A 60,948-nucleotide genomic window follows, 5' to 3' on the forward strand; every position below is an offset into this window, starting at 1 on the left:
TCAAACGTTAACTTTGCCAGCCCTCTATGAATTCTAACAAACTGACATTGATGATTACAAAATAGACCAGGTGAAACAAATCCAAAACTCACCAGAGGACACAGGAACCCTTTCAGCTCTGTTTTCTTAAGTAAAAACATCAAGACAAGGAAATCATCCGCAAAAAAGCAAATGTGAAAAGCCAACCGTCTGAACTAAAAGTTGTGGAAACAAAGTCTTGATCTGTGTGCACCTCTGTCAGCACACCGTTGGCACTGATGCTAAAGCTCACAAAACATGGAAGAGGCCAAACACACCCATTCCAGCAGATGATATCATCACACAGATGTCCACCAAAGTGATGCTATGTTGATGTTAAAAAAGTTTGAGAATATAACTGATTCCCTCACCCAGCATCATTTGTCGGTCATGGTGGCATGAATAAGAGGCCAAAACCCCACAAATGAAACTTGCGGTTTGACACCTAAAGCACTTTAAAGAAAATATGAACTCTTTTCTCAAACATTTTGGAGTTCTTTTCAGTACAAGCACGTAATATATTTTCTCTATGTGTGTGTAGGCGGAAAAGCCATTGACAGAGGTCAAAGAAGGTCATTTTTGTTTTCCCTTCTAAGCCGCCTGGCAGCTTGGCTGGACATCTCATCTAAAATTGTGTACATCACCCTAAACCTTAAAATCAAACTCCGCAGCCTTTAATAAAACACGATAAGTCCTTTTTCATCCCGTGGCCGTTTCAATTTTAGCAAGCCACCAAAGTTATTTAATCAGTGCCGCAATGTCCCATTCTCAGCGTATTACCAATTCTGTCCGCGATCTTTATCAGTGCAGTGATGTATGTATGAGGCAGATGTTCCGAGAGGCAGGGGAAACAGAGGCCATGAATGAATGAATTATTGGACTCATGAAAAGGAGCTATAGATAGAGAATTTTGAGCCCTGTAATATGTTTGCTTTCTCTCCCTTATCTTGCCAGACAAAAATATGCCTTATCTCACACTGCGAGGGTGTGCATGAATGTGGAGCCTCTCCACATCATCCTCTTCCTACGTCCCTTTGTGTTGCATCTGGAGATGCTTGCAATTGTTGTGTTGCTTCCTCTGCATAGTTGGGATTGGATCCTTTTCTTTCGAGGCACCCTCCCCCCCATAACCCCCATCGGAGGTGAGAAACTCCATTTGATCCTGAGTGTACTTGAGTTTTAGCAAACACAACATTAGGAGGCGCTCGCTCATGCATGGCCACACCCTTCACTTCGTCTCACACACACACACACACACACACACACACACACGTGCTGAGCCCCAACTTGAATGTCTTGAGAGCAACACAAAAAAAATATCAAAGTTGCCAAATGTTGTTCCCCCCATGTTTGCTGTAATGCAAATGTGCAGTGAGTGTGCGGAGCAAGGAAAGGGCACGTGTGTGCGCACACACACACACATACAGCTGCGAGCCAGAAACACACAAGGCTGCTGGATAACGAGGGCGGACAAGGCGGAATTATCACTTCACATCACAATAATATTATCTTTCTCACAACTCCCGCAGCATCTTCCATGACGGTGTGACATTTCCATTTTACTTGAGTTTAATCTTGGTCCTCCAAATAAAAGCATAGCCTAAAGGCCTCTTCCCAAACTGACCCAGTCCTATTTTAATCACATGCAATTAAATAAGTGCTGTTTAACACTTGTTCTGACAGCAGTCATGACAAGTGGTTTGCGTGGCAAACTTCCCCCTCGAGTCAGATAAGGAATAAAAAAAGTACACGGAGACTCCAAATGACAAGAATGCATATTGTTAATGAAAATGTTGTCTCTCATGTACGTATTGGAATAAATGAGTAATATATTAAATATTGACTTGAAATGGCAACAATTGAAGAAACTGACATTTTGCGTGATCGTATCTTAATTTTCTGAGGGATTGCATTTGTCCTAAAAGGGCAGCACACTCATTCACCGTAAGACGATGTGTGTTGCAGAAATGAATTGTTATTTTAATCGAAAATCCAGCGCAAACATGCCAGACTGACGCGGCTGTCGGAAGAGAGGCATGCTCAATTATGTTCTTTGTTTTACAAGCCTAGTAAAGTGTTTTGGTCATCATCCAGCTGTGATTCCCATGTGTGTCCAGAGCCAATATATACAGTTCTTTCCTGATAAATTTTAACTTTTCTGGAAGGGTGAAATATCAGTTGAAGAACCGCACTGTCAATTGGAATGCTTTGCATCACCCCCTTGCAAGGCGACTCTCCTCCTCCATCTCATTCCTTTTTTGCACTGGGGCTGAACACTATGTTAACCTAGTAATTGGCATTGGGCCTTCCCCATTATACGGCTTTCTATTGAGCCGTTCTACATGACTAGTTAAAGAAGATGGCATGAAGATTAATGAAGTCCAGCGAATACAGGAGGGGGTACCTCTCCAACATTTCCACTGAGGAGAGAGCTCAGACCGACAACAGTCTGCCCCTAGCTCAGCTGTTTTCTCTGCACCTTTTTTTTAATATATTGCCTGTTTTAACTGGTGAACTCTGGACCTTCCACTTATGTTGCAAAGCCATCGCGGCGTCCCGCTTTGATTGATGTCACTACAGCAGTCAGTCTTTTCCCTCGAAATTGAAAAGCCCAGCCCTCCCTAATAGATTTTCCAACACAATTCACACTGGCGTGCAGTAGATAGAACACTTTATGCAGTTTCATTTAAAACCATGAGCTAGGAGACGTGTTCATTCACTTTTGGCAAATGCCCCTTTGGTTAAGGTCTGCAGGCTTCACTTTTATATTGTCTGGTTGGATATCATTGCGGATCCTGAGCCGCCCCCAACAAAGCAGACAGTCCATCTCACTGACAAAGGTTGAAACAGAACGTGCATACCAGTAGTAGAAGCAACTCAAGATGAAATTAACACGGTATACTGTGAATGGTACCGGTAAACAAGTAGAAGGAAAAACAAAGATATTACAAAAGGTAAAACCTGAAAACGTATTTATTTTACCTTCTCCAATTAATCATACTCCCTATTCACCAAGGAATTGGATTTAGTGATGAAGGAGCATCGTGAGTCCCTTGTCGCTGCTGAGCTGAGGCATCGCCAAAAGAGTTAGCTGTTGACAGGATGTATGTGTCTGATTGTTAGAAAATCAGAAATTGAGAATCGCTGAGGAAAATTGAGGAATTGAGAAATTCAGCATCGCTGAGGTCCATTTTAGATATTCAGATTTACTGTATTTTTCCAGACTATACAGTATGTCTCTCAGGTGAAGTTGCACCAGTCCAAAAAAACGCATCATGAAGAAGACAATAACATATAAAAGTCGCTCTAGAGGATAAGTCGCATTTTTGGAGACATTTATTTTATAAAACTGAGACCAAGAACAACAGAGCGCGGGCTCGCCCCCGAAAATCCCGTTTCCTAATCGTGGGTGCGTTCGAAAAAACACTACGAGCGCACATTGCGTCACTCCGACCAACCTCAGTGTTGTTCAAATGTGTTGCCCAGTTATTCCAAGTGTCCAACAACAGGAGCGTCAGAGCCCAGTACGTCAGGCAGGACAGATGGAGACAGTTTAAGCACGAGCTGTTGATTGAGTTATAACATAGGCTACTTACTGCAATTAATGGGACGGCAGTGCTGTCCCAACACATGCTGGCAAAAGTTGTGTTAGGCTGTGGAGTGAATTTCCCAACGCACCATGTGTTGACGGCGGCGAATAAGTTCTTACACAAAAAGTATTTGCTAACCGCACGACCCACGTGAAGAGAAGTGAATTAGAAAATGGATGGGTGGATGGATGGATGAAAAGCCCAGATGTGTCACTCACTCATTTCAGCAGCATTTTAGCACAACCCCAAATAAATTACTGTATTCAGTGAGAAAAATGTAAGCAGGGAAATCTCTCAAACTGCTGACACAATCTTAACACAGGATAAAATCAGAACAAACCAAACCTACCCATTATCCATTAACAATTGAGAGGTTGTTGGACAGAGTCTATTCTGCCCAAGTTCCATTGAGTCAGGCACTGAACCCCCACAAAACTTGCCAGAACTACTAGCTCTTACTTGATTGCATCTGTATAAATTGCTCATTTGTGTGGTGGAATGCATGCAATAAAACAGTATAGAGCATGGTGAAATGTTAATTTCCCTTCAGGGATAATAATTAATAGAATTGCAAGTAAGAAATAGCACACTTCTGCTGAGGCAGAAGGGCCATGATTTAGATTCACAACAAATTGCACAACTTCACACTCACTTCCTGCAGAGGAGGTGCAGAAATTATGCATTCTGTAATGAGCTGTTTTTTAAATATGTACTTTAATTTTTAAGGTGCACACTTATTTAGGAAACAGTGCTTGTAAGTTGAAAAAAGTGGAAAATTAAATCCGAAATCCTCACCTTGACAGTGTTTGTTTCTGCAGTTCATACTTGATCAGGAAAAGCACGGTCTATAATCTCACTAACAAACAACAATCAAAACGTGACCTACACAAGCTGAAGGTCATAAAAAATGTTCAGAGAGCAAAGAGCACCCACTGAGTCATTGCCATCATTATCGACAGCTCCATTCCACGCGTCCCGTGTCACATTGCCCATTCATACCGTCAACTTGAAAATATGGCCGCATATAGATGTCAATAATTTGCCAAGTAAGCATGAAAAAGAAAGAGGGGCTTAAGTCACTGCTAAGCATGAGTGCGCCTCAATGATGGCTCCGTATATAAGAAAACACAGCAACTGATTTGATGCGACACTTAGGAAAGGTTGACTGCAGCTTGTTCTTTGGGCCGCTCTTGTAATCAGATAAATTAACCAAAGCTATCAAAAGATTGCAATAACACTCAGCGGCGCCATAAAGCTGAGAGCCATGACTGTGGTGGGACCTTTATGACAGACATCACTCGAGCGCGCTGATTTATCACTGCGGCCCTGTCCTATTGATCTTTAGCAAGGAGGCCTGAGTGGGACTCTCAGGAGAGACCTCTCTCACACCAGGTGCTTGGCACCAACCGTGCAAATCAAACCTAACAGCAAGCAAATGTCTGTTGCTCCTTTTATGACTTCACACATGTGAATATGTAGTTTTTTCGTTTTTTTTTTTTTTTTTTTTTTTACTGCTGTTTTCCTTATGGTGTTTGCGTAATGTTAGGACATCAAAAAAGAGCGTGACTAATGAAATTAAATTGAAAGCACGCATGAGTAGCAAAGTGACCCGTATCCCGTTCATGCATGTAATCAATATTACAGCTTGGCTTCTCTTTGTTGTTACTTTAATCAAGTACAAGCTCTGCTTCTCTTAATCGTTTGGTCCCAAGATGAATGTTGCACAAATACCGCCGAACATATATACATCTGATTTGTGTGCTTAATATATGCAACTTTTTTTTTTTTTTTTTTTTTGCTTCCAAGAAATTGTATAAGTGGGTTGTGAAGTTGTAGTCATTGGGACCATTTTTAAAAACATTATTACTTTTTTTTTTCAGCCAAGTTACCTTTTTACTATTTTAGCCATAAATTAAAAGCATGACACGTAAGGGCACCCAATCATATAGTACACATTGCCTCATCCTTTTAACAAATACATTTCATAGCCCTATTAAAAGGGGTCTTCATCTGTCCTGTCAAAAGGCAGCCTTGCAGGGATTTTTAGTTTAATTACACTATCCAATTAAAAAAAACTGAGCTGCATTCTGCTCCGCCTCTCCTTGGGTTTGAGTGGATATGACATTTACAAGGCTCGCCTTTCAAGCAGACAATGGCGTGATTGATGAGGTGCAGACGCTATGAAGGAGGCGATTGCCATGTGGAAGCAGTGCTTAGTGCACTTTGATTTATTTATCATCTGTTTCCGAAGCAAGGCTGGCTGCGGCAGGTCCACTCGGCTCACAAAAGCGGCGGGTGGACCGCGGCGTTGACGCTTTACGCTGAGCAGCAGGAAGACACGGTGTAAATACAAGAGGTTCCCGCCGACAGAGTTGCCGTACCTTAAGGAGAGCCAGGCCTTGAAATTATTGTTCTCATTATGTTGCACGTTTGAGTCCAGTAAAAGTGTTGTTGTTATTGACATTGACATGCTGTGGTCAGGCAGCAGGGGCCTCTTGTTAGCTGACTCTCACTGTTTGGTGTATTCACAGTGATTAATTCATTCGGCAGGAGAAAAAAATGGACCCGTTCCAGCAGAACAAGAAATTTGGGTGCTTTTTTTGTCCTTAACAATCTTGATTAATATGTGACTGTTGTTGGCATTCGTCACTAATACAATCTGAGAAGAAGGTTGTATGTTGTAAAAGTAACATTGGATTCAACTTGTCTCGGCATGGTCATTGTTTGTGAGTTGTGGTGTTTTCTGCATTATTACGCACCTACTTCTCTCATTCTAACAATCGTACTTGTGTTTGCTTCATATGAAATCAGTCATAAAACTCAACTCATGAGCTATTCTCATGTTGTCACATGCGGCAACATCTCAGTTTTCATTTCACACCGACATTCTATGGTCTGCTGCCTGTGCCAAGTTTGAAGTCCAGTTAAACAAAGGTTTACGTAACCAAATATGGTCGGTCCCCTAACTTGAATTACTCGTAGCATCATAGTTTCAGGTTTGGGTTACATCTCATTCACACAACAGTACTCTTTTTACAGTTTTGAATTTGGATATTCTTAATGACCTATTCTTTTCAACTTGCCGATCACAGCAAATTACTTTTAAGTGACATGGGAACTGCTATGATGATTTCCACAAACTACAAGTCAGCTAAAACTATCGATCATCTCTTCCATAACGTTTGCTGCTGTGAGCTTAGCATGATGATGGTCGGTCCTCGGAGAGCAAACACGGATGAGCCACCTTTGTTGTTCATGTGCGGCCCTCACCCAACCGTGCAGAGACTGAAGGGGGGAGTCAGGAGACAGATGCTTAACGACTCCCTCAAGGCCACGGCTGTGGGCCTTATCTCATCCACAGTTTGTGTGTGCAGGTTGCCATAGTGACTGAACTCAACACATCAATATTGGCCCGCAAGCTGCCAGGAGAATAAACATGTATAATGTGTGGCGCTGGAAGCACTCTCCAAGTTCTCCTTTGACATCGATGTAATTTTTGTTAAAACTGAGGCTGTCAAATAATTAACACAAATGAAATGAGAGATGTGCCCCAACGCGCAGGACCATATTTACTTCTGTAAATGTGCATGTCATGTTTTGGGTGCATGCGCATCACTCAGTGTCGTCGCTTTGGGATTCATGCTCTGAAGTGTGAATCTAGCCTATGTGTCGCCATGAATGTGTGCCTCAGGTCAGAGGACCAGACACTACTGGAGGTACCGAGGGCGAAGCCAAGGCTTCCAGGGGATCGAGCCTTTTCCGTTGTTCTTTGGAATGACCTTCCGCTAAGTGTTAGCCAAGCGTCTTAAAACAATTTTTTATTCTTTGGCTTTTAACTCAGCATGTTTTGTTTTGGTGTTTTGTGCTTTTTTATGGTTTTAATGTAATTAATGTATTCTTTTAACTGTCTTTATTGTTGTATGAATGTTTTGGGGGGGGGGGGTGCTTCATGTACAATGTATGCAGTGGTGGTTGTTTTAAAGTGCTCTATAAATACAGTTGAGTTGAGGTGATTGGAGAATCTTCCCAGGGCCTTTAGAATTATAGTGTTGTCCAATGTAACTTTAATTGGAGCAATAGGACTGTTTCTCTAACCAATCCGATTTCAAATTTGTGACATTTTTCATTTGACATTTTTCTTAGTCAGAGAAAGCTAGACTAGAAAAATGTATCAAATACAACCCGCAGTTAATAATACATTTGATAATCAGCATCTCTGGTTCACCTGCGTGTCACTGAATCAATGAATATGCTTGATGTAGTCATATAGTGAATATGTTCACTCATACAGTATTGACATAATGAGGCAGTGTCCAGAAGGAAACTGCACCGATCTATTTGCTTTGACAAAGTTTCCCCAAAACACGGGACCGTATCAAGAAATGGCTGTCCACTGAAAAACATTGAAATGATGTAGTATCATGCAAGGCCTGAAGTGGTATTGTAATGCTGTCACACATAGTCAGGCCACCGGCAAGGTAAAGACCCTCCGACATGGTGATTCTGCATTGTCAGTATTGCCACACATTTATTTTTTGCATACAAGGAGGAATACATGAAACAACAGCACAACATATTATTTTCCATAAATATGTTTTTCGTCTTCCACAAACACTTCCAATTACGTCACTTCAGATTTCATTATGCGCTTGCGGTGCTCTCCCAAATGTTCCATGGTTCAAAAGCATCAGAGCTACCAAAAGTGCAAAACTCTCTTCTAAATACTGAAGTCGACATCACTTTTACACCTGTTGCCAACACTGCACACAATCTGTAAGAGAGAGAGAGAACATGCAATTTAGCACCTGCTATTTGGGGGAAAAAAATGTAATCGTATTAGATCATGTGCAACACACCCACAACAGCATGTGCAATCTGTTAGAGTGAACATGGCACATGCAATTAAGCATCTGCTTTGGTTATTATTGCTCTTGGTAAATCAGGGCCATACAGGAACCCGTTTTACATTCAACAACATTACATCGAAAAATAGAAACCGAAGATGACGATAAATGTTAAATTTGAAATCAAAGTCATCCATTGAAGTGCAAAAAACAGCGAATGAAAAGGTGCGTGACATATTGATGACTCCAAATATTTATTTTTGCGCTAATACCATGCAAGTCTTAGTTAATGTTGATTTGAATGTGCAATTTCCATGATGCATGCGGCCATAATTTGTCAACGCCTTTCGTAGAGATCAATTAATATCTACCTGCGTGTGCTACACTCAGATTAATTATGACAGAATGACAAGGACAAACCTATGTGGAAATATTTGATTTATCTGTTATGATTTATAACATGAGTCCACTAGTGTATTGTTGAGGCTAAAGTGTGTGTGTGTGTGTGTGTGTGTGTGTGTGTGTGTGTGTGTGTGTGTGTGTGTGTGTGTGTGTGTGTGTGTGTGTGTGTGTGTGTGTAGAGTGGGGGAGAGTGGAGGGGGGTGCAGTGCAGGGGGTTATAAAGATTGCCACAGTTTAGTGGCAGCAGCGACCTGCAGTAGAAACGAGACTAACAAGAGCTGCTTGAAATGATGCCGCTTGTGCACCGCAGGGTTTTGACATCTCCCTCTTTCTTCTGACAAAAACATCTGGCACAGCTTCAACACCTAATTGTGAGTGTCATTTGCCGCCTGTCGGTAAACTGGACGCTAACAGAAAAATATAATTGTAATAATGAGGCTTTCAAAAGTGGGTTGGCGGTATCTGTATGGACGCTTTCCTCTTTGAACAATTTCAGCTTGTAGCAGTTTTCTCCCTAGGATTGACATCAATATTATAGTATATCAAAATGGAAAGTACATAACATATAACAAGTCTCGTACTTTCCAATTCCAAACATTCTGTCAAAATAGCCAAATTAGGCATTATAATCTTTCTGATTCACCTTGTAATTCCCAATCATCCTGTTATCAATGATACATCCATCCATTTTCCAATCCGCTTATCCTCACGAGGGTCACGGGTGCGCTGGAGCCTATCCCAGCTGTTTTCGGGCAGTAGGCGGGGGACACCCTGAACTGGTTGCCAGCCAATCGCAGGGCGCACATAGACGAACAACCATCCACGCTCACACTCACACCTGGGGACAATCTACTGGTTTCTATTAACCTGCCATGCATGTTTTTGGAATGTGGGAGTACCCGGAGAAAACCCACACAGACACGGTGGGGAACATGCAAACTCCACACAGGAAGATTTGAGCCCACAACCCCAGTTATGTCAATGTTAAATAAACACTGTATATACATTTTCAAAAATGCTAAGGGAAAGACAGACAAATCTGCAGAGGCCCAACAACAAAGTCGAAAAGGAGTATTGTATTGTAATCACCGATGATGATGAATAATGTTCATTTATTGAAAAGCTCGTGTACGTAGGTGCAGCATAACTTAACAGTCAACAAACCTTGCAACATGTGAGTTGACACAACCCAAATGTCGCCGTTTTAATATTGATTTCATCACTTTGTGTAACTGTGGGCATAAGCACTAAGTAATTGAATCAGGAAGTTCAAATGCTGTACTGTCAGATAAGCCACAAACATCTGATTGACTGTGTGTGCGTGCACATAGAATGTGTGTGTTGTGCTTTGACATGTACAGAATGGATAGCTCCATTAATGTAGAAAGTGATGTTAAGGCAGAGAAGATATGAGTACAATAAAACTGGTATGAGCCATTTTACAAGTGACAAAAGATGCTTACTTTTAGTACATTCAGAGGACAAATTCCTGTGGCAGTTGCGAGGAACAATTACTTAAATAATTGGGCTTTCAGAGGCAAGATTGATTGTCTCAAAGCTGTTTTCTGTGGAGAATCCATTAGTGGAACCCATTTTTTTTCTACCTCCTTGACATAGTGTTTTTTATTAATTTCTACTTGAAATGATACATGATTCTTAGTTTTTCTTTTCTGCTCTGTCAGTAGCCTGTGTTATGAACTATGCAACAGACAGTGCTACCGTCACACACATAATTTAGAATCTATCTTTGATTTGCTAAAATTATATATCTCTATATTTTCCCAAGCAAAAATGATCTTTCAACGCGGAGGAATGCAGTGAAAACTACATAAGTGTGAAGAGCTACGCTGAGTGAATTGTGATGTTTGGATGAGTATGTGTCATCTGGTTGTGTCTGTATGGTCACCGTATATACACAAAGATTTATTAGCACCTAGTTGGCTATGTGATGCTCAATTGTACAGCAAGGTGGGTGAAGATTATATTCCAGGCAAACCGCCTGCACACGGCAGCAACATTCATATTCAAGCACAGGCCAGATCAAGCGGGTCACGTCCCAGGTTCATTCACACTTTGTGGAATATATTTCCTCATTGAGATACCAATTTGTCTTATCTGTCTTATCTAGGGTGTTTAAATGTGATGTTATAAGTGTAGAGATGATTGATTCAGCATCGCTGGGAGGCTGCGTGGAGGGCGGGGGTGGGTTGTTGTTAAAAGCATATCACGGTGGGATGATAAGGCATCTCCCTCAATGGCGCTAATGTAAGGGGGGCCGGTGGCCATCTTGAGTCCCCCTCTGTTGTGCTGATGGTACACAGCCATCGCCATCTGTTTCGATTCCTTCCCATTCCCTCATGCTTGGGCCAGCCCGTCTTTGGTGTTATTCAGCAAGCTCATAGGCGTCACTCCCGTCGTGGAGGCTTTGTGTGCGTGTGTGTGTGTGTGTGTGTGTGTGTGTGTGTGTGTGTGTGTGTGTGTGTGTGTGTGTGTGTTGGTGGGTGAGGGGGGGGGGGGGGGGCTCATGTGCTAGGTTTGAACCGACTCCTCAACGGGTTGACTTTACTGTTCCACATTGATGTTGAGAGCTTGAAGTCAACATCCGCCAATTAACAGTGGACTTTCGACTTGTCCATGTGCGCTACCATCGCCATATAATAACGCTCTTTGAAGGGCATACAGTTTTCATACCTCAGAGAATGCCAAAAATAAGACGGTTAGCCTCGGTTTGCTCGCTTTGGCGAGTCAGATTGCCGACACAATGGAACACACTAAAGGTATTAACATTTTCTTTTGAAACAATAATTCTTGTGTGCATCTCTGAAAGTGTCACTCAATACTGAGTTAATTGAATAGTTTTGGTTAATACTGTTTACACAATTTTTCATAATAATTCCTTACTATGCTGTGCGGTATCCAGTCACATATAGAAGAAAAGTGACACATTTTGGATTCCTATATACAGTACATATTCAAGACATGCAAATATTGCAGCAAATACAATGATTTGGGTTCATACTAATGTTTTGAAGGGTGCTATGAATTACAGGGTGATGTTGCTGCTACATCCATCGCCACATGACTCCATAAACCTTGGGGCTGATCGAAGCGAGGAACTGCACGGTGGAGTATTATGTAAATGTGAGGTGAGTGAAGTGTATTTCAGGAAGAAAAAAAAACACTTTATTTATGTGTCCTACATCTCAAGTTCTATTTCAATCATCCTTCAGCCCCCTTCGACATCATTCCTCCCCACCCCCCTACAGTCCCCCACTCCTTCTGAGAAAAGGGACCGGCAGCTTTGCTCCAGGGCAGTCTGGTCCTCCTGTGACTGACACCCTCCACTGATGCCCCCCACCAGGATGCTTTCCATACAACCTGGGGCGTAGTGTGTAGAATTAGCTTTAAAAGTAGGACACAGATAATTGTGTGGACAAGAAAGTGTATCACTGCTCTGTCATGTTCAAGTTCCTGCCACTCAGCCTCATAAAGCTAATCCAGGGGAACTAGCTTACGCTGCAGGGGCACAACAGCTCTGCTTTTTGGACTTATACGTCTGCACTGGGACGTACAGTACATGCTAATGCACTCCTCAGCCCTTGGCAGCTCCATGTAATTAATATGTATGAAAGGTAAAAAAGAAAAAGAGAGAGAGAGAGTCAGGCGGCGGCTTGATTCATTGTTCCTTACATCGGCTTTATCGTATTAATAGCAAGAAGGATTGAGAAGGTCAGATCTGACCCGGTAAACATGTCATGGAAGTGTTTTTGACAGTCAAAAGACAGTCAGCATACGCACACTGGCATCAGTATAAATTACTCACACAGTGTAACGCCGCACAGATCTGACAAAAGTGCTCGGATTCCATTAATTACACACAGACAGGCTCCCATTTACCGCATTCAAATGGTGAAAAGTCATGAAACGTTTTCTGCAATGTGGCCTATTTTAAAAGCGCATGTGTGAGAATAGAGAATAGATTCCAGGAGCCTGCTGGGTGGAGGTATGGCTCACAAGCAGCTCCGCGCACTTGTCTCACTTGGCTGGGTGAGGAGGGAATATCTTCAAGAATCCTCACTCCATTTCCATTACACTTTGTCTCCACTGTGCTTATCATGTAAAGATCTGCGGTTTTATTAGCCATGAAAAGGATCCGTATATTTTTATGCTAGAAGCTATTAAATGTAATGAAAGGGGAACACCCCTCTGCGCAAATTCTCCAGATTTTAGCTGCACTGCAGAGTATAGCCGATACAAGGCCATTGGGTCCATTTTTATCTTTTGATTCATGCATTAACCTTCCATTAAAAATTATCTATGTTATCATCCCCCTCGATTTAGGCTAATAAATTCCAGTTTTATGAGCCATCTTGGAGGAGAATTATCATGATGTTATAATTTAAGTAACATATGTTCCAATTTACGGACATCCACTGAATTTGATGTGGCCTCAGCCATCCATCCACATCATCATCATCACCATCATCATCATCATCATCATCATCAACATCACCATTGTCATTATCCTTCTGTGGCATGAAATTCCCCTCAATAATTCGCCTTTGAATTTTGGTCATCATGCATCACACGAAGCCAGAAATTAACAGCTTGCTGCTGAGCAAGTAACATGACTGGTGTAGAAATGAAGAAAGACTCTCTGCTCATTACCAAATAAGGAAGGATGAATATGCATTTTATTCTGTGATTTTATATATATATATAGATAGATATAGATATAGATATAGATATATAGATAGATATAGATATAGATATATATGTGTGTGTGTGTGTGTGCTTTCTTACAATATGATGAAAAAAAAACATTCTTGGGTACTGGTTGACATAAAATTCATTGTGACCTCCCGAGGAAATTTGTATTTGCTTCACTCCGTTGTCTTTAAAGGAAATAAATTACCCCCCCCCCCAAAAAAAAATATAGAACATAGAAGGCTAAAGTAAATGTGTATTTATGTTCAGATTAAAAGAAAAGGATACAACGAACATCAACTAAAAACGATTGAATACACAGCCAAGGTGCAGTGGTAGCTCACAAGATTCATTTGGACAATGATGAATGATGGTTCATAGGCGTGCTGTGATAAAATATAAGATATATTGATGACAAATCAACATATTTTAAATCAACTGTGTGCCCGTTTATATGGTTGAGTATCTGTCCAATCCTGTTCGATTAAGGTAAGATAATCATTTAATGATTCAGTGAAAACAGATTACCGGTAGTAAGGAAAATGGAAATTAATTTGGTTTTGGACTCCAAAGTGTACAAAGAAATGTTCAAACATGAATATCGTGTAATCCCTTAAAAGATTTTCTCCAAATTTTTCTTTTGTGATAAATTTGCAAAACAGCATTTCAGTTTATTGTAAGTACTTTTGTATACTTAATACGATTAGACAGAAAAAAAGATGACATAAAGTTGCACTTGCTCTCAAAGTGTCACAAACAATATTCAGTCTTTTGGTATATCGACACCATCTTTGGTGTGAAAAGTTTCTGTCATCATTTAATTCAAAGTATTAGGGTAGAGGACAAAATGTGAAATTACTAAAAAATAAAACATCCCTAAATCATTCCATCAACAGACACAGTATTTAACGGAATTCTCACATTCAAAATTTTGAGTCAAGACAAAGCCTGCAAAATAACGCCATGAAACGAAAGAGATACATTCTGGCATATCACAAAAAAAAAAGCTAAACAAACAAACACGAACGTTTGCTGGGATGCACCCCCCCCCCCCCCCCAATTTGACTTGGATAAGAAATTCACCCTTCACAGCTCACGCCTCCGAATCATAACACCTGTTTGGTTTCAGCATGCCAGTTTTCTTCACTCGCTGTCTGCGCTGCCATGTGAACACAGTGCAGGTTGGCCACAGTGTTGCCCTTAGGCCGCACAATGTGTTCATAGCCCGGCTGGCAAGCTGAATGGGCGGCATGCTGGGGGAGGAAAGAGGAAAATAAGGAGGGGGAATTAGATAAATAATATTCTGCCCTTTCTCTGGGTGAGTAAGCAAAGAGGCAAGCCGAATTTACAAGTGGCACGCACAGCGCCCTTTTTACTTTACAGCGCTAAGAGTCTTTTCTCTGTAGTAAACGTAAAACTTAAAGAGATTGCCAACTGTCTAACATGAGTAGCGAATAGAAATAGCTGAAACTTTTCGCGAAATAGACGATCAACCGTGGTTGTGTTTTGTTTATTTATTTATTGTTGAACAAATGTTTTTGATTAAAATAATCATGTCATACAATGACCAAATCACTAAAAAGCACACTGGCTATATACATTGAGAGTATCAAGTGTTGCAGATGTTGCATTTGTCTCACAATGGAAAAATTCGCAATTTACAGCAGCAAAATTTTGAAAGGAAAAAAAGTAGAAAAACAAAAAGTATTTGCATGCAAAAAATAAATTCTAAAATGAACTTTACACAGTAAAGAGTGAAATATAAATATAAGCATACTGTATATGCATCTGCAAAGGTGGCTTTCTATCCTTGGCAAGCAAACAAGGTAATTATGTTTATACAAACACTAACAGTTGGTATGCGTCGCTGTATTTTGTGAGCTTGGAAGTGATGTTGTGTTTGTACTTAGTTTTCATAATGTTTGATGACTGCAAGTGACGCCCGACTGCACCTAGCTGCAAATTAAGTGAAGCGCCTACCTGAAAGCATTTCACTTGTTCATTGAGCTGAGGGACAGCTACGAGCTTTTTTTTTTTTTTACTAATTAAGTGAGATAACTTTTTGTGCAAAACGCAACAAAAGTATCGAAAGAATATTTCGATTGCCCTGCATGATGGAGGAACACCTTTAGAGCTGTGTGTTGCTAGAACAGTTCACATTACGCCGCCCCATCCTTACGACCACTCCCCCCATCCCTTTCATCACACATCTGTACAGGGCTGGATACATGGAGGAGAAAAGGGTCACAAAATTGCCCTCCATTTTTCACAGTGGCACAAATACCAGCGTCTCTTACTCAAGACTTATTTCAAATGTCAAAAGTTAAAGGTTAAAATGGGGAGAGGAGGAAAGATGAGTTCCTCCAAAGTGAGGATGAGGAAACAGAAAGCAGGGGTGGATCTCCTTGTGGATAGCGCTCCTTAATGCGAGGTGTAAGAAGGACTTGGGTTAGATGGATGCCTCCCCCCGCAGGGTGAGTGACAGACATAATTCAGGCATAATGCTCCTTTCCCGTGTAGCGAATTAGTTATGTTGAGTGGTGACAGGCCAAGCATGAACAAAACGATCCGCATTTGCCTTTGAAGTATTACACCGCAGCTTTCTAGTTGTAAACAAGCAAGCTGCACCCCCAAGATGGTCAGCCATCAAGAGGACAATGTGCAGTTGGTAATTAAAATGCAATTTCTGCTGCTGTGCCCCCTGGAGTGGAGGCGGCAGAGGACTCACCCAGGAGCCTTGGGGCGAGAGGTTCCACCTGCACTACCGCACCACCTGCGCCACCACTGCCTCCCTTCATTAAGCCTGGCATTTATACTAGTGTCTGGCCACCCCCACCCCGAGCAGTCCTCGTACGGTCTTCACGGGCCCTAGTAAGGCAACGCGTTATTAGAATTAATGTGGCACTTCAGAGGAGAGTGTCAATGTGGTGTGTACCGGGGTGCCAGGAGAAAGAGTCCCCAGTTCGCCTCTGTCAGATTGAATAAAGCCGCCAGCTCCGGCCCCGAGCTGAGATGAGTGTGGACAGCTGATGACAGAACTGTTTTCCAGAGCCAAGGGAAAAGTCAGTTTTCTTTATTTAATCTGGTTTCTTGTTTACAGGATGAGCTGTTTTGTTTTTTTAGGGAGCTAATGAAAGCCTAGTCGTTAAAATGGAGTTAAGTTTATACCAATAAAACAGACCCTGGGTGGAGCTCTGAGGAAAGACTATGTAATAACTTAAAAAATATATATATATATATTTATATCATTAGTGGTCATCCTGACTCAGTCACAAGATAAACTAAGACAGGGTTTGTCAACGCAGCAATGATTGAGTCAAACCTTGTTTTCTCTGCTGATGGTTGTGAACATGACACTTATATGCTTAATCATGGAGTGCTAAGTAACTAACTAACTAACTAACTAAATAGCCATCACAGAAGTAGTGCTTAAGGTATAATGTCTTTGTAATTTTAAGGATAAATATTCTAGTACATGACCTCCGTGAATCATATGCATTGGCAGATGTAAACATAATTTAGGACGGCAGCCAACAGCGCAGAGTCCACTTTTATGATTTCCAGGATCATCCCAGTTTGTTGGAGAGGAATTTCTCTGCATTTCATCAAATGGTCGCCTTCAGTGCTTCCAAATAATGCAATGCATCATATTAATGCAACCTGTCTCTCTCCTTTTACCTGTTGGTTTTCTATTAAGTCAGACAGAACTCAACATCCCAGGACTGATGATTTCAGGATAACACCATAAATCCCTTTAATGCAGCTGACCCTTTTGCCTACTCAGCACCTGTAATAATTGCTAAATTATGTGGGTAAAAAGGCAGTGAGATTTGGGGCCCAGTCTATTCACTGGGTTAATAGACTAAACAAAAATTATTGTTTGGCTGCAATAGACTGCTTTGGAAACTAACCACTATTGCTGAAATGTCACCAAAAGTGTTTTTTTTTGTTGTTGTAATTATTACAAGTACTTTTATTTTACATGCTGAAAATGAACAAAACCTGTAATACAACAAAAAAAAAAGTGGTTGTGTGTGGTCTGATTTGTTATTTCTTGCAGGATAGATGCATCAGCGGGGGTGGGGGGGGGGGGGGGGGGGGCAACGCTGATGTTACCTGTAGTCGGACAGCAGGGGAGGGCATTAAATGCTAGTTTGCACCTCTCAGAGACTCCAATTAAACACGAATAAGCCGATACAAGTTCTATCTTCAGACATGTTTTATGTACTCGTGTGCAGCGTAAGGGAATTCTCCAGAATATACCGTACATTTCTCTGCAGTTTGGCCATCTCTTCTGCATGCCTCAGTTCATTAGTGTTATAAATGGAAAGCATTTTAGAGCCAGATGTACTTCTTAAGTCTTATTAGCTTCAGATGATGTTGTTAAGGGGCATGTGAGGCCTCCAATTAAAGCTGCAGAAAACGAAAACACAAGTTTCTCCAGTATTCTTCCCTGTGCAAGTTGCAACTTTTTCAAACATAAGACCAAAGTCTTTGCTTCCTGCCGAAAAAAATAAAATAAAATAAAAACAATATTGTGTGGAAATCAATTTATATTTTGACCAAAATGTGATGGTTAACATAAAAGAGTTTGGTTAGAATTTGTGGCGTTGTTCAATGGCATTTGTGCCTAAGAAATGTTCAAATGTGAAGTGAATAAAGTGGTACACACAACACAATCGGCACTGACTGTCCTCAGCCTGCTCTCAGTCGGATTTTATCCAAAAAGTAGAGCACTAACAACTGACAAAAGATATTTTGTGATATACATGAACAGCTTGCATTTCGATTATGAAGTTGTAGCAGTAATATGCCCCAATTAACAAATCACCATTTTGTGTAAAACATCCAGCCACCATTACATTTGCTGTTTTAGTCGTATTATACACGATGAGACTGGCAGCCCTCTGCCGAACTGCCAACAAAAGTGAGAAAAGTGTATCAGTGATGATTACAACTGCAATAAACACACAACTATTAAAACGTTGCTGAATGTTCCGGCAAAAGCCATCAGGTGACAAAGGCAGACATTTCATAAGCTTGTAAATGAGTCCCAACTTGCCAGAATACCTTCAAAAGGTCACAGAAACCGTGTTTGATCTACAATTTTCTCAAGAAGGCATGAAGAACATGAACATCTAATGAAACTAGTATTAGGACATTTAGAGAATCCAAAATAGGAAAGATGACCAACAAGGCCAAGATCTTACCATATTCTACCATGAGTAACTTCTGGACGAGCATCTGTGACCTTTTTCTCAGAACTGTACATTGAGGCTAGCTCAAAACATGGTTTCAACAAGTCACCTATGGCCCTTGTGCTTACAGTCACAAGTGCTAGCTAGCCCCATAAGTGCACTCACTAAAACAACGTTCAATTACATATGTGAATTGAGCATGCAAAGTGATCCAGGAATTGGAAAAATACTTGAATTTGCCTTTGGACGAGAACACTCGGTGCCTTGTTTTCTTATCACACCCGAGTCGTGAATTACGTACAAGCTGATACCAGAAGACTCTTGGGTGACTCCTCTTACAGCAGAACAACAGAAGAAAGGTTTCATCATCAGTTACTCTCCTAACTGTATGCTTGAGACACGGACTTAAGGCTCTGGTGAAAGCTTTCGAGGGATCCTCGGGAGTCAGTGTGATAAGCAGACCAAGTAGAGTGCTTGACTGACGGCTGCTGGAGCACCTGAGCAAAAACGCACAACGTAAAGTTTGCCCCCCGGTCAGTTTGAAAAACCCTCGGAAGTCCAAACAGCCCCAGCTGTAATTGTGCGTAACGGAATAGCTTTGGGGAAGTGTGAAGCAGCGCACATAAGGGTCAACAAATGCTGATCCAAGGAAGTGGGCCAACACAATCAATCAAGATTCGCTCAAATGGCTCACCAACTGCAGGAGTGGGATGCACCGACATGATTTCTGGCTCAAGTTTATCAACACTTTGGCAGACATGACACATTCCAAGTGTTGTGCAACAGCCGATGGAATACCATAGCCCCTGCCCGAAAAAAGCCTCAATACTCAGTTAATTATCTTTCGAAAACCCATGTGACCAGTATGCAAAAATCCAAAGCACATAATCTTTCAACCGGCAGGCACCGAGAAGGGTCATTCTATAGTGTTTTATTACTCCTTTGTTTAAAACAATGTCTCGAATGATGATGATGTAAAAATGAAGAAGAAAAGGAACTTTATACGGCACCTTTAAAACCAAGTGTTTCCATCGTGCTTTGACAGAACTCCAAAGAATACAGAATGGAGACAAAATGTGCTGCGAAAATCAATTCCTGTTAGTACACGTTCATCCAGATTGTTTCAAAGAAATTGCATATGACATCTTTCCATTGAAAGTGTTGATTTTTTTTTTTAAACACATTTTTGTAGGTTAGAGATACAACAATTCCATCCAACACCAGCAATGTTTTATTTCACTCTGTACAAATATTTGAAAGGTAATTTTGGAAGATTTTAACGATGTGACAATTGGGAGTCAGTGGCCCGAGCCACCGGCTCAGTAGCCAGAACCCTTTTAATTTGTTTGCAGATTATGGCGGGGGTGGGGGGGGGGGGGCACTAAACCACGACTGCAATGTACCCCTAAGTCAGCTTTGACCAGAAGCGGCTTCCATTGTTGTCTTGTATTTTGGAGTGGATCCACTAAATTGGTACTTCCTTCGCAGCGGGAAAGGCATGAACAAAGCTCTTTAGCATCCCCCAGCACAGGTAGGCGCCCGAGGCCGAGTCGTGCCGCACTTCCCATCCTTTTCCAGACCTGTCACTATTCATTCCTGGGCTGCCCTTCTCTCAGCGCCACAACCTCAACAGCGGTATCGCTCACGATAGAAAACAATGAGCGTGATTTGTGAACTCTCTGCGTCTTTGTAATTTCATCAGTGTAATGGGATTATATTTCAAATCACCGGTCCTTTGTTCATTACGCGTTTAAACTCCTCTGACAGGCAAAAACTTAAATAAAATGTGCATGTCAACCCTGGTTGACTCTGGCTGCTCTCGCACTTGATTAGACAAACAGTGCAGCAGGGCTGTGGAACCGGGGAAATAATGTGCTCATTTATTCATTTTTCAGACAAGTCACAATAGATTTTTAACGACCAGTGTCTGACCTCCCTTAGGTACTTCATGCTTAGGGGGGTTAATAAAGCCTAAAGCTCGCGCACCAAGGCGAGGAGCATGCTGAGGAGATGCCCGTGATGAAATAAAGACAGGACCGAATCAAGAGTCTCTGAATGGCCGCTTCAGCCCCAGAGAGAGGGGGAGGGGGCCGGGGCGAGGGCGAGGGTGGTGGTGTTGGGGTTGAGGCTGAAGAGGGAGACTGGTATTCCACTTAGAATCCAATTCCACAAGTCTCTGTGGGACAATTAAGCTGGGAAGAAGAAGCAGTCTTTTTCTCAATGCACTGGGGCGTGCATATTAGACGCTACAGCCGTGGCCATGCAGCCGCCCACAAAAGACTCGAGTTTGCAAAGATTTCAACAAGAAAGCCTCTTAAAACTTTTGTTGCTCTTTTAGAACGCTGGCAGAAAAGTCTGCAAATTGATGTCACGGATCCTCTCCGCATCCAGTCAGTTTACCTCCATTTTTCATACCCTGTTGTTCCATAGTTTTTTTTTAATGTGTTTGCAGGGCTATTACGTGTGCAGCCAGTAGGCTTGAGATGCCTGGTATCTTGGGGAAATGTCACAAGTTTGAGAGCGACACACAGCGACAGAGAGAAAGGGAGGGCAGCCTCTTGCAGATGTGCTGCCACTTCAAGCATCCGTCTTGTTTTCCTGCTTGGCTCATTGCTCTATTTGTCTGAATCGGTGTCATTTTTGCTCACTCAGGTCAGCTGCAATTCCAGCTCCTCTTTCGTCACAGACACTTCACAATTTTAATGTGATGCATGTGGGATAGCGGGCAGCTCAACACAGTCCCTGTCACTGCTCATACACGGTAAAGGTATAAACCGCATGCTTTGATGATTCCATGTCCTGTTTACACCACTTTCTCCCAAACCATCACGTGTGAAAGGCCCTATCTTTGTGCCCAGCACAAGTCTAGCGCAAAGTGCAGTCTAACTGCATGCTTGAGTGGAGTTTTCTTTCCTCTGATATTTTTGTAGACGGGTGCGGTTAGAAAGGGGCATTTGTGTCATTGTGGGAGTGAACAGAGTCGACTTATTTCCACTCATTCCCCAAAAATACAGTGCAAGAGAGGCGCCCAAACAGCTGTTGCCATTGCGGGAGCAATGGGCCAAGTGCGCAAAATACGTTGATAAACATATTTACTATGCTTGCGGATGATGTAAATTTGACCAGGGCGATCACAGATTACTGCTGTGAAGTGGGAACTCGAAGACCGCCTTCCACGCCGATCTTTCATGTCTGTACATGTAAATCAACACCCCTCCGTCTAACCCCAAATTAGATGTGTTGCGGCCAAGGGAGTGTTTTGAAAACTATACTAAAGATGATGATAATAAAAATATTGACTGAAAAAGGATTATACTGCTACAAGGATTGACAGAGTTTGATACACACAGATGTGATATTCCTGAATGAACTACGATGGCATCTACCACACATCGCCTGGGAGCAGAATGTGTCTGCCAGCACTTTGGACAAATCCACAAAAATCGCATTACACCACCTGTGCCACAACTTAGACCTGCTTTCAGCAGGTCTTATTTTTCAGACAAATTTTCACCTATACACAGGTTGAAATGGACTTTTTTTCCCACATGACCATCTGTTACAGGGGAATTCGTATTTCACAATGTTGTAATTTGTGAAAAAAATGATATTTGATCACACAAAGGTGTAGGCATTTATAGAGGAGTGTAGCGACATCACAAATTCTTCCTCATACAATTCTTACAATAATTCTTCAGACAAGTCTAAAAAGAAGTTAACGCTTAAGTTAAAAACAAATCATCTAACATCCTTTTGCGATGCACATATTTCTTACAAAAAAACTGCACAAACTAAACAAACGATACAACCACAGGGGTCAACTTTAGAGCTTCCACTGTACAGAAAGAGTAGCAAAAGTATTTGTTCACAGCACTCAATGTTTCATACTTAATTTCTGTTCTCTGTCTCATTCCCTCCTTTTCGTTGGTGCAATTCTCCGTTGGGTGCCTCTTGGGAAGAGAGAAAATTACATCCTACCTAATAATTAGCAAAGTTCAGAGCAAACTAAAATCTGCCCTGCTCTCCTACAGTTCCCAACACTGGCAGCTTTCTCTTAGCAACTAATTAATTCCGCCTCTGAGGTTTTCAGACAGCATTGGTCTTGGATGCTGCAACAGCAGAATTTAAATAAAAAAAAAAAAAAAAAAACAAAGGAAAGAAGGATGAAATGAAGAGTAAGTGCTTTTTTAAAAAAAATGTTTTTCCGTTTCATCTTTTTATACTCCCAAATAAATATGACAATGGTATTCCTGGAGGGAGTATTATTATTTCACACATGGATGCATTCTTCAAATAGAAATAACAGTGTTTGGCTGCCATCAGACAAGATAGCAAATAGCAAAGCTCCCTCCGTCCATAATGTTCTTTAATTATTATAATGTCTTCATCCATATCCGGCAATGTTGCATGAAAAAGGAACAGCGGAGCCCAACCGGTATTAAATGGAAATCACTAATCTCGCTTCTTCGCGGAGAATGAATGAAATCACACTGCTCGGAATGCAATATTACTTATGATATCTGCACTGTTGCAAATCATATTTTTCAAATCAACTTGGATGTTCACAGCCTGGAGTTGTATCTTGACATGTATGTGTAATAGAGGCCAGCTCGCACTGAATGTTGCTATGCACATGAAATGCTCGTTATCGCATAAATATAACAGTGTTTCCAGTAAATTCATTAAGCACGCTGCAAAATGATTTGGCACCACCTGAATGGTAAAATCCCTTGTCGGCTATTGTGCCTTCTGGTGATGGAAATCCATGTTGTGGTTTCACAAAATGGCATGCAAAACTAGTTGTACGTAACACCTTTGTTGCCTTGACTACTCTTCTTCTGCTTCCATTTCTTCGTATACTTTCTTTTACCGGCTGGCAAATACCTTTGGTGCATTACGGTCACCTTCTTTAATATACGAAAAAGAAAGTGACCACCAGTGGTCGCGGGGGGTGCTGGAGCCCATTCCAGCCGTCTTCGAGCAGTAGGCGGCGTACACCCTGAACCGGTTGCCAGCCAATCGCAGGGCACACAGAGACAAACAACAATCCGCACTCACACACACAGCTAGGGACAATTTAGAGTGTTCAATCAGCCTGCCATGCATGTTTTTGGAATGTGGAAGGTCACCCGAGTACCTGGAGGAAACCCTTGCAGGTACGGGGAGAACTTGCAAAGTTCACGCAGGGAGGCCAGAGCTGACACGCTAACCACTCGATCACCGGACCGCCCTCTTCTAGAATAATAGTTATTTAATTGTTATTTTATGTCTAAGAGTGACTTTGGTTGTATTAGGATTAGGCAACAGAGTCACAAGAAATATATAAATGTGTGTGTGTGTGTGTGTGTGTGTGTGTGTGTGTTTTTGTGTGTGTGTTGTCTTGTTTTTGGGGTGAAGGGGGGGAGGGAAGAGTCAGCTTTTCGATAAAGCACTGTGAGGTCGATGCGCTAACCACTCGACCACCGGGCCGCCCTTACTTTATTATTATTATTATTCCATTTCTTTTTCTGCCTTCTTTTGGCAGTTGGCATATACTTTTGATGCATTATTGTCTGTAGAAGGTGGCCGTAATGCACAGAAAGTGAAAATGATTAGGGAACTATGACTTTGGGTGCCAGTCGGAGCGCTAATGGCCCTGGCCGTGTCCAAATTTGTAGGCTTCACCCTTCAAAAGCCGGATTTTGTTGGCCACATGACGTAACTTCCGGTGAAACAAACCAGAACTTTTGTTAATTTGACGCAAAATTTGGGTGAAATATTTAACTCACCTGTTGGGTTAATTCAACCAACCCCTGCTGAGTCCCAATTAACTATTGCTAGGATGGCCCTTTATTCAGCCAGCGGCTGGATGAAAATGGAAAGCAATTTGGGTTATTTTTGACCCAACTGTTTTTAGTGTGAAGTACTCCAAACTTGAGAAAACATATGGCGGTTTTTGATGTAATTGTGGCCTGGTGAGCCTGTTGTGCTTTTTCCTGAGTTTGAACAAAAAGTTTATTCAAGACCATTTGTTGTGGCTGAATTTATCTTGATTTATGTTATTTTGTCAAGATTTGATTTAGATGTTTTGTTTTTTAGTTGGGCAATATCTGAAGGAGCATGAATATGTTGCACTTTTTTCTGCGTCATAATTTTACTCGTGAATACAACTTTTGAGTACTCTACTCCGTGCATTAAGCGTGCAGTTTTACTATATTTTCATGATATCACTTTTGAAAGCATGTTCACTTTACAATGAACAATCCAGAGATAAAAGAGCAGATTGCTTTTTTTGTGATTATATATCTTAATTCATGGGTTTTAATGAAAAAAGAAGTTTCTTTCTTTCTTTATTCATCTAAACTTTTTTAGCCCATTTTTTGACAGCACACAGAATGTTGTTTTGGTGCTGGCGGTTATGTAGTGTCATTGAATCAATTCTGTTAATGTGAAGCAAAATATACAATCAGGTGCTTCTGTGCTACCCTTTATAATGAACCATTCCAACTATTTATTAAGACATTAACTCAAAGTTCCTCATTAAATGTTATCTGCAGAAGCAAAGTTTAAAATCCCGATGATTTGAGCGTAACAAAAACAGCAGCTAATTGTGATATGTCATAAACCTTGAGTTAAACACTCGAGTACAAGTTGCTCATTAGAGACGCTGGGGCCACCGGGCCGGCGACGAGTGGCTGTGTAAAAGCTTTAAAAGGCAACTCAACAACCTCCTTGATAAGGCTGCGGGTTGCAGCGAGGTTGTTTATGATGTGGAAGCCATGAGAGACAGAGGAAGGGGGCAGTCATTATTTTCTCCACAATTACCTGAAGTCCTTGATAACGAGCAAAAAAAAATGCCATATAATTAGAAAAACACCAGCGACACCATTATTGTCAGGAGAACGCAACGGTATAATGAAGCAATTATAAATGAGCCGCTTTGTGCTTGTCATTAATTTCAGCTTTTAAGGATGTGGAGATGAAGCATGGCTGAGCGTCGGCAGCAAAACGAGCTCAGATGACGTTTGGGGTGTACGAGGCTGGGGGAAAACATTGGTCTGTGTTGTGTGTGGGCATGGGGGGGGGGAATTGGTGATGAGTCCAGCAAGTCTCACTCCCAGTGGACATGCTGCGCTTTAAACATGCTATAAAGACCCTCTGCACAGTCAATTTCGTAGAGGACATTCTACTCTAAAAAGATTATACAGTATATGATCCCACTTTAAAATTGAAGAATATAATAGTCAGAGTAAATTTTATCCTGGAAAAAAAATTGGAGCGAAATTGTCTGTACTTGAAAAAAAGGAGACCCAAAATTTGGAGACTGTCACCAGCGATTTACAAGCTCGTCTTTTTAGAGGTCAAATGTTCTCGTGTCGGGTTGCAATTGTTTTGCAAAAACATAAGGTCTCTATTCCTCGGCCACAGACGAATATTATCCCGCGATGATCAAGTTGCCTTGAGAGAAGAAAATAAGATGGTGCAACTCAACCTTATCTCACATATCACAAAGATTGACTTCTTCCTCTTTTACTCTGACATCTTGAATCAATTAGGTTGAATGTTTTCATTTTTAAAAGTTCCACAAAAAAAATGACGTGACTGAAAACAAATGTACATGCTGTGAAACTCTTTGACCAAGAATGAAACATGTCTGGGGGAACCCAAACCAAAATAACATTTTCGTAACGGCAAAGTTAAAACTAGCTATAAAATGTGAAATATTTTGTCCAATCTAAAATGAATGTTCTAATGTAAAAAGTATAGGAGGTGATGGTTTGACCCCTTTTATCAATCATTCATTCATCATCTAGGCAACGGTACATTCAAAGTTGGCGCCAGCAGTGACCCTCGTTAGTGTTTATGCTGTCTGTCTGCATGTCTAAAAGTGCATTGGCAATCACCCAATGAAAACCTGCTTTTTCGTTTTCCAATGACCATCTCTTTTGACTGACATATTTTAAGTCTTGTAGTTTCCAGTGCCATTCAACTTCACCGTGTCATACTGAGATGTTTTGTATATTGTATGGTCCGGTTTATGTGTATTTATAGTTAAAGACGTTTGCAAAACAATGTTGGAAATCACGAAGCGGTAGGACACAGTGCAACCTTCCAGGATAATGTTACGACCGATGAGTGTGGATGGAGCTGACAAGAGAGCTCGCAGGAATGCATCGAATTCGCTTGTTTGTTCCATCAAAGGCGTCAAAAAGACCAAAGGGAGCACAATGCCACTGAGTGAGTAACGTCACCGCAAGTGGCATCCAGTGACAACACAACTCCAAAGACTGTCCTCCTCAATTAGAAATGCCGTCTTATTAATAGATCCTACAGCGCACTTTATCATATTGTCTCGAGAAGGCTATTGGAAGAAAGGGGCAATTAGGACCCAGAAGCTGCGAGGCTCCCATTATTTTAGAATTTAATGACCACGCAACACAGAAGTAGATGTAGAAATGAGGGCTACAATGCTACAATTATGCATAATCTGGCAGATCTTACTGCACCCCCCTCCAACACGCACTGTCCCCGCCTTGAATAAATTTACATGGAAATGCATTTCTGCCTAATTTATTCTGAGAAATTAGAATATACATTACAAATATTTCCATGGACGACATTCAGCAACGTGCGGTTCGGAAATTTAATGACTTATTTTCCCTATATGCCGGTTTATGGATTCCGTTAGAGGGGCTCAAGGTTTTTGGCGAAGACAGATAATTAATAAGATATGTAGATATGGTGATATGTGTTTTAGAATTGCTTTTAAGATGTCCCATCCACACACGCACGCACAAATGAATGTGTGTGCGCGAATATGCAGTCAAACCAAGCGTCATTTAGTACTAGTGGCAAGATGCATGACTCTGGACACAACCCAAAAGCAGGGATTATTGACATGGATGCTCGCCCATTAATAAACCACTGTATCCTTTGTGTTCGGGGTCACCGTCGCCGCAGTTAAGTATAACTTGTCAAGGCTGCTCGAGCTGCACAATGCCTACCTCATGCATCTCCTGTCAGCAGGCATAATTCCTGGATGCTGGCCCGCCGCTGATTTCTGCATAAGTGATGCGAGCCTTCGAGTAGAGTTAGGGGCATGAGTCTGTTGCCATTGAGAGATGTTCATCATTCTTGATCTGGCTCTGTCAAGACCTGGTGTTTTAGTGCCTCTCACGATTAGGCAGAATTGACAGGCCAAGAAGGCAGTGAATAGCAAAAAATGTGAGGAACTAAAAGGGGTTGGTGTGGGCTGCAGGGTGAAGTGGAGTGTGGCCGCCATTTAATCTGCAATTTATCAGTTTAGGCTGCACCATGTAACATCAGGGAGATTACATTCTAGGGAGACGGCGCTCCATCTCTCCCTTGTCCCCCCTCCCCTATCTCCTCTCACATGCCTCCTGATGTCGCCTGACGGCAGAATGTGCAGGACAAAGAGGGAGGACTGTCTTTACTGTCACCATTATTGTTTGTGAAACCCTTAATTAATATATAGCACTGTGGACTCCTGTGTGACCAAATGCCTGCGTATAGTATCCGCACAGACGGCCTCCTTTATAGACGTTCTTGTCATGAAGTAAAAGTTGAAGAAGATTAACACGCGCCCGTTGCATTTGGAGACACACACGCACACGTGCGCACACACACGCAGACACACACACACACACACATACACTGCCATTGATGTCTGTGACCTTGGAAGACACTGATCACATTGGACCAATAAATGCTTAATTGCCATTTTTCCGTCGGGCTGCTTTATTGATGGTGTTTCCAAAGTGATTAATATGAACTGCTAACAAGATGTTGCACTCAGCTCTAAACAAAGCTGAGCAGGCATGTTGGAATACATTGACTTCTTGGAATTTTGCAAATACAGGCTGAATTAATTTCAAGGATTCCAAATGAATCCCAATAGAATTTCCAACGTGACGCATATACAATGTCATTGTTAAATTCATGAAAAATATTTCTTAATCGCAGCTTACAAACCCACTATCTTATTTAAAAGGATCATTAAAAGGGTCACTGAATCTGTAAGCTGTGTACCAACGTATCTCTTCCTCTAGGAAGACAAAAGCAGAAATATGAAGATAGTGGCTGAAAGGAAGGAAAAGCCAGAGCAGCCTGATGTTAAAATGGTCCAGGAGTCAAGTAGAACAAGTCTAGTGGCTGGAGGGCAAACAAAGCAGGAAGCAAGAAGAGGTCATTCTTAACAGCTAATGGACTGTCAATGGTCCTATTGTAATATGTCGAATGCTCTGAAATATGTTTGCATTGATGTGCAATTAGCCTTTTTAAAATCCCTGCCTAAACTGTATAAATGCATCCTAGACAGCAGAGGTCACCAAGAATGGTGCCCGTGGACCACATACATGACCAGCTCACCAGTGACAGGACATTGTGATTTCCTGAGTATGGTGTAGAAGACCATCTGAAAATGAAAACACTTCCAGAGATTTATAGAGTGCTAAATTACTGTTGACGAGTCATTGCATGATCACTAGCTTCACGTTGGTGAATATCATTATTACATGTAATTACACATTCTTAAAGGTACAGCAATTGTTGAGAATGTGTTATTTCAAAAGTGTGTGTCACACTGGTAGCCCATCAAACGAATCAGTACCCAAGACGTTAGCTCTCAATTTTTACAGGATTTGTGACCCATGTATAAAATCGCAATCTATCGGAAGCTGCCGATACAATGTGTAGTTTCACACCCAAAATAAGTTCCAGTCTTGTTAAGCCACACTGTATACCGAGGGATGTTTTGTACACGACGGTGTCTACACTTGGGGACAGAGAATTTGATCCATCCTGAAAGGCGGATTGAACTCTCACAAGATGAAGACATGACATCCACGGCTTACTTGATGTCAGTGATAGGACAGCTCACTTGTAGATCGGGCATGTTGCCAGCCAGCTCTCTCTGGGTCTTGAATGTTGTCTCTGAACAAAGGCCAGTGACACAGATGACATTGAGGGGAAATCCGTCACCTGTTGCGTAAGGACGGGATAATCATACGGGCAGGGGGGGATGCATGACTGTGTGTGTGTGTGTGTGTGTGTGTGTGTGTGTGTGTGTGCGTGTGCGTGTGCGTGTGTGTGTGTGTGTGTGTGTGTGTGTGTGTGTGTGTGTGTGTGCGTGTGCGTGTGCGTGTGTGTGTGTGTGACTTGTCAGGACAGCAGTCAGCGCCAAGACTTGAAATCCACCCTCGTGACAGAGATGATCAGCATCAGAAGCCCATCATCAGCCGAGATCATGTCCACAGCGAGGGTCATGGCAGGCACTGACACCACCACACTGTCCACTTGGAAGACACAAAAATGCTGCATCCTTCTAACAATGTTCAAGTCAGTCCGCGCCTCTGTAACCATTTCTCCAGGCATGAGCTTTATTGCACCCAGGCATGCAAGTAAAATATAAAAGTTGTTCGCCTCACCTACCAACACTTGAAATTTGCTTAATTGTAACCCCAATGAAACAGGCGTGTTCCAATCACAGAGAGAATTTACTATTAAATTTATGGAAATGCATGAGCGAGACTTGTATTAGTTGTAGGCTACACCTGTGCTTGTCAAGGTACTCAAGTATGCTGGATAATTGGCTGTTGATTGCTGCCATTAACATCTGACGGCTAAGTGCATCTAATTCCCGTTCCATTTTCATGGTTCAATTTGATGTCGCCACCCACTCGTTCCTTCATAGGTGATTAGCTGTGCTGATAGGTTTTTTTCTCCCCTTTTTAATGATATAAGCACAATATAAAGAAAGAGCCGTAAGACTGTAATTGACACATCCCTAATTGATATTCGTTGACGTGAGCAGTAAAAGAAAATACGGGTAGTGTCATTTATCCTTATGTTTCCATTTTTTAATGCTCAAATAAAAGGATTGGAACCAAAGGATCCAATAACGCTGTTAATTGAAATGATGTGATAGCATGTTAGTTTTATTATTTACAGTACCTCCAGCACGTACTGAACTAAGTCATGGTTTACCTATTTATTTTTATAAAGCTTTTCTTTTCAAGTCTTTGTCTTGCCAGTTTAGCCTTTCACAGAATCGGTGCTTCCTGTTTGCATCTCTGCAGCATCACCACCTCCGGGCGCCAAGACGAGGTATCCCTTTGAGTTTTAATCTCCTCGTCTGCCTGCAGCCTTGCGGTGATTTCATTTTAGTTTTAATATGTGCATTTGACATTTAGACCTCCCTTCTCTGCCCTTCATATCCTTAATTTAATTGATGTGCTTTTGCCTTATGTTGTTTGTTTTGTCCTTCGTGATGAGATTGGGCCACCACCAACCGCCATTGCATTGCATCTGAACGGTTGATGGGGCTAGTTTTTAAATAGCTTTCACATGCTTTTGTACCTTATTCCAAATGTTTTTATACTGTCACCTTACAGCTATTTTGTAATTTCTTCTATTTTTTTTTTTACTTTGCACTGTTTTCCACAACCTATTCATTCATTCAGTCGGGTTCTACAACTATACTTTACTTGGTTTCATACCTTACTCAATGCCCTTTTACAACACTGTGGCCTTGTAATGTGTAATTTCATTTTCATTTTATTCCGTCGATCTTGTCCTCTCATCATCATTCATTCATTCAGGTAGTTTTTCTACAGCTAATACTTAATTTGCCTTTGCACTTTCTTCAAAGCGCTTTTACGCTGTTAGTGTATCATTTTTACTTCATTTGTAAAGTATCCAGTTGTCTTTCTTTTTCATTCAGGTAGTACTACAACTACTGTATTTTACTTGTTTTTACACCTTACTCACAAATTAATGTGGTTTAATTTGCAACTTATTTTTATTTTCCTCCTTCCTGCTTTTGTGCCTTGCTTTTGTGTGTGCTTGTGTGTGTGTGTATATATATATATATATGTTTTGTTTTTGGGTTTTTTTGCGTTAAGCCTAATCTATTTACTTCTGATGTCACGAACCAACAGTGTTGTTCTTTGTCTTCAGCTGTTCCGAGAGGGACTCGAGCGTACTGGCAAATGGTGTGTCTGCCATCTGCAGGCTCCAAGTAGAACAGCACGGACTTTTTCGAATCACGATTCACCTTAAACTTCCTTTTCATCACTCTGCTTTTCATAGCAGAGCTAGAATGATTGTAAAGGAACAGTCAGCGCGACTCTCTCCAAACTAACCACGTTCTGTCGAAAGAAGGACGGCGTTAATGATGAGGTGATGGCACTTGCTTGGGGGGTTCCACACAGTACACACAACTTTCCAAATATTCATCTAAAAATATCAGTATTTTTCCTCACATTTACACCTTGCTAAATGTGCTTAAGACTGTGTCAAATATGAGTATGAGGACTACACGACAGAACGTGTCAATGTATTCATTTCATTTTTGTTGTTGTTGTCTCCTTTGAGGCAGTTAATAATGAAGGAGTAAGACAGTACCTCTCACCAGAAGATAATACTGAGGATCACTGGAAGCTGTTTGACATCTGACAGGGCCTCAAAATGTGACCCTCTCATAATAGCATCAGCATTATCATTAATTTTACAAATGAGACATTTATGTCTGGAATTTAAAATGTTACTGAAACATCCTTTGAGATTATCGTCAAAAACAGAATTGTATGCCTTTTATGAAAGAGTCACGAATCAACAAGGCCTAAACAAGCCATCCTTCTTCCATGTGCATTATTGGGCTCCTTCTCAAAAAAACTACAGACCTGATGCATGAATTAAACATAGCGCAGCCTAAACTACGAGCTCAACCTTATAACGCAATGGTTGGATTATTCTGAGACAAAACAGCAGGCCTTTTAGTATCCTTGAACAGCTTCCGTCAAAAAGATCAAATCTCCAAATCTAGCCACTGGTCTGTGTAACTAATTAACTTCCACCCCCAAAATTTGAATTTAAATTAGCAATTGCCAGATATCATCAGGGGATAGATAACGCCCTGTAAAGAAGTTTATGATGAAAAAAAAAATAAAAAGATGAGTATTAGGGAAGGCAATCGGTGAATTAAGGAGAGCTTCAAATGAGGGGATATCTCCAATTACAATTTGCTGAACACTTGTCAGCAGTAATGAAATGTTTGCAGAGGGGTTGCTATTTGTGGCCACTAGATTGGATGCTGTTGCTCCACTGCCCCCGCTCACAATTATATCCCATGCATAATTTGCCTGCCTTCTATTGTGCGAAGCGCAGTCCAGATGTAGCTACAACTGTCCAAGCCACTGAATAATGCAACACTAACGTGCATTCACAGGAGGTGTGATTGATACGTGACAGAAGTAATGCATCAGCCAGTATAAATAAGGGGAAAACACCATGTTCTTTTATTGTTTCTAAAGAATTACATAACGCATTAATCACAGTAAAGACAAACCGACTGTCCCTGCATTTCACAGGTGAGCAAGCTTACGTTTTTCAAATTTAGATGCAAGGTGTCTTTCTTTTCTCTCTGCCAGCCATTCAGCGCTATTGCACAGGAAGCAGAGCAATAAAGCTTTTTAAGAACACGAGTTGAAAAGATGGTTGGGTATTTTTTTCCTAAATATATATATTTTGATCCAGAATTATGTCATTTATACAATAGCTGCTCTGTAGATTTGTGCAGCATGTTGCCCATGAACCCACTTGCAACCTATAAACTGATTTTCCAGTGGATGGTTCTTCTGGAATGGATTATAGACTGCAGGGTGGGGAAAAAAGTGTACGCAAGGTTCATGAGCGACTAGTAGACTGAAACTGTATAAGCTCGCATTGAAAGTAACAAGTAACAAAATGGACTACTCCCTGCCAATTTATTTTAGGAACATACGTGTTTTGTGCAAAATAAGTTGTAGTTTCAATGACGCAAAGAAAAGGGTTTCGCATCTTCTGGGTCACTTACTGGCCTGTTGCAGGTCGGGACTCTTTTATATCGACTAAAAATGTGCAGACCACTCTGTGACTTCATGCACGAGGGGCCAGTGGTTCAACCAATGACACCCTCGCCCCTCTTACGTGCCCATTGGACAAAGGATACAGACAAACGGCAGAGTATTAACTGAAAGGCAGTAACCAGTGAACAGTGTTGAGTATTTGCTCTCCCTATCTAATGTGCATTGTGCTGTCAGCTCATTAACGGAAGGTCAACTAATGGCACATCAGTGCACAAAAACTGAACCGTCCAGAGGAAAATAAATAAGTGCACAAATGCCAGTCCCTTTCTTGAATGCATAAGGAGGTAGAGAGCTGCGTTCCAATCAGGCAATAACGTCACTTCTCAGGCATCCTGCAGATGAGAAATAAAATAGCTTTGTTCACTTAAAATAAGAAAAATGCGGAACAACTCCAAATTGCAACTCTAAGGGAAGGCTTTGATTCCACAGAAGCGATTTAGTTGTGTAATTCACCTATTTAGCAGTCGGTGTGAGCAGGCAGATAACAATGCTAATATCGAAGAAGGGCATTTGCTCAAATTTAAGTGCAATAAAGTGACTGAGTCTTGGCAATCAGTAACATGTGAAAGATGTGCTGAATGTAGTTGGCCCAGTGAAGAGCGCGTGTGCGCACTTGCGCTGGTGTGGGGTCAGGTCGTCTATGCAGAAAACTCATTGTAAACTGTACAGGGCGCCCCAAATAAAGGCACTATTTTCAATATACAGTGTCTTTAACGCCACAAACCGACCCTGTATATCCTCATCGCTCAGCATTCCCAAGGCAGGACCGCTCAGGTGCATTCCTCACTTTGTTTTTCTTCACGTTTATCATAAAAGCTTTCCTGCCTCACAAATGGGCATGATATGCATGTTTAAATTAGTGAGTTAAAGCATTACATGGAAGCATAAAATTAACATGTGGGCCTTTGTGTCCAAATTATCAATCGACACACATTTGAGTTGAGATTGACCTTAAAAAAGCTGCCATGTAATTTGGAATAGAGTGGGAGGTTAATGAGAATCCACGATGGTGGGAGTCACTGAATCTCATCGTCAGTTACAGTGCTTCTAATATTCAGTTTAATAGAAAGTAATTGAAACGAATTTACTCTCACTCTCGGGGGCAATAATAAAATGAGACAATCACACAAACTAATTCTGGTCCCTTTAAATAATTTTATCATTTAGGTTGGAAGAGGTTTATCATTTAAGGTTGGATTTGTCTAACTGCCTATATATAAAAATCCGAATACATACACCCAAAATATGAAACATGACTTGCGAGACAAAAATATAAAATGCAAAACCCAAATCAAGGTCAAGGTTAACAGGTTGCAATTTTCCCCATTGCCGTTTTCCCACCACGGCAAAAACCTGGATTTGTCCACATACGCACAGGAATATATATATATATATATATATATATATATATATATATATATTCTGTAATCTTTGAGCGTCTGTGGCTATGTACAAGCTATACACACGACGAGCAGGCCGAGGGCCAGGTTTCAAATGCTGTGCAGAGGGAGCAGTTGGTTGGGAAGGTTCCCAGTCTCCCGGCTCCTTCCCCCACAGTCTGCCCATACAGGTGGCTGTTCTGCTTCACTTGCGATCGTCGATGGTCTTAATGAATTCCACCGCCGCGGTGAACTGCATCCACCAATAGCACTCCTCCCCACTCAGCCGGCTGGCGTAGAAATTATTGATGTACTGAACGGTGGACAGCAGGCAAGGCGGGTTTGCCTGGAGGGGAGGAGACGCAGGGATGGGCTGATATTAGCTTATGGGAAGATGGGGGAAAAAAATGCACGCTACACTGTTCACGTTAAAAATGCACATATGGCATATTTTGAATGATGTGCATGTTTCAAAAACAGGGCTGGAACAAGCATGTGAATTAAAAGGAAGGACAAAAAGGAGGAGGACTACAGTCGTGGGCAAAACTTTCGAGAGCGACACAAGTATTGGTTTTCACAAAACTTAAAACGTTTTCACCGGCAGTTCCTTTTTTGTAAGATGTTACTATGACATAGTGAAATCTAATTACAAGCATTACAAGTGTCAAGGTTTCTATTGACATTAAGTTTATGCAAAGGGTCAATATTTGCAGTGTTGACCCTTCTTTTTCAAGACCTCTGCAATTGATGGCAGCTCATTCTTTCGTAAAAATCATCAATGCTTTGATTTGGTCAGAATTTGTAGATTTTGTTCGTTCACTCGCCTCTTGAGGATTGACTACACATTCTCAACGGGCTCAAGATCGGGTGAGTTTCCTGGCCATGGACTCAAATTGTTCATGTTTTGTTCCACATTTTGTTATCACTTTTGCCTTATGGCAAGGTGCTCCGTCTTGTTGGAAAAGGTATTGCTCATCATCAACCGTCTTCTTGGATGGCAGAATATCATTTTGCAGAATATCAGTCTGTACCCAATGTTGTGGATTGTTTGTTGTCCTCTTTGACATCAGGCTTCCCCGCCAACAAAAGCTTGTCCTCATTGTGCATGCAGATCCACTCATACCTGCCTACTGGCATTTCTGAGCAAATTCTGCACTGGTGGTGCGCCACTCCTGCAGCTGAATCAATTTTAGGAGACAGTAGTGGCGTTTTCTGGACTTTCTTGGGCGCCTTGAAGCCTTCACAACAACTGAACCGCTCTCCTTGAAGTTCAGTTAAGTTCATTTTCATGGAAAAGAGAGTCTTTGCAATGAATTGAAATGCATGTCATGTCTCTTCAGAATATGCTGGAGTGCATGCAAATTGCCATCATAAAAAATTAGGCAGCAGACTTTGTGAAAATTAATATTTGTCTCATTCTCAAAACATTTGGTCACGGCTGTGCATGAATACTCACCCTGATGACGACAAAGACGAGCACGGGAACAAAGTCATCAGCTCCGGGCACAGAGTCTTCATTAGCCAGACTGAGAAGGTTCATGATGGTGGAACACATGCGCAGTATACATTGGACTTTGTCTCGGGGTGTCTTGTAAGCATTGATGGTCTTGATCTCAGACTGTGCAGAGGGCCAGGGCGCCTCCTTCAAGTAAACCTGCAACCAAGGAACGCACACAAACACACACACACACACACACACACACACACGAATGAACAAATGGACACAAACAGCAGAGTGTCTCTGGTCAAGGAGAAAACTGAATTCAAAGGGAAAAAAAAGTGTTCATACCTCTGGTATTTGAAGCGCTTTATGATTAGCAGTCACGACTTTGGTCAGCCGCTGGATATGTTCGTGAAAAAGCCTGTGGGGGCAGGAAATTCGGTCTTTAAAATGCAACAATGAGGCCAGTTGTTTGTTTTTTTCCAAATTCACAGGTTGATATCATTTTAAACGACAAAATACTACAAATTACCATCCCCTCAAAAATTGTGTGAGAATGCTGAAATGCAGTTGAGTCAAGGGGCAGAATAATATTTTGTCCATGTTTTGATGCACAACAGCATTCGCAGAAATGGTTTTCCCTCAACATACACAGAAACACTGAGTAATTATGGTGTGTATCACTGTGTCAGTGGAGAAAGTGCAACTACTAACTGATCTCTGTGAATGTCTCCATCCTGGTTGGGATAAAAAGCCAGCTTGAAGATGCGGTTCATAACGCTGCGCTCGATGGCCATCTGGGCATCCTGCAGCTGGTCCTCACTCGCATACTGCCAAATGGCATCACGGGCCATGGCGCCGTACAAGTAGCGCAGAAAATCCTCCACCGCTGCAGTCTTGTCATCTGCTGCTGTGCACACTTGGAACGCTGAGAGGGGAAAAAGGGGGGGGGGACTATTTGTGACAAATTCTCTCGCAGAGTTCTTATGAACCTTGTCAAATATGGCAACATTTTTTTTAAGTACTGTTACAAACTATTATGGAAAAACAGAGGTACCCTTGATGAAGTCAAGCATCCTGGACTCCATGTGTTCAAGAAGGAGGCGAACGCACACCGTGGTAAAATAGCGGTTGGCTACCTCCTTGTCTCTCAGAACTCTCTGGAGGAGCCTCTCCAGATGGGCCTGGGAGGTCTGCAGACCTTGGCGGCATCTCGTTAAATAGGCTATGTAGGGCGCTCGTTTTCTACAGGAAACACCAACAGAGGACTTTGTTTTATCCCTGAGAAAGAAATTAAACATCCACATGGTGCCGAACTCTTGAGGGGTACCTGTAATCTTCCGCAATGGCAGCAAGCAGCTTCCTACAGTTGCGAGGATCGAAACGGCTGACGCAACGTGAAGTCTCCTGGATCTGCGCCATCTGGTTCTTGTCCTGGAGGTTGATGGCCTCTGCTAACTGGACCTTTAGGAAGCACACGATCTCATTGTCTGTGAGGGAGGAAGGAATCATTAGACATGCAGCAAAGGTATGCAACATTCAAGTTGGTAATCTGATCAGGCTGCTACCTCTGCGTAACAAGATGACAAGAACAGAAACATCTATCGAGTTTTTTGCTTTTACACTCTGAAATGGGCATACTTCGGAGTGTCAATTTATTTTGCCAACTATTGTGCTTCCTCAACATGAGTCCGTGACAGTGGAGCGCTGCTTTTGTGCAGCGGTCTATTAGATGCATCATCGGTAGCAATTATACAGTTCTTAATGCACAATTTCTCATGTCGTTTTTTTTTTCCCCTCCCCTGCAACTTAAAGGAAACTGCAAGCTTGTTGGATTTGTTCTGAGATGTAATACCTTCAGGGTCCATATGGTCAGGCAACCCATTTCTAGTGGTTGTAGAGGTCAGAATCGGCAGAGCCACCGAGTCTGCAGAACACAACGCCAGCCGCAACTTTTTCTTGGCATCACTGAAAGTCAACAACAATCAGCGATTAATACGGACCATAATGGTGTATATGCTGAATTGTGACAATCATACCTAAAAGAGAACTTTGAGCCATGCTGATGGGCTGTCTGACTGGCTGAATCTGGGAGGTCATCAGCAGAAATGTTCTGCAGAGCATCTTCTCTTGGAGAGTCATGAACACTTTCCTCAACACAAAGATCTGTCAGAATCAAAGAATATCGCACTGTTAACAGGCGTGCAGACTACTGATCAAATTCTTAAGACTAAAAAGTATCTTTTTCTCGATGTTGATATAATTATGTTGAAGGGACAACAATGTCAGAGCATTTAGAGATCAGTGTTATGTTGCACAACGCCCAATTAATCTTAACAGTTTCAATAACTTTTTTGAGTGAATGGCCAAAATAACATAGTCGAACTTGATTAATTTAGGAAACAATCTTTTTATGAGGTCATTCACGAGGCACAGATAAAAGCAGGCAATTTGAGTAGCCATTGCCAGGCTTTGGTAATGTTTATGTACTGAGTGTTACAGAATGATCATCTTTAGTTTAAATACAGACTATTTTTCAATCGAGTAGCAGAGACGATATTGTTAAGTTTGTTGGAGGTGGTTTGCAGTTGTAATGAACTGCATTTTACCATTGGTTCTAATTGTATTATAGTATTTCAGCTACACCTGGGGCCTTTATAAAAAGCTAAATTGTTCATATCAGATGGTGAAAGTGTACCTACTGTAATTAGGTTTTCATTCGGGTATATGGCAAAACTAGGTTTTTGTTGTTTTTTTTTGATGATGATTTGAAGATTCCTGTAAATCCACAATCCTGTTAATCCTGGCCCCAGCACCTTCATAAATCGCTCCTGCTGTGGCTCCATCACTCGGGCTGGTCCTCTTTATGTTTCGGTACTTGTCCAGGATGTCTTCTGCTACTTGGACTTGGGAGTTTTGTCTGGGCATAGGGTCATCTGATGAATCAACAACACATGCAAAAAAACAAACAAACAAAAAAATAACCCATTACAATGCAAACGAAACAAGGTGGATTTGATTCACCGTTTTGGACATTTGATTAACAAACCTTGTGGGAGTCGCTCCGGAGCAATATCATCTTTCTCATGCTTGTCTCGTTTTCGAAATGCAGCTATAGGAGCTGGGAAGAACAGGAAGATTGTTTGAATTGTATGGTGTGACAAAGACTCCAATATGACTGGATGACAGGCTGATCGTGTGCAACTCATTAGCCGTCTCTTAAAATGCACAAAGGCAGGGGGGTGGTCAACTCATGTAAAATCTCATTCCAGTTAAACTACCAAAAGAAGCAAAAGAATTATAATTAAAATTGTGAATAAATCATCAGAATATCATTAAAGTCCACTGAAACTCATTATGGATAATTAGGTCTACGAAGTTGAAATGTCTATGGGGGCTTATCCTATTAACACAAATGGTGAAAACAGGACAAACAATTGAGGTACTGAGTCTAACATTTGATGAGACACATTGGAAACACTGGGTTAAAGTGTCATGTAAATGTTGATATTCTGTGTTGTCAATACAAGGTTGCAACATAAGGCCATGGCACAAGATGCATGGATGACGACAGCGGGCATTCGAAATGCACCATGTGACATGTACAACTCTGGAAGGCAACATCTACTAAGCAGCATGGCACGCAGCCCCGACGTTACAGCTAGCTCAATGGCGACAGCGTTACCTGGGACGTCACTCTCAGCCGTCCAATACAGCACTGTGAGGGACACAACAGACAGGGTTGGCCTTTCGCAGAAAGGCTGCCACTCTGCAGGACAACCAACTGTGTTGTTGGGCAGAGCAGCAGGACAAACACATTGCACTCGGCACAGGTTGCCGGCAGACTGGTGGTTCAGGCTCCAGCGGCTCCCAACTTTACCATGTGTCGCCCATTTTATGAATATCAATTTAATGTTTGCTTAAGAAACACAATTATCCCAAAGACTAATGTGCAGTCGCTCTGTGTGGGCGCAGCTCATTATTCCCCAGACAGATGCATGAGATATGGTGGTCGAGTAGAACTGCAACAAGAGATGTGCCATCTATCAGTGGTGATGACAGAGAGGTCCATCTAATGACCATTAGCTGCTGGATGACAGCACAGCTGGGAGGGCTAGCGGCCATACAATCTACGCAGCGAAAGCTCCTCTGATGAGTGATTAGCTTCCAACGCTTTATATAAATCTATGGCTCGTGAGACATGAGCAAAGAGCGACTGGACGTGTCGGTAAACTAACTCTGACAAACAAAACATCATTTTCCAACTGGAACACCAGCAATTTAAAACTAACATCATTCTTTCTCATGTTACAAATGGCTTTTCGCACTGCTCTTCAAAGTGTACGATTTTCTGTCACTTGTGATGAAAAAAAGTTTCTTCATGAGAACGAGAAATAAAGAAACTCTGCGAACAAATGTTAGTTGTAAAGGGATGATTTTTCAATTCAGCAAAGAGGAAACCTACCTTTTGGGATGGCTGACACAAAACGCTTCTTCCACCATGGCCTGTTACGATCAGACTTCTCATCATCACTGTCTTTTCTGTCTTCAGCCTGTTGATGGGAATCATAGATATTTGCATGTCACAATAATAACTGAGTGGGTAGTAACAGAAAGGTATAAAACTATATAGTACCATAGCCGAATACTTAAATACAATGGACACCTGGTTGCTGCGACAACAAGAATCACCGGTAAAAATGCAACACTCCAAAGGCCAGTCACATTCTTTAACATATCTAATCAATCAATGTTTTTTCTGCAAACATTTCAATCACTTGCCCAAAAAGCTCATGATTATAGCTGAAGGGAGTGCTGTAAATGTAACAGTTCAAACCTCCACAAGTCAAGCTATGGAATCAACAATCTTCTCATTCCAAAAATAGAAGGGGAACTTTAACACCGTCTGATATCGAAAGAGGAACGTCACGATGACACTGATTCAAAATGTACCTTCATGTAACATATCTAGGGTTTGATAGTTACCTCTCCTTTCAAGGAGTCCTTGCTGGGCGACAAGGATGGCCCTAAAGCCACGGCTACGGCAGAGTCACGCTCTTCAACTGGAACACGACGATTCAGCCCAGGGTCACTCGTGGGTCGCCGGCCTGGGCAAACAATGTCAGAGCTGCGACTACGGACCAGTCGGTCAGGGAAGGAGTGGCGCTGCTTGTTGTGCTCAAACTCAGCCTGAGCCAAGCTGTGGGGCATGATGAGAGAGTGCCGCGTCTCCTGCCCAAGAGCACTGGCTTCAGGGATAGGGGGATCTGGGGGTGGGTGAGCAGGCCTGGCATAGTGCACCTTAGGCCTCACTATTGTCCCAGTGGTGGAACCTGGCACAATAAAAGCCACAGGAAAAAGAAATGTACAGGAATTGTGAACTCTCTAAGCATTAAGATCGGATGAGACTTTATTATGAGCAATACTGTATACAGATGAATCATGAAGTGTCCTTTCATATTGTCATGGTGACATTCTGAGAGTGCTAAAGAAACATCGGAAAAATAGTAGGCCACCTGTTCCAAGGGTACACACACTCATCTGCTGAAAAGCTTCCAAAGGCGCATTATTTTTTCCTATAAGCACAGTGGGACAAGGAGACTGTGCCAAAGTGCTTGGGGTGAGGTCTCTCAACCTGTCATCCCTTCACCTTGCCACGTACATGCAACGACTACAACAAATTTCTCCCAAAAATATTGATAGTACAACGCAAAGCCTATAACAATCTTGAACAAAATGCTGAACACATACAAACACACACACACGCACGCACACGCGCGCACACACGCACACACACACGCGCGCGCACACACACACACACACACACACACACACACACACACACACACACACACACACACACACACACAAAACCCAACAAGAACAACAATTGGGCCAAATGAAATGGCACATGCACCTGCACTGAACAATTGGTATTAAAACTGTGCGCGGAAGAACAGGCTCACTTTTGGGTTATTTTGCTCAAGCTGTGCTGTGGGCCCATAACATTCGGGTTGAGCTTTAACGACACTAATTTCTAACCCTGATTGGTGAGCATTTTAGGAGTGATGCTTACCTTCACCACAGGAGAGCGGATCGAACATGACCAATAAAGACTCGGCTTGTGAGGCTGGCGAAGTCAGATGGTGCGCTCCTGTAACAATGCAAACAGTTATGAGATCATGAACAGGCATTACAAATCCAGCACCAACACACAAGTGCAAATCCAACTGGACAATATTTCTCAGTAAGTGGATGGCAAAATAAAGAAACAGCAATTTAGTGACCACTCTGGAAGTGACAGCGATTGATAGTTCTCGCTGTTATGAACTGGACTAATGACTTTGCAAGCCAAGTGGGGATGTGACACTCTCCTACCGTGGCCTGACTCTTCCCCATCTGGACTGGTCACAGAGTCCTTTCCCCCGAAGTCTGAGCTGCACTCTGAGCGCAAATCCTCTATCTTGTTGGGGATGTCCTCTGAGGTTGCGCTGATACCTGCAGGGCAAAAACACACACACACGCACACACACACATGCACACACAAACCATGCTGTTTATGCTCAGGACAAAAGCAACTTAGTAGCAGCAAGATCTAATGGGAAATGCATTTGCGGTCAAAGGAAAGACAAAAAGAGATGTGTTTTTCCTCTTTGGATTGCTGTAATTGCTCAGATGGGAGCTCAGTGAGTGCTTTAGTGTGGTGCTGTAAGGTTCCCTGGGTTACAGAGGAAAGAATGATACGGATAAAGATGGCATCCAACGCATCCAGTGGGCAGAGGTTACGATAGCTTGCATTTGCTGGCAGCCGTGGTTCAGTTGTTAGAGAGGGCCAGACAGTTGCCCAGAGTGTCACTGATTTAACTCTCGCTTCCAACTGTCCGCTGTCCAAGTGTCCTTGGGTAAGATATTGAACCATAAATTGCCTCCAGGTCGGTATTGTAAATAAACTGTTCTCAAATTCCTTACCTGGCTAAACGATGACTAAATAAATAACAAATTAAGCAAATAGATGACAAATGGCAGCGCCGGCCACAAGAGCCATCAAATGTGGACATTTGGACTATTATTCCAAGCAAAGCTGCACTGTTCGTGTTTGTCTTTTTATAAATGCATATGAAAAGAGTTGAGATTTATACCTGAGACGACACTGAGGCCAGGAGTGCTTGGTCTCGAGCTGACCTCCCGGACTTCTGTATCATCTGAGGTGCTACCAACCCCTGAGCAGCTCTCAAGCTCCTGCAGCCGTTCTTCCTGTTTCAAATCTGGGGCTTCTGTAAGTAGAAAGGAAGAGAAAAAAAAAAAAGAACTCTGTCTAAAAAGATGATTTTTGAAACCTCCTCCTCTTGTAGTATGGTTAAGTCCCATTTCAACTATGGTGTAATCGTACAGCACAGTGGACATTCTGTCACTCCACCCCTTGCCTCTTGACTATTATTGCCAAGTACACACATATGCATGGAATCAAAGGTTACATTATCACGAGTGATAAGAGCCAAACAAAACCATAAAGCTAGTGAGGCCAATTCTTTGGCTGCCCAATGGAGCCGTTGGGTTCAACCCAGAGGCTCCATATGAACAGCAGTACTCATTTGCATGCTCGTTAGTAATAATGTGCTGGTGAAGTGGTCTGCCGAGTGTAGTTTTCTGCTTCCGAACCATGAAACAAGCACAGTATTTGAAAAAAGGCCTCTGATCGCGCTATTACTGAGCAGAGCAGAAGCAGAAACAGAATAAAAAGCAATCAAGAAACTCATGCATGTTAGCTGTAGCATATATTAAAAGGTATACAGATAAAATTGACATAAGACACTGGGTTTCCAAAAATGCAATGCTGTTAAAGACTACATATTTAAAGAGAACTAAAAAAAAAATGTGATGAGTACATTCTCATTCGTAAAAAGATGGAAATCCTATGATTGAAGCAAAAAAGAAAAAGATTGAGTAATCTTGATTTACTTTGCTTTTAGAAGTCTTAAACTCTTGTTTGTAAATGCTTATGAAAGTACTTTTGAGAATGTGAGCACATTGTGTATGAAATCTAAATAATGCTACCTTGCCTTATCACTTAGCAGTCACAAATACAGTATAGGCACCCCTGCACAATCGAATCATAATGAGATCACAAAAGACCTGTGCTTTTCGATCGTGCCTTTACAAATACTAAAAATGCTCAATTTTGAAGTTCTAATGTCAGTTAAAATATTGAGCTAAATGAGAGTGTATGATGTAGTGCTCGTCTACACGACAGTAAACTATGCTAAACTAACTCTTTGACTGGACCATATCAATCAAAACTGAGGATTATTTTCTTGGGCAGGATTCTTGTAATAGCACTAATTATACTGTGGAGGTTTAGCCAATGAAGTGTCAGATGAGTATGCGTACGTTTGACTTCTAACCGGACAATTTGCACCCAAATGTGATCACCAACGTGGCGGGATAAAAATGTACACGATTCTGGAATTGACGGGATGTAAACTGACTGAAGGCAGCTGCTGTCCTTGTGCCTCCCTCCCCACTGTTCCCCCGCAGGTGCAAACACACCTGGGGGTCCCCTCTAAGGAAACCCAGAGCTGCCTTTTACTGGCACACAAGGATCTGCCCTAAAAGACAGGCTAGTGCATACAAATATGATGGCAGATGTGTACACACATTTTAGGTGTGGAGCACATAGTGCAACCACACCTGGCGTCCCAACCCCCATTGAAAAGGGAGTACAAATATGAATATGCATACAAACGTGTGCATGGAAACACATGTTAATAACTGCTGTGGGAGTGAAATGCAGGCATCATAGGGATGACCCAGGACAACAAACGGTCAGAAAGTGACAGCCGGATGAACCCGGGACCACACCTGAATCACTTGGCAGGACCTCCACACTCCATGCCTCACTGGTGGTCTCTGAGATCGTGGAGCCGTAGGGGTCCAGCAAGACTGAGCCGGATCCTGGGAGGCACAGCAGGCTGCCGAGCATGTTCTCGGCAGCTGCCCCTGAGAACAAAGAGGAAAAAGACTGAACCTCCTTCTGTATCTAAAGTCACCTTTATCGTCAGAGCCATGTTTTTCCATCTTTAAGTTTGGAAAGGTTCTTGTTGAGTTTTAATGATCCTCATTTTTATTTTATGGACAACATTTAAGAAGAAAACAAGTACAAATTTCAACATAATCTTAACCCAGATTTTACCTGAAACAGAACTGGAAGTTTCAATAATATTTTTGCAAATTGAAAAAGAACAGGAATCAATGGAAGGACACCATCGACAAAACAAAGAGAAACAAAAGTTGTAGGATAGATCGCGAACACAAACCCTCACCAAAAAGGTAACATGAGCTAAGAAAAATGCGTTGAGCTCCGCATCAGCAGTATGCTGTCCATTTTATGCGTTAAACAGCAGGATTATACCCCCTGCACTAAGGTTAGCAGTAATTGGGAAGATATCACCTGGCTTGGCCTGCCGGGTCTCAACTTTGAGCTGTTGCGTTACACTCACATTCTTCATAAACAAATCAGTCTCCTGCATACTGTCCGCTTCTATCCGGGAGAACCCAAATTAACAAGGCGGAAGAATGCAGAGGAGGGGCAAATTACAAGTGGGAGTCAGTGTACTCGGCTCAAGACGTCCAGTGATAACCGCTCGCGCAGGTCCATCACGCTTCCACACACATGCACCATGAGCAAGCACATACGCCACTATGTTCTGATGGGAGAGTTCTATCCCGCTGTCCATGTTTACAATGTTCAAGAGTGCTTGTCTTTCAGGTGGATGATTAAATGAGTGGCACAACAAGAAGCGAAACAATTAGAATTTCTGCCTCATTATCATGGTAATCTTATCAGTGGGATAATGAGGTATTAATGGATATTTAATGTGCATCTCATAACCCAATCCCTTGGAGAAAACACATAAGGAAATCGCTGTAAATTCACTTAATGACGGAAAAGTCCCCCAACGCCATATTCCGAAGAATGAAAAATGGCGCATGCAAATGAGAAGGAACCAAGGTCAATAAGACTGCAGGGACCAAATGAATGTCAGAGAGGGAGGAAGACAGAGAGAAAGAGAGCTTGGTCACGGAACCACTCAGGCAGGGAAAGATGGAGATATGAATACCATATATAATGAAATCGGGCAAGCCAAAATTCATGAAATAATTTGAAGGAATACTGAAATCATTGAAGGAATAATGTAAGATATGATTCAATATCTCGATAAAATTGCAACAATGTAAACTGTGATCATGGCCAAACCCATCCATCCATCCATCCATTTTCCGAACCGCTTGATCCTCACTAGGGTCGCGGGGGGTGCTGGAGCCTATCCCAGCCGTCTTCGGGCAGTAGGCGGGGACACCCTGAATCAGTTGCCAGCCAATCGCAGGGCACACAGAGACGAACAACCATTCACGCCCACACTCACACCTAGGGACAATTTAGAGCGTCCAATCAGCCTGCCATGCATGTTTTTTTTGGAATGTGGGAGGAAACCGGAGCACCCGGAGAACACCCACGCAGCCCCGGGGAGAACATGCAAACTCCACACAGGGAGGCCGGAGGTGGAATTGAACCCGGTACCTCTGCACTGTGAAGCCGACGTGCTAACCACTGGACTACCGGGCCGCCCGCCAAACCCAATTCCAACAAAGTTGGGACATTGTGTTAAAAATAAAAACAGATTATAACAATTTGTAAATCATCTTCAACCTAAATGTAATTGAATGCACTAAAAAGGCAAGATATTCAATGTTCAAACTTAATGATCATTGACTTTGATGACTGAGAATACGTAACTGAGATTCCTGAGATTATGCACTTTGTACAATTTTCCTGTTTAAAAAAATAATTAAAATACTCAAGTGTGCATGCAGCATGAAATGAGATCAACTATTCCTCCTCTCACTGTCTTAGCTTACCATTGGATGTCAAATGATACACCGTTTTATTTTTATTTTTTCACCCCTGCAGACCCACAAAGAATATTGTGGAAGTCTTCCGTGTTCAAAAATTGCCCTATGGTGTCATTTCACAATTGTGCCACAAGGTGTTGACATTTTCCTGAAGATATTTGTCCAACAGAGACAACGCTGTCCTCATATGGACAAAAGGAATATACTTTTTCTATAAGCAGAGAAAAATTACTCATAAGCAACAAATCCTGTCCATACCTGCTATTTCCTGCAGCCGATCTTCATCCATGTTGGGGTCAAAGTCACTGCCAAGCACGTCAGTGCTCCAGGTCTCACTGACAGTCTCAGAGATGTCCCGATCCTCTGTCAGGCCCATCATGTCTCGGATTTCAAACTTGCGCAGTTTGTCATCCAAGTTGTCCTGAGTGGTGGCTGATTGAGGCCCACCATAGAGTATTATTTATATTGCACACACTTGGACACACACATTTTACGATAGTATCTTTCATTTACGGCGTTAGTTAGCCTAACAGTCCTAAAAATATACTGACAATTTTTTCCCCCTTTGTTTGACAGTTTAAAAAAATAAATAACTAAAATTAAAAAACAGGATAGGAAAAGTGTGCGCACACCTTGTTCATGCTCCAAAAGCTGGAGAGCCTCCACCCCGTTGCTTCCTGAGGGTCCAGCTCCCAGCTCAGAAACAGATTCTCCCTCCAGGTCAAGAGATGACACTGAATTGGAACGATTGGATGGGCCTGAGGAACATATTGAAAGGACCAACTTGATGTCAAGTTTGGGGAATATCTTGATTCTACACCAATATGACACCAAACAACTAAAATATATATTCATTTCACCACAGATGTTTTGATTTTAAAGTTTCTCTCAGTGACCTTGATACATTTCTCTAACTTCAACTTAAAGTCTGTTAAACATTTAAGTCCATTTCTCAAAGCAATTCATACAAATAACCAAATATCATGGTTCCCTTGCAAATGCCATCATCTCTTTCTCCAAATGAATAGCTCATCTCTCAAAAGTAAATATTTGTGTCACTGAACATGTCAGTGCCATCAGAGAGGTAAGTCTTTGTGTAATTGTGTATGGATTAGTCATGTCGTCAATAGAACAGTGGACTCTGGAGGGATGTTCTGACAAACTGCGACTCATGTTTCGATGACAATTACTGAGACTGAACAAGATTCACATCTCACTTTAACTGTGTGCATTGTAATATGTTGAACGAACCATCTCATTGTGAAACAGAAAGGAAAAGACAGTACTGCAAATGGGGGAAAAAAAAGAATGAACATGCAACTTTGGAGGACTATACAATACAATACATCCTGTTTATATAGGCTATTTTGAGACAGAGACAGGTAAAGAAGGCCCGTTTAAATTGTTTTTTTTGTACATTTTCAACATTGAGGGATAAGAAACATATGGTGAGACTTCTGTTAGATGATCTATTTATGATTTACTGCAAGTCTAGTGAAATTAAGACATTTTTGTAGATTGGGCATTGATTATTGGCAAACGTGTGCCCTTTCTCTGTGCCTTTGTTTGACTTAAGACAGAAAACTAACCCTCAGAGATGCCTTCCAAGTTGTCACTGCAGAGTGAAAAGCGAAGCGTTTTGTCTGGTTTACCATGCAGCTTTGTGTCGTCTGCATGGCTGTCGCCTTGTGCAGCATCAGCCATCTGCAAGTTCAAAACCTATGGTGGACAATACAGTGGAGAGTATTGACTACAAATAAGGGTCTGCATGAGACATTAATGATGATGACCTTGAAAATCATAAAATGGATGACAAGGTAACCACACTTTCACTCAGTGAGGGAAAAAATGGGTTGGTTTATTTACAACTTCATTACCACTACTTTAGTTAAATGCATTATTTCAAGTCACATTACCTCATTCTCTGACATCATTCCAGGGATAGTCTGAGGACCATTTCCAAATGATATTACAAGCACCTCTTCTGGCATCAGATCTTGCAACAACTCTTGGGAGCTAGCCTCTGCTTCCCCCTCCTGGGCTATGTTGGTACGGCTACGGCTTCGAGCAGCTGCTGTTTGGTGGTTGGAGAGGGAAATGCAAAGATCAGCCAATAATCTAAAACATGTATGTTGAACGTCTCATTTATTTTCTGAATTAAGTGCATCTTCATGTTTGAACTTGTTGAATGTGGCATTGCAGCGTTTCATGATTAAATTAATGTTTGCACTGTAAGTAAACAGGCAATAATCTTCATACACTTACCATGGTGAAAAAAAATTTCATTCAAGAGTGCAAGGACCTTGTTCAAGAGATACACATTGAGTTTCCTAACATGATAATGATAATAGCACATGCACATCAATTTGCTTCCACAAACAAAGCAAAGCATAATGTTCATAATGTTACTGTATAAAATCGGGGTTGAGGAGTACAGCACTATGGGTTTTGTGGCTATTATTCCTGATTCTGTACAAAGTCTCTCCATTTTATAAAGCGACAACTTTAGCCCTATGCACGCCAAAAAATTGGCGTAAAACACAATTTATGCTTCTACATGTACTATGTAAAATATCTTACCGGTATATACGTAGAAGGTACATGGTCAAAAGAACCCACTATGTTACATTCTGAAGTCTTTAAGTATTAAGTTTCCCATTTTTTTATGTGTATGAAATTAGAATACCGAAACTGAGAATGATGGACAAATCAAAGTCAAGGATGAGCAAGGGCAGGCAAAATATCCTTGGAAAGTTTTACAATTATAATTTTTATTCCGAGAGTGTGACTAAGGGGAGTAAAGGGTACCAATGGTGGACCAATTAGACAAAACGTCTCATAATAGCATGTCCGTATGAAATTTGGTTGCGGAGTCAAGTTATCAAAAGTTCATATTTATCCCAATACTTTGGGGAGACGGGCAGAGGGGGGGAATTGTTGACCCACCAAAATATCCGGGAAAAACATTCTTCTACGGTCACACAAAATGTAAGAGCTAGAGCTCAGAATCTCTCACAATATTTCAGAAAACCTCATGACAATTTAAGGGAACATCAAAAAAATAGTTTTTTTCTTTGTCTACATTATGTCTTTAATGGCTAAATGGAATGGAAAACTGTACTGGATTCTCAGCCCAGTAAAGCAAAACTGGCATCAATTATAAAAGATGATGAGCCTAATGTACAGCAGGAAGTGGGATACATTTTGTCTTTGTGAACACATTAATGACAGTTAAACATTTTTAAAATGGAACATTTGCCTGCCTCTTACTGTCAACTAGGTTTCATAATTGAAACACTTGGCCAGTGGAATGGATTTATTTAGTCTCTGTTAATTGCTATGGGAGAAATGTGCTCTAAATTCACATAAATCTGAGGTCCAGCAACAACTTCGAAAACATTTGTCTTTGACCTCAAAGGTTCCACTGCATTGCTTTGGCATTAGACTTTTATAGCTGCAAACAAACCTGAAGATAGCCCTATAAAAGGTATTATTAGTTCAATTTGAAAAGTCTAATGATTGGCTTGATGGGGTACATTAGTGTTGCGTATGCCTTGAAGTTCCACTGTATTTCATCACTTCGGCACATGATTCAATCGCAGACTACCAGACTTTGATCTACTGGACTGTGCGACCTTTCAGAATCAGTAGGTCTAAATTGTGCAACTTAATTTTCATCTTGGGTGTAAAATACAAATTCTGGCTATGAATGAACCAACGAGAAACAAACATCTTGGCCTAACTAATGGAGCAAATTCTTATGCAATGTAAAGCAAGCAAGGTGAAAGCACAAGTACAAGAGCAGTGCAAAGTGTCAGCGCTGGGGTTGAACTCCCATGGTGACTGATGCATGCAGGATGCTGTAAGAACACTGTCTAACAGAAAGCTCGGTGAAAACAGAAGATGTGTAACTTCTAGCTCCGATGCAACTGACAGGTTACCCACCAAATGGGGTTACTAATGGAATATGAGCCGACAAGGAGGTGGTTGTAGGGTCCCAGGACGTTAGAGCGGCTAAGTGTTGTCCTGGTCATTCATTGGCAGCACAAGACGGGGTAAAACGGCAAAGGTGGGGAGTGGGAGAAAGCATACAGAATATATCTCACACTTCAATTCAGAAGTAATTTGAGTATGAAGACTTTGTGTATTACAATCATATTTCATAAGCAAGTGGTCCATTTCTAATTAAGAAGGCGCTGCGTTCTCATCGTTTGGCTTGAAATTACTAATGAAGGTAGTTGAAGCATCTTCTCCACCCATTCCAATTAAAGTTGAGTTCATTTATATTTGGTAATTTAATTGGTTGTCATTTCTGTAATTGAGCCCCAATCCAGACCAAGCTAATTATCTTTATAACAAGCTGGGAAGGAGCTCATTAACTTCCTATAAAAACACAGGCCTCTAACTAGCCATCACTGCCCAGCTTGTTTATTTCGCTCCTCATTACAAACAGTATTCTAATTGTTCCTCTCGGTGGCATTTAAACATGCGAGTGTAAAATGGCCCACACACCTGCACATGAAGAATTTACAAGTGGTTGCATCATTGTCAGCATGCTAATAAATTCATTATAAAAGACAGGATCAGGCAGAGGAGGTCGGTACCTAAGGGGAGTCTGTTCTTCTTATTAGCAGGAGTACTAGCAGGGGAGAGCTGGGGGGTGTTGGAAGGGGTAAGTTCCAGACTGCTGCTCTTCCCAGTTTGCGATTGGGGCACATTGGCCAGCAGGGTTTCCAGGGCCATGTGCTCCTCCTCCCTAAGGTGATCTCCGGCCATCACCCGACGCACAAAATCCACCTATGCATAAAAAGAATGACAGTCTTTGTTGAGGTTTTCACATTCTGAACAAGCAACAAAAATCATTATTTGGAAATTCTGAATGGCTGCCGTGGACATGAGTGGGAGGTACAGATTGATAAGCACATGCTGAATAACAATGATTGATAAGGGTAAATTGGAGAACTCAACATATGTTATACAAATACTTCGCATGCTGGAGCCTACTCCAGCTGTCTTTGGGCAGTAAGCGGGGGGCACCCTGAACCGGTTGCCAGCCAATCGCAGGGCACACAGAGACGAACAATCATCCGCGCTCACACTCACACCTTGGGACAATTTAGAGTGTTCAATCAGCCTGCCATGCATGTTTTTGGAATGTGGGAGGAAACCGGAGAACCCGGAGAAAACCCACGCAGGCAAGGGGAGAACATGCAAACTTCATGCAGGGAGGCTGGAGCTGGAATTGAACCCGGTACCTGTGCACTGTGAGGCTAACGCGCTAACCGCTTGATCACCGGGCTGCCCTCTTCGAGAATAATAGTTATTTAATTGTTGTTTTATGTCTAAGACTGACTTTGGTTGTATTAGGATTAGGCAACAGAGTCACAAGGAATGTGTGTGTGCTCTTTTTTTAAGTCTTGTTTTTTGGGGGAGGAGAGTCAAGTCAGCTTTTCGATAAAGACCAAAGTAAAGAATTGCCATGAATGCTCAATATCTGTTTTCACTTCAACCAAAGGAAAGCTTGAAGCTCAGTTAACCCAAGAGGAAACTAAATCTTGGCAATTTCCAACATGGCACAATTCAGCCCGGAAGATAACATGACACATCAGTTGGCCGCGTGAAATGTGATTTGATACCCCACGGAACTCGTTTCCACTGCTCAAGAGTCTAGTTGTTGCATTTGCACAACTTAAATTGTTCCCTTTAATTTATTTTCGAACAACTTTCCACTCACAAATGTTGATAAAAGCATGTTTTTACTCAGCTCTGGTCAATTACTAAATGATAGATTTTATATTTAAGGCGTACACTTGTTTTTCCACACAAATAACTACGTACTATAATCATGACTTTACTATTGATATGTTTAGGTAAACATTTTGACTTGCGTACAAATTGGGGTTATGTTGCCAATGTAGGAACGGAACTCCAACATAAACCAATGAACCTCTTAAATTTGAATGCTATAGGTATTATAATAGCATCAAAAATGTTACCAATGCTATCAGCTGATGATGCGTAACATAGACTGCAGTCCTGCTTAGGCCTTCCAGAAGGTTCATTGAGGACATGGGTGGTGTTTCAACTGCTCTTCCACCAATCACGACATCCAGAAAAGCAGCAACACAACTCTGGAAAAATATGGACATTAATATTTCCTGAACAATGATTTCAAGAAATACTGGTTCGTTTGAATGAGTATGTAACTAAATGTAATTCTTACTTGATCAAATTTGGACAAACAACTTTTTCGTCTGGGGTCTGCATCGTCATCAGCCATCGCCAGCTGCTGCAAAAGCTGGCCAACCTTTAAAAAAAGGTGTATGTATAAATATATCATACAATATATAGTACATAATAAATAGCCTAGTGAAAAAGTCAAAAGAATACTTTCCATTCGACGTACCTGCATTAAATTGAAGCGGGCCACTTCATTAATGGGGGCATCTGAGATGATACCATACTGTTCCGGGTTAACAATTGCTGGACAGATAAAGCAGGTCAGCAGCAGGTCGGTACACATGGTACGCACCTCTCCCACCTCAAGACCTTCAACGCATGACAACGTCTTGTACATCTGCGACACAATCCATCGCAGGCTATGAGGGAAGCAGTAGGTGTTCTGCTTCAAATAACCAATAAATTTGTTGACCAGAGCAACTAGCTTTGCCTCATTGGTCTCAACAGCTGCCTGTACTCTTTGTCTGTAGCCCTCAGAGCCCTTCTCTCCAAAGCGCTCCTGCTGGACTCGAGTCAGGCGTTCAGTCACTTTGGCTGGGTCTGTCTCCAGGTGGTCCTCATCTTCCACCAACAACTGCATAATGGGTTCATGGAGGGTGGCAGTTAGGAAGAGTTTGGCCGAGTACAAGCCCTCAGAGAAGAGCTTGAAAAGGATGCTGAAGGCACATGTGCCTCGTCGCAATAGCCGCCGTGGGTTCTCACTCTCCTTTAGCTCAAACTCTACGAGGTACCGCAACACCTAGGAGTAGTCAAGGGGGAAGGCAGACAATCCTATTTTATCTCTGTGTTATGCCTAATCTGGTTATAAAGCGAGTGGACGTGTAGGCCAAACCTGTAACAAGTAGCTCTCATCTTCCTGCATGATACAGTTGCCATAAAGTGAGGTGAAGACGGTGTGGATGACCCCCTGAGTGTGCTCCTGGTTCAGCCTTTCCCCTGCCACTAGGCATGATGCCACCAGTCTGGGGTTCTCCCTCAACCGGGCCAGGAATTCACCATAGATGGTCTCATTGAAGCCAAGAGTCTTGTAGCCATCAACAAACTGCGTGTCTTCCAGCGTTTTGGCATGTTGGCAGCATTCAGCTGGTGAGGCTTCCACACTTAACGCGAAGAAAAAGACAAGACTTCAAGTTAAGACCCATCTTCCCATCTCTTCAAAAACAAATGCACCAAGTCAAACAGTCAATAGTTTGTCATGTTTCTACAAACAGGTGAACATTCTAAATTGCCATCTGACCTGGTGATAATGAGCCGATCGAGGTTGATCCGCTGTTGCTTGGCAATCCACGCAGCCCTGTATAGCCTCTCAGCTGTCTTAAGGACATCGCTGTTGAGTCGCTGGATCAGCTGCTTCTCTGATGCCACATAAAGTCGCTCCTGCTTCAGGTGGTGGGCCAGAGTATGAATGTCTGGCTTCACCATCTTCACCAGCTCTCACAGGCTTTGCGGCAAAGAGCCAAAGCACTGAACAAACAGACAACTCATAAGGGTTAATAAAAAAATTTTAAAAATTCAAACAGCTACTTTGACTGTCGTGACATAGTATGCAAAGAATGGAGAGAAATCACAGACAACACTTCAGTAGACGGCCCGTGGCATCCAGTCAACTGTGTTTACTTTGAAACGCAGTGCAGAGAACACTGTCCTCCAAGTATATTTGGTAGAAAATATGACAAATACATGTTAGGGTCACAGTTGAAGTGATCAGAGAGAGGTCTTGCTGGATTCAATCAATGAATGGTAATGATAGCAATGGAAACGTACATGTTGACGTCAGGTGTTTCCGCAGTTAAGAACCGATGCAGATTCTCATTATTTACTACTCAAATATACGGTGGCTGATATTTTACGACATATGTGGTTGCTTTATAAACAGGATGGGCCACACGTTTCCACACTCTATTTTCTCTTTTACTCTCGTAACCTTCATCCATCCATTTCCAAGACTGCTCATCCTCATTCGTGTCACAGGAGAGCTGGAGCCTGTCCAGACTTACTGTGGGTGAAAGGGAACATGCAAATTCCACACAGGAAGGCCCGAACAAGAGTTGAACCCAAAACCTGGCAATTGCCGTTTACGTCCTGACTGACAACTTGATTCAGAATAAGGATGTCTTTTAAAGGAGGTCGACGACGCTCATGTCACAAAAAGGGAGTCGCAGTCGAAGAACATTTTTCACAAGCATCTGAAATCACAACACAATTGGATATGCTAATCTTTCTGCGCCTTGCAAGCTATAGAAAGCCAAGGCAAACAAAGTGAGCAGAACAAGCGTGAAAAATGAATGATTAGGGAATCATCTGCACAATAGTATCTCTTTGTGAATGGTTAGGAACATAGTAAACACAGTTCAGGCTTTGGGGATTGAAATGAGACAAGACTGGTGGAAGCTACCTCATAAATGGAATGGCTGCAAGGCAGCGACAATGCTCGCAAGCAAATAGACAACCACAACATTAGAATTGATGTGCCTGACAAATTAAATTGGCTATACAGATTTAAACACATAATGATGAGCCATATATGGACTTCCTTTGGAAGGGGAACGAGGGACACTGATCTCAAAACGTACATGTAAGTAGCGACTGCTGTTTGCAAACTTCTCATAAAACAACATATCTCATCAAAACTTGACACTATACTCAACTCAGCTGTATTTATAGAGCACTTTAAAAAAGAAAAAAACACAGCTGTATACAAAGCCAAAGAATAGAATTTAGTTTTGAGATGAGTTTTGAAGACGGGCAGTGAGGGGGCTTGCCAAATGTTCAGTGGGAGGTCATTCCAAAGAGAGGGACCAGAAACGGAAAAGGCTTGATCCCCTCTGAGCCTCCGCTTAATTCTTCTCCTCTCATAATGTCTGGTACGCATGTCAACTCCCTCGGGTCCTGATAAAAGTACTTTAAATTTGGTTATGAGAGCTCTGGGTGAATGTTGTTTACTTAGACTCGTTTTTTTTTTGCCATGCCATTATTCAAAAAATCCCTTTGTCGCAATCTGCACAAAACTGTAATGACCTTCCCTGCCTCACCTCAAAGAAGATCCATCCATCCATTATCTGAACCGCTTAAGCACACGAGTGTCGCGGGCATGCTGGAGCCAATGCCAGCTGACTTGGGGGCAGCTGATACTGTGGAAATTAGTTTCGATTTTTTTTTAGCTAAATCCTATTCACTTAAGTGGTTTGACAAGCATCTCGACAACCGTGCCAAATTTATGCATTTTTCCAATTTAAATTTCTTTGATTTACTGATTTCTCTGAAAGATTACCTTGTGGTGAGAGTGTTTTTTTCCGCTCCCGGACCTGTTCAGAAATGGGCCTGGGCCAACCATCGGAAATGTCAAAATGTTCGATACTTATGTTTGCAAATCCTGACGTTCGCAAATCCTTACGTGTAAGGTCAAGAAGTTGGGCGGAGTCCCTAAAAGCGACCACAGGGTTACGCTGTTGCCACTCCTTTTTGTACCACAACTCCTTTTTTTTCTCCCCTCCTCAGGTGTTGGGTCTCAAAATCGGTTAAGATGTTAAAAATCGGTATGTGTGCATCTTGCTTCATGTACAGTACATAATTTCTAGTGGATGATTTAATGTAATGTCAAGTAACTAGTCAAGTAGGATTTTTATGAGGAACTTCCTCCTCAGAATTCATGAAGCAGCACATTCCTCCCATATTTGGATGGAAGCGAAATATGAAGCAATAATGAATTGCTGAGAGGTGAGCAGGCATTCATCAAAAGGCCTGTGCAAGCTCCAACGTTAGCATTTCCAGTTGCATTGAACAGAGAGCACAGAGGAACTACAAAGCAGAAGAGAAACTACACAATGCGGTAAGTAACTGAAGACCGTAACACTTCATGACAATACAGCAATTTGGATTGAAGCAGCAAAGTAGATTAACGAAATAGAAGAACCACCAATATTATTTGGTAAATGATCTAAGATTTAAAAAAAAACACGCAAACGTCACAGCACCATTAATTAATTAACAGTATTTCTCAAACACAAACAAACACACACACACACACACACACACACACACACACACACACACGCCCACACAAAGTAGCCAAGGCAATACTCCAACATCCTCTTCCCAGTTCCTGTTCAGATAATTCCTTACACTGGCCATAAGCAAACTACAGAACTGGAAACTGACTCAGACCAATTATTGAGCTAAACAAAATATTTCTGTTCCACTTTATGAATGAAGCTCAATTAAAGGGGGCGTCAAGTCAAAAATGTTCTAATATGGTCTATGTGCCCCCAGGAGTAAACACGGCATTCTGATTATTGTTGCGTTTGAAGAATATGAATAAGGCAGAAGTATCCACCTGAGGTTTTTGTTCCATCTCAGGGCCTGCCATTTTGCCACTTGCTGTCGACTGAATATGACACTGCAGTGTGTAAGGACATAGGTAACGACCGTCACAGCTTACCTGTTTTCTGGGTTTGGTCATGTGACGGTCGTTACCTGCACCCTTAGGCACTCTGATGTCATTTTCAGTCGACAGCAAGTGGCAAAATAGCCACCTCGGAGATAGATGGATTAAAAAACTGGATTTTGCTGCTAAATTCATATTCCACAAATGCAATTTTAATCAGACAACTGTGTTTAGACTAGTGGTGTAAAGAAAATTGTTGACTTGACTTTCCCCTTTAAAGCATCAGGAAGAAGAAACAGTGACTCTTAAGACTCTTTGATGTCAGTTGGGAAATGTGAAGAAGAGCATCCCTCAACCGAATTGGAAAACAATAAGCATAGAGTACGAGAATTTCTGCACATCATACAAGTAAAACACAACCTGATGCATCTCATGAAGCAGCAAAATGGTAGCAGATGGGCTGAAGCAAAGCTATTACAGTCGAGATGATGTGTGGTTTGTGGGCCGCTGAGTGATGTGTACAATGCGTTCATGCCTGGAAAAGAATGGACGTTAGAGATCTTTCATGTTCTGTAACGAAAGGATGACAGTGCCATTTTATCCCTATTTTCACCTGGTGTGTATAATTCCAATCCATTGTCAAATTATGGAAAAGGTACCAAAATAACGGAGCTGCATGAGAAAGTTTGGCGCTATTCTGTTGATGGAGGAATGATAAAAATGTAAAATGCTGCAGAAATGTTCAGAGTGATGCTCGAGATGCCACTCATTGATGTGACATGGGAAGGGAATGAGAAGTTAAGTAGATTAACATATTTTATTTTGTGATTCACAAGAGTGACTTTCAGTAGCTCAATACCCAATCAATATCAGATTCTCACTCAGCCTATGATTGACAAGTTAACAGCCCATTATGTACTCCATCTTTTGCACTAAGTCAGGGGAGATAGGCTCCATTCCTCATCCGGCAACCCTGAACAGGACAATCAGAACAAAAATGCATGGATGCATGGATGGAAGAGACAACATCATTTCAAAACATTTGACTGGTTTAGAATTTACGCAGTTTTGAAATCCTACACACCCTGCAAGTGTAACTAACCATGGTTGGTGCTGTTCCAAAAAGCACCTGTCAAGTTCAACGAAAATGTACTCCAATCGAATGTGATTGGACAGGGACTCTACTCGAACCAAATCACAATGGCTTCATGCACTCGTATACACTGTCAGTTGACAAGAACACAAATCTTGTGTGGAAACCAAACATATCAGAGCTCTGAGCCTGAAATTTTTGAGTCTTACTGTACCAGTTTATTTATGCATTTCCAAAATTTTTATTTTTAAAATACCATTTGAGGAATAAAAAGGAGCTAGTTACTATAACTGTATATTGTATTACACATTAGTGTGACTGAATCCACTGTCTTTACTAAAATTCACTTTTCTAGTCAACTAAAGAAATGTGCATTTGTACATTTCTTTGAGGGGGTTTCTAACCTTATTTGAATTAAAATACGTGCCCCCCAAAATCTAAACATCTATGTCAAATATATACGAGGAACTTAAAGAACAAAAACAAAACTTGAATGACAGGCTATCTTCACAAATCCTACAATAACCTTTTACAAGCAATAGATAAGGACTCCTGCGTGTTCAAAGTTCCAATATCGTATTCAAATACTTGAATCTGAGAGAATTATTTTGAAGTGCAACACAGTTCTACACTCCAGCAAAAATAGTTGTCTTGTCAAATGTAATTGTGGCCTCTCCACCTGTGTCAGTCAAAATTGAGCATTATCTAAGAAAAACTGGGTATTTTTGATCCAGCTGTAACGACGGCTCTCATGGAAAGGTTACTCTAACTAAGATAAGTCGAAAATGCCATATAACAATCCACAAATGTAATATGCATTTGACCAGACAGTACAATAAAACAATTCAGTTTAGTCTTACAAGCTGAGCTCAAGTGATTCATTGGAGGAGTTGTTTAACAAAAAACTATGTTTCCAAACATTTGCGTGTGGACTGAATTTACTGCGTTGCCGCAATCGCCCGGCAGCTTTAAAGCCGACCACGCAAAGCATAATTATTTCATTCGAATACTGTCAAAGCATAGTTTAACATACTACCGTGTAAAGCGAGAAACTTACATTAGGCTTCTCACATACAAGCTTTGGGGGACATCAATAGAAGCAAAGCTATTATAGTGTCCTGCGTTCGCACTGATTTGAAAGAAATACCCTCAGACAACAAACGATTAGCCTGCCAACGTTCACCAAGTTAGGCTGCTAACCTCAGCTAGTCAAGTGCGGAAAGCTAACGATGAGCTAACCTCGGTTGGCTGCGTTAGCTTAGCTTTGTTTGCAAGCAAAACAGTGTCCTATGTAAGATCAACATAAAATGCATCATAAATCGGGCAACTCACCAAACTTAAATGGTATGTGATGTTGTATCACAGTACTATCAACCACAGCGGATCATGAGATTAATCAACCTCGAGAAATTGTTTTGTCTGTGGTTGGCCGTCTCTCACTGGGTGCTGCAGGAGCGAACTGGACTGTCACTTGCTGTCATCACGAGGAGAAGCCCACAACGCGCATGCGCGATACTTGTTAAAGGCAGTCCTTATCAACAGCCAGTGTTTTGACATTTACAGAACGACTTTCGTAAATAATTGTCTTCCTAAAATTATTATATCACTCTCAAATAATAATAGTAATTATTATTATTTTTCAAAATAATAAAAATAACAATTATTATTATTATTATTATTGCTAATATGCATTATCACGATCACGCTCTAGTGGTGATAAACTACGGTGTTGTTAAAGACTGCGGTTTAATGTGTCCTGAAAATCATCACTCATTTTCATTTTATTTTGTATTTGAAAATTGTCGGTAGTAACGTTCCATCCTGAAGTTCCATCC

General features: G+C 41.7%; 1 protein-coding gene across 3 annotated transcripts; it reads right to left on the minus strand.

Moving 5' to 3' along the window:
- Window positions 1–33,033: 33,033 nt before the first annotated feature.
- On the minus strand, window positions 33,034–60,590 carry gapvd1 (GTPase activating protein and VPS9 domains 1). 3 transcript variants are annotated; one of them, XM_086111474.1, is made up of 28 exons: window positions 60,446–60,590; window positions 54,874–55,100; window positions 54,469–54,736; window positions 53,803–54,375; window positions 53,620–53,703; window positions 53,393–53,527; window positions 52,001–52,193; window positions 51,342–51,422; window positions 49,313–49,470; window positions 48,986–49,115; window positions 48,029–48,154; window positions 47,655–47,828; window positions 45,345–45,482; window positions 43,625–43,759; window positions 42,864–42,983; window positions 42,562–42,639; window positions 41,472–41,818; window positions 40,951–41,038; window positions 39,535–39,606; window positions 39,302–39,421; window positions 38,525–38,651; window positions 38,341–38,453; window positions 37,816–37,975; window positions 37,543–37,730; window positions 37,200–37,413; window positions 36,834–36,906; window positions 36,501–36,698; window positions 33,034–35,390 (listed from the first exon to the last, which is right to left on the minus strand). In XM_086111474.1, exons 2-28 carry the CDS (start codon window positions 55,056–55,058, stop codon window positions 35,250–35,252), a joined length of 4,419 nt encoding a protein of 1,472 aa, XP_085967600.1. In that variant the 5' UTR covers window positions 55,059–55,100; window positions 60,446–60,590; the 3' UTR covers window positions 33,034–35,249. The 3 variants fall into 3 exon arrangements, with proteins under 3 accessions (XP_085967600.1, XP_085967602.1, XP_085967601.1); XM_086111476.1 differs by lacking the exon at window positions 51,342–51,422 and having other exon boundaries at window positions 49,313–49,467; XM_086111475.1 differs by lacking the exon at window positions 51,342–51,422.
- Window positions 60,591–60,948: the final 358 nt, after the last annotated feature.

Source organism: Hippocampus guttulatus, chromosome 5 (genome assembly GCF_054856545.1).
Source record: "Hippocampus guttulatus isolate MCC_2025c chromosome 5, RoL_Hgut_1.0, whole genome shotgun sequence".
Taxonomy (NCBI): domain Eukaryota; kingdom Metazoa; phylum Chordata; class Actinopteri; order Syngnathiformes; family Syngnathidae; genus Hippocampus; species Hippocampus guttulatus.

Bases quoted from the DNA above. Each gene is read 5' to 3' on its own strand.
- gapvd1 (XM_086111474.1), bottom strand. From the start codon at position 55,058: ATGGTGAAGCCAGACATTCATACTCTGGCCCACCACCTGAAGCAGGAG. The intron at 51,423-52,000 runs GTACCGACCTCC...ATGAATGACCAG, and splicing joins GAAGAACAGACTCCCCTTAG to GACAACACTTAGCCGCTCTA. The intron at 41,819-42,561 runs GTAAGCATCACT...TTATTGTGCCAG, and splicing joins TCCGCTCTCCTGTGGTGAAG to GTTCCACCACTGGGACAATA.